The sequence below is a fragment of the Sorex araneus genome, chromosome 3, assembly GCF_027595985.1.
Source record: "Sorex araneus isolate mSorAra2 chromosome 3, mSorAra2.pri, whole genome shotgun sequence".
In the NCBI taxonomy this organism is placed as follows: domain Eukaryota; kingdom Metazoa; phylum Chordata; class Mammalia; order Eulipotyphla; family Soricidae; genus Sorex; species Sorex araneus.
The window spans coordinates 73,982,242-74,050,490 of record NC_073304.1 but is presented as its reverse complement, the minus strand read 5'-3'; the positions used below and the strand labels follow the sequence as shown (position 1 = coordinate 74,050,490).

At 53.8% G+C, this 68,249-nt stretch overlaps 4 protein-coding genes across 7 annotated transcripts in view; 1 reads left to right on the top strand and 3 right to left on the bottom strand.

Moving 5' to 3' along the window:
* PPP1R3E (protein phosphatase 1 regulatory subunit 3E) overlaps positions 1-2,839 on the bottom strand; it is a 7,038-nt gene extending 4,199 nt beyond the window's left edge. The window contains exons 1-2 of the mRNA XM_055132714.1: positions 2,098-2,839; positions 1-1,458 (exon numbers count right to left, since the gene is read on the bottom strand). The exon at positions 1-1,458 is cut by the window's left edge and continues 4,199 nt beyond it. Of these exons, the coding sequence (XP_054988689.1) occupies positions 1,036-1,458; positions 2,098-2,526 (852 nt within the window). The 5' untranslated portion in view covers positions 2,527-2,839 and the 3' untranslated portion in view covers positions 1-1,035. The remainder of the gene's footprint in view (positions 1,459-2,097) is intronic.
* Positions 2,840-10,281: 7,442 nt separating this feature from the next.
* Positions 10,282-28,571, top strand: LOC101547318 (bcl-2-like protein 2). 4 transcript variants are annotated; one of them, XM_055133588.1, is made up of 11 exons: positions 10,293-10,440; positions 10,739-10,826; positions 11,277-11,716; positions 16,652-16,660; positions 21,959-22,045; positions 24,738-24,852; positions 25,455-25,522; positions 25,842-25,948; positions 26,486-26,573; positions 26,661-26,812; positions 27,658-28,571. In XM_055133588.1, the coding sequence occupies exons 3-11, from the start codon at positions 11,285-11,287 to the stop codon at positions 27,695-27,697; spliced, it is 1,098 nt and encodes a 365-aa protein (XP_054989563.1). In that variant the 5' UTR covers positions 10,293-10,440; positions 10,739-10,826; positions 11,277-11,284; the 3' UTR covers positions 27,698-28,571. The 4 variants fall into 4 exon arrangements, with proteins under 4 accessions (XP_012788449.1, XP_054989563.1, XP_054989562.1 ...); XM_004609467.2 differs by lacking the exons at positions 10,293-10,440; positions 10,739-10,826; positions 11,277-11,716; positions 16,652-16,660; positions 21,959-22,045 and adding an exon at positions 24,133-24,506; XM_012932995.2 differs by lacking the exons at positions 21,959-22,045; positions 24,738-24,852; positions 25,455-25,522; ... (2 more) ...; positions 26,661-26,812; positions 27,658-28,571 and having other exon boundaries at positions 10,282-10,440; positions 12,394-21,282.
* Positions 28,572-39,411: 10,840 nt separating this feature from the next.
* SLC22A17 (solute carrier family 22 member 17) lies at positions 39,412-46,852 on the bottom strand. The gene is made up of 11 exons (XM_055132091.1): positions 46,809-46,852; positions 46,144-46,564; positions 45,364-45,858; positions 45,156-45,259; positions 42,763-42,917; positions 41,793-41,958; positions 41,453-41,598; positions 41,040-41,145; positions 40,516-40,733; positions 40,093-40,204; positions 39,412-40,013 (listed from the first exon to the last, which is right to left on the bottom strand). Exons 1-11 carry the CDS (start codon positions 46,850-46,852, stop codon positions 39,725-39,727), a joined length of 2,256 nt encoding a protein of 751 aa, XP_054988066.1. The 3' UTR covers positions 39,412-39,724.
* A 2,846-nt stretch (positions 46,853-49,698) lies between these two features.
* Positions 49,699-60,040, bottom strand: EFS (embryonal Fyn-associated substrate). Its single transcript, XM_055131832.1, has 6 exons — positions 59,303-60,040; positions 53,733-54,011; positions 53,459-53,587; positions 52,658-53,371; positions 52,271-52,360; positions 49,699-50,770 (listed from the first exon to the last, which is right to left on the bottom strand). Exons 1-6 carry the CDS (start codon positions 59,318-59,320, stop codon positions 50,336-50,338), a joined length of 1,665 nt encoding a protein of 554 aa, XP_054987807.1. The 5' UTR covers positions 59,321-60,040; the 3' UTR covers positions 49,699-50,335.
* Between the last annotated feature and the right edge of the window lie 8,209 nt (positions 60,041-68,249).

Below are 68,249 nucleotides of genomic sequence, written 5' to 3'. Positions count from 1 at the left end.
TCCTAGAACAAGAGGTTGAATGTGACGTCTCATCTGCAGAAATGCCAAGGCCAGAAAGGGACGCTAGACATCATTTAATAACAAGTTCCCAGAGAGAAAATGGGCCTGAAGAAATGAAGTGAACTGGCCCAAAGGTATGAGGCTTATCAGCAATCCTTTTCTGAGGCAGAAAGGATGGCGATTCTTATAAACTATTATCCCTTGACAAATTCATAAAGTGCTTAGAGGTCACTGAAAGGCACTCCAGAAAGGTAAAGTTGGCATTTTCTTCTGGAAGCCCCTGAGTATACCAACCCCTTAGGCCAGCTTAATGGTCTAGCTGCAAGGAGAGGCTTGGAGTTGGTTTCCCCTTCATTTTAATCCCCGAGACTGCCTCAAAGCTGGAGGAAGGAGCTTCCCCAGCCAGTCCTGGAGACTCAAAAGTGACAAGGGAGTCCTGTCATAATGCCAGGCTCAGGAGCAAGGGCCAAGTTCCTGGGGTGTAAGCAAGGCAATTAAGGTCAAGTTTAAAGCTAAGATGAGCGAGCTGCGGGCCCCGAGGTGGCAAAAGCCCGTAAAAGGGGGCAATGAGCCAGCAATGCAAACGTCATCAAATGAACACCCTTACTTCCCACTGGAGCCTGCCTCCGTCCCAAGGAGGTGCCTTAACCAGGGCCATCCTGGCTGAGCCTGATGACCTGTCACTTTCTCCTGGGGCCCACAGATAGCTTCGAGGTCACTGTCATCCCCCCACCCGCCACCCCTTCGGCTCGAATCTCAGCTCCCGGGACTCTGCCAAGCCCTGGAGGAATCCCGCGTGCATCCCACCCCAATCTCCTGCACCTCCGCACACCGCGCCCCTGCCCCTTCGGGGCCCCTCCCCCAACCCCCTCTCCGTCCATCACTCGGCTCTTCCGACAACTTCCCGCCCATCTCAGGTCCGCCTATTCCTCTCTCGGACACATTTCCGGGCTCCCCCAGCCCCGGGTGCCGTGGGCGTTGGTCCCCGTCGGTCGCTGGGGTGAGGTGGGGCTGTGGGGGTGGAGTGGGGGGGTCTTAGATAAAGTGGATCCAGCCCTGGGGCTCCGGGACGCCACCACTGCCCGGGTGCTCGGGCCCACGGAGAGCGTAGTCGCGGCCGCCGTTGTTGTCCCAGAATTCGTGGCCGGTGACGCGGTACCGTAAGGCGAAGAGCAGGGCGCCCCCGACGGGCGGCGCGGGCAGGCGGAAAGCGAAGCGGTCGGCGCGCGGCGGGGGCGGGGCGGGGCCGGCGTAGGCGGCGGGCGCCTCGCGCTGACTCCGCCAGCCGTCGGCGCTCCAGCGCACGCTCACGCGCTTCTCGTAGGCCAGGTCCAGCACGCGCGCGCTCCCTGCCACGCCCAGCGGGCCCGCCTCGGCGCGTTCCAGGCAGATGCGCTGAGCCTGCAAGCGGGCGGCGAAGTCGGGCTCGCTGGCCGGCTCCAGGGCCGCGCGCGCCTCCTGCGGAGGGGAGGGGAGGAAAAAGGAGGAGCCGCCGTCAGCGGCACCGGCCAATCAGAGGCTGAGCGCGGCAACCAGCCATCAAGGGGCGGGGAAGGAGCGGGGTCAGAATCAGACACTCGGCCAATCGGAGGCTGAACGCGGCGACCAGGCCGCCTAGGGACGAGGTGAGGGCGGGGTCAGAGCGAGACGTTGAAGGAGCGAGAGGCGGACCTCGGCTTCCGGCAGCCAAGGGGCAGGAGAGGCGGGGTCAGAGTGAGACGCTGGGCCAATCAGAAGCTGGCCGCGGTGTCCCGGCAGTCAAGTCGCGAGGGGAGGGCGGGGTCAGAATGAGAGGGCTGGGCCAATCAGGCTGAACGCGGCGTCCGGCCGCCAAAGGGGCAAGAAGAGGGCGGGGTCAGCGAGAGGCTGGGCCAATCAGAGGCTGGCCGCAGCATCCCGGCCGTCAAGCGTGGACCCCGCGGGGAAAATGGCTATAGCAGAGCCACTCACGGATGGGGACCTCCCTCCCCCAAAAGGGCAAGGGCAAGTCCGGGGTTGGGCACAGAGAGGCAAGTTTCTGGATAAGTCCGGTCCCACACTCCCAGTGCGCTCGGGTGGGGGGAAGTCTCGAGCAAGGGGCGCGCCCGTGCCGCCTACCTGGAGGCCCCGGGCGCGGGGCTGGCAAGGTGCGAAGTGGCGGAGGGCGTCCCTCTGCAGCTGGATCTGCACGTGGCGGGGCACCCGGGGGAGCTCTCCGGGCCGGAAGCGGCGCACAACGGCCAGCTCCAGCCCCAGCGCGTCGGCGAAACGCACTCTTTTGCGGGTGTCCGGGCTGCGACTGCGGGACGCCCGGGCGCCGCCGCCGCCGCCGCCACCCCCGGCGGGCGCCGAGCGAGCCCGGCGGCCGCGACTCGGGGCGTGAGCGCGGGACCGGGCCCCGAGCCGCGTCCCGCCCTCGCCAGGCTCCTCCTCCGGCTCCTCCTCCAGGCTGGGCCTCTGGCTGCGGTAGTAAGCACGCTCTGTCAGAGCCGCGATGAAGCTGAGGTTGCGGGGGATGTCCTTGCGTGGGGGCGGCTCGCGAGACATGGCATCCCCCCCGGACGCCCTCCCCCGCCCCGCCGCGTGCGGCCTGCAGCCCCGCCGCGCCGTCCGCTCGCGCCCGCCCGCGCCCGCCTCAGCGGCAGCGCCTGGCCATCGCGTCCTCTCCTTGCCGTCACCTCCGGGGTCCTCCACCTCCCGTGACTCTGCCCCACTCCGGGACCACCTGGCCCTCCCGAGCCGTCAGTCCCCAGCTCGCAGGTCATCAGCTCCGGCCTCCCGCGAGCTGCCGGCTCTGAGCGTGCGCTCAGCGGCGCCCGGGTCCTGAGGCCTGGCGGCCAGGGCCCCCGCCCACAGCCCTCTGACAGGTGGCTCCCCATCTGTCTCCGCTGCTCCAGAGCGGGGCGGAGACTCCACCCGCCGCCGCCACACACGCCCCCCTTTTTTCCCAGTGGCCTCCTGGTCTCCGGCCAGTGAAGAGTTAATGCAGGGAGGAAATTGGAGCAGATCTTAAATTCACAGAGTGAGATTCCAGATTCCAGTCTCTCCTCTGGGTTCCCGCATTTCCCGGGCCCCAGGGCTCCAGGGTGGGGAGGGAGCAGTGATGCCTGCAAAGCGGGAGATGATGTAAGCAAGGGAGCTTCAGAGATGGGGCACCCAGAAGGGTAAGAAAGTTGTGGGGAGACAGCCTCAGGTCCCGAGGTGTAATTTTTTTTTCTTTTTGGGTCACACACAGCAGTTCACAGGGGTTACTCCTGGCTCTGCACTCAGGAATTACTCCTGGCGGTGCTCAGGGGACCATATGGGATGCTGGGAATGGAACCCGGGTCGGCCGTGTGCAAGGCAAACGCCTTACCTGCTGTACTATCGCTCCAGCCCCGGGGGTGTAATTTTAATTTTCCTTTTTTGTTCTTTTTTAAAAATTTTTTTTCACTCAGCCGGGCATGGATCCCAGGTCTTCTACGTGCAAGGCATGTGCTCTACCACTCAGCCATTCCTGGGCACCCCCCCTGCACCCATCTTGTTCAGTTGTGTTGCTTTGAGCAAGACACTTCACTGGACTTGTTTCTGATTTTAAAAAATAACGTCGTTGAGAGAACAGAGCAGTTCTAAGTGGCTAACGCGCTTACCTTGCATACAGTTGACCTGGGATTCATCCTGACAACTAGTTCGCTTTCCCTGAAGGATCCCTGAGTGCAAAGCCAGGGATAAGCCCTGAACACGGCCAGGTGTTCAGCCCCCAAACAACCCCAAACCCCCCTGAACTGTGTAGTAGAGGGAAGAGAGATATAGAACAGTAGGTAAGGCTCTTATCTTACCTTGTGTGCTGCTGACCCTGTCCAGTACCCAGTATCTCATGTCTACTATCCCACTCTCCTCTGAGTGGGGGGATAGGGCTAGGATTCTTAAGTCCCCAGTACCCTGAAACATGATATCCCACTCACCTCTGTAAGGGGGGATACACGCATGCAGTCCTTAGCTTTAGATATCCAACCAGCCAGCTGTGAGTTCAAAAGTTTGGTTAAGGAGCTGAAGGAATAGCACAGAGGGTGGGGCATTTGCCTTGCACTCCGCCGACCCCGGTTCAATTCCCAGCATCCCATATGGTCCCTGAGCACCGCCAGGGGTAGTCCCTGAGTGGATGAGCCAGGAGTAACCCCTGTGTGTTGCCGGGTGTGACCCAAAAAGAAAAATAAAGTATGGCCATGAGGACCGGAGCATTCAGTAGCCGAGAGTCTCCACCTGAAGCCAGCTGACAGTGAGGGTCAACAAAGGACTGGGGAAAATGGGAGAATGAGAACTGCCTCCCCAGGCCCTGCCAGGAGTGATCCCTGAGCACCACTGGATGTGCCCCTCCCACCCCCTCCCCGAAAAAGAGAAAACTATGTTAGAGGGCCTGAGAGAAGATAGCACAAGGGTTCCGGAACTGGTCTTGCAGGTAGGCTACCGTCATGTGTGGGGATCTAACCTTCGTCGGCCACATGGAAGGTAAATGTCTTCCCTGCTCTTCATCTCCCCAGCCCCGCCTGGTTCAAATTCCCTGTACCATGTACAGCCCCCTGAGCACAGATCCAGGAATAGCCCCTGAACCTCAATCCCTCCTCCCCAAAACAAAACAAAAACCCAGGGCATCAGGGAGACCATTGCTAACCATACTGAAAACCCTTTGAGGGCAGAGATCGTATCTGACTCATGGACAGTTCCAGCACATAGGCCCTCAAATTGAATGAATGAATACACAACACTTTTGGAATTGAAACTGGATTTCTAGTTCAAGGAAGGGCAAGGGCACAAAGCTTGCTTCTTGCCCCATTTTTTTTTCCCTCCACTTGTAGGGGAAAGGTGAAATGCTTAGTTTTTGGTGTTTTGTTTTGTTTTAAACTTTCCTGGCGATTTTTATATAGCACTTACAGTGTGCTAGGTATATAGTTGTTTTGGTCTTTTTGTTTGCTTTTTTTTTTTGGTGGATGGAATTAGGGCCATATCTCTTGGTGCTCAGAGATTATTTACTCTTGCCTCTGACTCAGTGCTCAAGTCACTCCTGGTGTGGTTTTCAAAAGCCTGCACACAAGCAGATGCCTCAGCCTCTGTACTATCTTCCTGGCCCCAAGCTGTATATATAGATGTATTTTTTTTTTATCTACACAGTGCTCAGGAGCTACTGATTCTGCTCATGGGTCCCTCCTGGGCGTGCTTGGGGTAAATCTGGTGCCAGCAATCAAACCTAGGTCACCTGCATGCAAGGCAAGTGCCTTATCTGCTCTACTAGCATCTCTCTAGCATTAGATATAATATATATATATATATATATATTTTGCTTTTTTTTGGGTCACACCCGGTGATGCACAGGGGTTACTCCTGGCTCTGCACTTAGGAATTACCCTTGGCGGTGCTCAGGGGACCATATGGGATGCTGGGATTTGAACCCAGGTTGGCCGAGTGCAAGGCAAAGGCCCTGCCCGCTGTGCTATTGCTCTAGCCCTAATAATATATTTTTTAAAGTATTTATTTTTATTTTGAGGCCTCACCTGTCTGTGCTCAGGAATAACTCCTAGCCCTACACTCCGGGATCACCCCCTGGCATGCTTGGGGGACCATAGGGGATGCTGAGAATCAAATCCAGGTTGGCCAGATGAAAGGCAAATATACTACCTGCTGTACTATTGCTCCCACCTCCCTTCCCCCATATAATTTTAAATGCCCAGGGAGATAGCAGAATGGACTGGAATGCAGACTTTGTTTTCAGAAGCCTAGATAGCTTTGCCAGAACTCCCCCAGCCCTTCTGTACTGAGCTAGAAGTAGCCCCTGACCACCACTGACAGTAGCCAAAAACAAACAAAAGCTTCACAAATATTAACTCAATATGGCCATCCTAGGAGCAGGGGATTAATATCATGCCTATTTTATAGATGAGAAAATAGAGTGAAGGGGACATAGGAATCTTGCCCAGAGTTACATAACTAGTAACTATGTAACTATGTAGCTAGGATTAGCACCTCAGCATTCTGCATCTTTAAAAAAAAACTTTTATTGAGGGCCTGTAGCGATAGCACCAGGAGCAACCCCTGTGCATCGCCAGGTGTGACACAAAAAGCAAAAAAAAAATTTTAATAAAAAAAATTTAAAAGAATCCTAGTTAAATGGCATTGATAGGGTTAATACTGGAATTGAAAAGCAAACGGGTAAATTGGACAAGATAGTTTATCCTACTTCTTACTTAATCTCTTGGGATCCTTGGTTAAAAATGCCCTGATGCTTTCAATCTGGAGATGCTGGGGCCAGGGAGAAGCACCTGGAGCCACCTGCTCCCGGCACCCTGCCAAGCAGTCCCCGAGCATCATGGGATGTGGCCTCAAGAAAAGCAAACTTTGGAGATTCTATTTCAATCTTCTGAGATGCCTCATTTTATTTTATTTATTTTTAAGGATTGAGCCAGGTTCTGTTGTACACAGGGCAAGCATCTTATCCCTTGTCATATTTCTCTGGCCTCACTATTAGGTATTTTAACCATATTAATCCAAGCATATTAATGCAGTGAACGCCAAGACACAGGATGCTACTGGTGGAGGGATGGGTGTTGGAATACTGTTTGCCTGAAATCCAATCATAAACAACTACGGGTCTATCTCACAGTGACTCAATAAAAATAGTGTTTTCTTTGTTTTTTTGTTTTTTACTTTTTGGGTCACACCCGGCAATGCACAGGGGTTACTCCTGGCTCATGCACTCAGGAATTACTCCTGGCGGTGCTCAGGGGACCATATGGGATGCTGGGAATCAGACCCGGATGGCCGCATGCAAGGCAAACGCCCTACCTGCTGTGCTATTGCTCCAGCCCCTCTTTCTTATTTTTTTTGGTAGGGGCTACACCCAGCAATACTCAGAGGTTGCTCCTGGGTCTGAACTCAGGAATCACTCCCGGCATTGCCCAGATCATATGGGTTCCAGGGGATCAAACCCAGCTCAGCTGTGTGCAAGGAAAGCATCTTATTCACTGTACTATGTCTCCTGCTCCAACTACGATTATTTTTTTTCTGTAGGCAATCACTTCTGGCAGTGCTCAGTGCTTACTCCTGGCTCTGTGCTCAGGGATCATTCCTGGCAGTGGTCAGGGGACCATTTGGGGTGTCAGGGATTGAATCTGTGTCAACTGTGTGTAAGGCAAGAGCCCTACCCATTGTATTATCATTCCAGACCCTAACTAGGATTCTTGTTTATTTGGGGGGCCACACCCAGCAGTGCTCAGAGGTTACTCCTGGCCCCACTCAGCAATCATGGCAGTGCTCAGAGGATCATATGGGATGGGGATACTAGGGATCAAACCCAGGTCAGCTGCCTGCAAGGCAAGAACCCTACTGCTATCTCTCCAGCCCCTAGGATTCTCTTTTTAAATAAATTTTTTTCTGGGGGCTGGAGCAATAGCACAGCGGGTAGGGAGTTTGCCTTGCATGCAACCGACATGGGTTCGATTCCCAGCATCCCATATGGTTCCCCAAGCACTGCCAGGAGTAATTCCTGAGTGCATGAGCCAGGAGTAACTCCTGTGCATTGTTGGATGTGACCCAAAAGGCAAAATATATATATATATATATTTTTTTTTCCCCCTGGGGACTGGAGCGATAGCACAGCAGGTGGGGTGTTTGCCTTGCATGAGGCTGATCTGGGTTCAATTCCCAGCATCCCATATGGTCCCCTGAGTACCACCAGGAGTAATTCCTGTGCATAGTCAAGTATGACCCAAAAAGAAAAATATATTTTTTTTTCTTTCTTTTTTTTTTTTTTTTGCTATTTTTGGGTCACACCTGGCGATGCACAGGGGTTACTCCTGGCTCTGCACTCAGGAATTACCCCTGGTGGTGCTCAGGGGACCATATGGGATGCTGGGATTTGAACTCGGGTCGACCACGTGCAAGGCAAACGCCCTACCCGCTGTGCTATCTCTCCAGCCCCAATATATTTTTCTTTCTTTTGAAGTGTCAGGGATCAAACTCAGGGCAAGGGATCACTGAATTTTATTTTTAATTTTTTTTTTTTTGCTTATCAGTATAACAGCTACTTCTGGCTTGATGCTCAGAGATCACTCCATGCAGGACTCAGGGGACCATGCAGTGTCAGGGACTGTACCTGGGATTTCATGCTTAGCTCTTTGCAATAGCTCTCTGGCCCAGGACTCATTTTACTTACTTAATTTCATTTATTTGCTTTTGCTTTTTGGGGGCCACATTTGGTGGCCACACATTCCAGACTTAGTCCAAGTTCTGCACTCAGGCATCATCCTTGGCAGTGCTTGGGGGACCATGTGTTGTGACAGGGAGCAAATTGGGGTTGGCCGTGTTCAAAGCAACTGCCTTAACCCCTGTCCTATCTCTCCAGCACCCATGTTTTGCTTGTTTATTTTAGGGCTCCAGCCCACAGTGCTCAGACAGTACTCCTGGTGCTGCATGCACTCAGGAATTACTCCTGGAGGGATCATCACTCAGGGGATCATATTAGGTGCTAGGAATCAAGTCCTGGTGGACCATGTGTAAGGCAAGCTCCTTACTCACGGTACTGTCTGTCTAGCCTTCAGAGTATGCATCTTTGGACCTGGCATAATCTGTGTTGCTCCAGCACTTTTGCTCTTTGGCTGATGACAAAGAACCCTTATTCCAAATCAATCTTGGTTTCATACGCAGCCAGTGCAGTTATCTTTAATCGCTGATCAGTAGTGTTGAGTGATTTGGTCAATCTACACATTTACTTCAGACCTATTAGTCCAAGGACATGAAAGTGAATAAAATTCAGTTCCTGTTCTCACAGAGCTTATAAATAAATTGCGTGGGCAGAGAGAACTATATTTGGATCTTGAGACTTGAAAGTATTTTTATTTCAAGTAAATGTCTTAGGAGAAATCAGGGTTGCCAATGAAGGACCAGACTCAGTTACTCTCAAGGAGGCAGCCAGGAAGGGCCAGGTAGATGACTCACAAGGCTGGAATGGAGGCTTTGCACTCAGGAGCCCTTGGGTTCCATACCTGGCCAGCCAGCACAGTCCCCAGCACTGCTGGGAGTAGCCCCCTGCGCACTACCTAGTGTGGCCCCGAAACAAAAACCAGGAAGAAAAACACAAACGGGAGCTGGAGTGGTCAATCCAATGAACAAAGGAGAAAAAGGGACCCATGTCACGGAGGAGAAAAACAGGCTGTGTTGTCAGAACCGAGGGCAGAGCTGAGTTTGGACTCCTAAGTGGGGTGGTAGCCACATTGAGCATCAGGAGTGAAGGGTGTGTTCTCAAAAAGACAAACCTTCAAGTCAGGCTTGAATTTGATTGAGTCCCAGCTTCTGAGGATGTGGCTTTTTGGTGGAATTATCTAACTCCCTTCACCCGTAAGTGGAGGGTTGTGCAGCATAAAGATTGGCAAGGCTAAAACACGCAGGTTAGAAGTGCTTTGTGCCTGCTCTGTCTGCAGAATGCTTGGCTGTTACTATTGTTGCGCCTAGCTTCTCCAGCCCTGGGTGGGCGGCAGATGCAAAGGAGACCAGCAGAAAGGGGGGTTGGGCTGTCACTTTCTGGGGGATATTTGGGGTCCCTTCAAATGGAGCTGAAGGAAGTGGCAGCTGAGAGGGCCAAGGGCCCAGCCTGAGAGTGCCTTCCTGCGGCCCAGCTGTTTCAGTAGTTCCCAGGTACAAAAAACAGTCAGATGTGTGTATGGGTCCCTGAAATCTGGAAAGATAAACGTCCAACCGTGACACTGACGACCTCCTGGAATGTAGAGGACTTACAGGAGGATGAGGGAGGAAAGATGAGGATTTGTATTTTTTCCTCCAGACCTCAATATTGCCTGCTTTCTTCATGTCAGGAGAATTAGCTTTTTTGTTGGAGAAACACAATTTTCAGGAAATCAATCCAGTGACACCCCCCCACACACACACACAAAGATGAAGACGTTACGTGCAGAAACAACTTGTGATCCAAACCCCAGCTTCCAGATGGCCGGCTGAGGCCCCAGCCCACCGAGATCCCAGGTCTAAAGGTCCTGGAGGAAAGGAAATGAGCAGGTGAAATAGTGGCTGGGCCAGTCCCACAAGGAGGCACCTACAGGGCGTGGGAACCGTTTCTCTTCTCTGGAACTCATTTCCAGGCTGCGAAAGTTCAACAAGTGCCTGGAACGTCTGAGACCTTCGGGAGATACTGCATTGGCTGCGAGCTGCCTGAGTCTGCCAGAGGCTCTGGGGCTCAGGCGGGGGCTCGGCTGGCTGGGCTCGCCTCCCACAGCCCCTCTCTTCCCGGCCTGTGGCTCTTCCCAGCCCTGCGTCCCAGCCCCGCCCCTCTCTCCGGACGCATCTCTGGGCCCCATCATCACCCGGCGCCGGGCCCTCCCCCCTTTCTCCTCCTCCTTCCTTCCCTCCCTTCCTCCCTCTCTCCCTCCCTCTCAGCTCCTGCACCAGGAAACAGCCCGGATCCCGGCAGCGGCCTGACCCGTGAGATTCCCTAACCTGGCAGGCAGGCGGGGTTGGGGGCTGAGGGTGGGGGTGAGGGAGGAGCTGGGCCTCTGGGCTGCCCTGGGGAGCCGGGAGTAGAGAAGGTGTCGCAGGAAGAAGCCCTTGGCCCTGGGTTTCCCGGGAGGACAGTCCTTAAACATGGATTCGGCCACACAGCTGGTACCGTGTTGGGGGCCGGGGCCCAGGCCCCGGAGCTGCAACCCCAGCCTTCCTCCGGCCAGACCCTGAACCCCGGCCTTCCCTGCCTCTCTCTGATCGCCCCCCCTCCTCTTCCCAGGGCTCCACGCTGGCCAGGAGGATGAAAGGCCGCAGCTGGGGGCTCCTTGCCACCGGCGCTGGGTCCTAAGAGCTGCCAGCCAGGCGGGGTGAGTGTTGTCTCCCTCCTCTGCCTCTCTGCTTCGCTCCCTGTGCGTCTCCCCCTTTCCCTCACCCCACGTCCTCCCCTGCTCGTGACCCTGCCAACATCTTTATTCCTGGCCTCCGGGGAAGCCCTCAGCCCCTTCCCTGGCCCCCAAAGTGTGTCCTGTGCAGAGGGGGGCGGGGTGGGGGTGCCCGGAGATGGCCTTCTTACTGAAAGAAGCGCAAGTGTTTAAAGAATAGCCGTGGGCCTGCTTTACATCCTGTAACTGTGCTGGCCAGCCCCTCACCCTGCCTTCCTTCCCAGGTCCTTGCTCCTCCCTGTCCACTGGTCTCCGAGCATCCCCTCCCACCCTGCCCCTTCCTGTCTCAAAGCCAAGGCCGAGAGCCCCCCTTCCCCCACCGCGGGGATCCCCTGATCCCATCCTCATGCCATCTTTGGTCTTTGCCTCTTGCAGCCGCCCGGATGGCGACCCCCGCCTCGGCCCCAGACACACGGGCTCTAGTGGCAGACTTTGTAGGCTATAAGCTGAGGCAGAAGGGTTATGTTTGCGGAGCCGGCCCCGGGGAGGGCCCGGCAGCCGATCCCCTGCACCAAGCTATGCGGGCGGCTGGAGATGAGTTCGAGACCCGCTTCCGGCGCACCTTCTCTGACCTGGCGGCCCAGCTGCATGTGACCCCAGGCTCTGCCCAGCAGCGCTTCACCCAGGTCTCTGACGAACTCTTCCAAGGGGGCCCCAACTGGGGCCGCCTGGTGGCCTTCTTTGTCTTTGGAGCGGCGCTGTGTGCCGAGAGCGTCAACAAGGAGATGGAGCCGCTCGTGGGGCAGGTGCAGGAGTGGATGGTGGCGTACCTGGAGACGCGGCTGGCCGACTGGATCCACAGCAGCGGGGGCTGGGTAAGAGCTTCCCCATCGCTGCTCTGTCCATCCCCTCGCAAAGCTGCTCTCCAGGGGGAAAGTCACTTCCGACTGGGTGCTAGGAACAAGGAGGGGGCGGGGGCTCAGTCTCCCCTGTCTGGGTAGAAGCAGATGCCCTGACTGTGGGCATGAGACTGGACTTTGCCCTCCAGGGCTGCCATGCAGTTACTGCTGCACGGGCCTCTGGTCCCAAGCAGAGGACAGGACACACAGTCCTTAGGGAATGCCCGCAGGGAAACGGCTTGTCCGGCCACCAGGAACTTGGAACACCAGAGAGTGTGGCTTGGAGGGCTGTGGAGTGGTGGGCGGAGGATTGGGAGAGGGGGGAGGATGAGGGGAGGGGGCAGGGGTGGGACCGGAGAGGGGGCGGTGGCCAGGCAGGCCGTGGGAAAGCCTGCTAGTTCTGAGAAGGATTTGGGGCCGAGGTTGAAGGGGACCCTTGAGGGGGAGAGGGAGAATGAGCCTGGAGCTCATGGTGGGCGGGGCGAGGGTGGTCGTGGGGTTTGGAGTTTGTAGGGCTTTGTGCAGAGAAGAGCTGGGTGTGGGGAAGGGCTCGCAGTGGCTGGAACTGGAACTCTTCCTCTCCTCTCTTCTTCGCTCTTTCCTCTCCTGATACCCCTCTCTCCTTCTTTCTCTACTTCCCTTCTCTCCCACAGGCGGCGTTCACAGCTCTGTACGGGGACGGGGCCCTGGAGGAGGCTCGGCGGCTGCGGGAGGGGAACTGGGCCTCCGTGCGGGCAGTGCTGACGGGGGCTGTGGCCCTGGGGGCCCTGGTCACTGTAGGGGCCTTTTTCGCTAGCAAGTGAGATGGTGCAGGGCCAGGCGGGGACTCAGAGCGGTGGGCAGACAGGAGAGCAGAAACGGAACCGAGAAACGCCCTTGGAAGAAGTCGGGTGCACGCGTGGGCAGGACACAGGATCGGGCAGGGGGCAGGGTGGCGCGTGAGGGAGCTGGATGCGGCAGGCAGGCTGTTGGCGGCAGGAGCTGGAGACACGGGGAAGGTGTTTGGGAAGTCGGGGCCAGGAGAGAGAGTCATTCTAGGGTGGCGGGGGAGACAGGCGGGTCACGTCTGTAGATGGTGGCACCCAAAGCGCGAACCATAGCGAACTGTAGCGTGACTTGTGAGTCCCCAGGAAAGTGGACTTGCTTGGGGGCTTTTGGCACCATTGGATCAGTGGGGATTTGGGGGAAAACACAAAAGGCAGCTTCCTGGGGGAATGGCAGCTTGGGGTCGCAGGTGCCTCTGTGTGTGTGTGTGTGTGTGTGTGTGTGTGTGTGTGTGTACGTACGTGTGCGTGTGTGCATGTGTGTGCTCCCGCACACACGTGGACGCCTGTGCATGCTGCTTGTCTAAGCTGGAGGTGGGAGGAGGGGGGGCACTCTCCCAGAACATTCCCTCTTGCAGTGGCAAGAATCTGGGGCAATTGTCTGCCCCTCCTCCCCCGCGGTCCCTCTTTCTCCCCTTGTCCTAAACTCTCAAGGCTAAGCGAGAAACACTGTATCGAGGCTTTGGGCCAGCTCCTCTGTCACGGGCAGGGCCTGGGAGAGCCGCTGAGCCCCGGCTGTGGCCTTGCTCCTTCATCACCCCCCTTCCTTGCACCCGGTGCAGTCGCTGCTGCCTTCCCGCCTGGCTCTGACAGAAAAGGCCAGGCCAGGGATCTGCAGGGCCTGCACCAGGGGGAGGGAGCTGAACCCACCTGCCCGACCTCCTCCCCCCCTCCTCCCCCCCCCCCGTCCTCTCCTGCTGTGGCACACCAGTGCCCATGGGGTTCCCTATCTTGGGGACCATCTGTACCGAAACTTCAGCCTAAGCGGAGGGCTCGAATTGATTTCTCACGGGAGTGCGTGGATGTTCAAGAGATGCTGGTGTACAGTTTGGGGCCTGCGCTTGTCGCCACTGTTGACTCCCTCAGAGGAATAGGCCAGCTCTGAAGTCCCTGGGCGTGAGGGGGGACGTGGACTCATGACCGGCCCGGGCCGTGTGCTGGGCTCTGGTGCTGCTGTTGCTGAGGGTCAGGTGGGTGGGTGGGAGAGTTCCTTCCGCAACCTAGAAGCATTGACTGCTCGCTAAAGCCACGCTGTGTGCATGAGTGTCCCCTGTCCATACCTCGGTGTCGGACGATGCTCTGCGGCAGAGCTCACGGTCCTCGAGAACAGATGGCAATGGCAGCCTTTTCTTTTGAGAAAGGAATCATTTCACTCCATATGCATGCCCTGAGCCAGACCTCACTGCTGCACTTTGCGAGGTGCTAACATTGCTGCTCTCCAATGCTGACTCCAGACACAGGGCTCGCTAGGACCCTGCCCTCCACCCCGAGCACTGATCAGCTTAGCTAGACCATGGAGGAACTCTTGTTAGATTTTTTTTTTTTTTAATCCCAGCTTGGTCCCAGAATGTGGCAACATAGTTGTACTCACTAGAATGTGGGACCAAAATCGGCCTCAGGTGTTTAGCCCAGACTTTTGCTTTTGAGAGAGGGCTGCGCTTTTTCATGGTATTTATCAGGGCGGTGGCTGACTGCGTGTGCCACTGGGTCTGTGGTGAGTGCGCTGGTCTCCGAACCGGTCTATGTGGCAGGCAATTGGGGTGGGGGGTGGGGGTCTCTGACTTGCTCAGGACGAACTAGGCCAGTGGTTTTCCAACTGCTTGGCAGAGCCCCCGAGTTTCTTTGGGGTTCCCTCAGAAGCCCTCGGGGAAGAGGAGGTGGGATGATGGGGTAATGATGGGGGCCCATCGAGCAGGCTGGGTGACTTGCCCTCCAACAAAACAGCTCCCCCTTGTAGCTGTCTTACGTATCGGGGTTCAGGGTAAGATTTTGTTTGTGTGAAGGGGTTTGCTGCTGAGGGAAGTTGGAAAACCACTGACTAAATAGATCATCAGCTCCAGATTGGAGCCCGGGCTGGGGCAGACTTCTCACCTTACCCTGGAGCCTAGGGAGGCTTGTCCCCACCTGTCCCTGTTAGCTCTCTTGGGGCCAGCAGAGAACTAGGGGCCACGGCACTGTGGTCAGGTTACTGAACTGTCCTGGATGGAGTGAGAGGTGACCTTCTGAAAGGGTAAAGGGCTCGATCCCAGAAGCGTGGCTTGAATGGGACCATGGTGGACAGTTTTCACGGGTCCTGCCCTGCTTTGAGGGGCAGCGGAAACCCCAGAGACTCTTATGTCAGGGAAAACTAGACTCTCTTCTAGAGCCATATAATTCCTTGGGATTAGCTCTTGGCCAAAAAGGCTGAGTATGGCTCCCAATTTTTAAGTCCATTTCATTTAAAATAAGGGGAAGAAATCTAATTTTCATTTTCCAGAGATTAAATCAGTGGAGAGGGTGTTTCTTGCTCTCCAGAACTCAAAGGGACAAATAGGGATTTTGCTTAGGCCAAGGAAGGAGCAGAAGTAGGGCACCGAGGTCCTGCGGTGATTAATCCCATTTCCCACTTATTCTAGGGCATACACTATTTTACTTTTTTAAATCATCAAATGGCGGGAGAACAGATTTGGTTAGTTTAGAAGAAAAGAAAAAGCTCTATAAATATAAATATATATATTCCTGTATTTTTATTTAATAATTTATAAATACCAAGTTCATTTGACTTTTATTTTTGTGTAATATGTAATGGTCGTATTAAAAAAAAATAAAGCCCAGAAGTTTAATGAGAAGGACTGAACAGGGTTTGTGACTTCTATACTGAATAGCTTGGGGGTCAGGGCAGTTTTTGATCCAATCGTCTCTTGGTAACTTTGTTCAGGACAAAGACTAGAAGAACAGGGATTTGTGAAAGGGTCGAGATGAGATTTTAAAAAAAATGTGCCAAGTAAGTCAACCCAAGCCTTAAAAGGGTATATACATGCAGTACCTTAGGAGGGCCACAGACTCAAACCCAAACCCAAACCCAAACCCAACCAAGGTACCAAAATATCTTTCTGAGACAATTATCAAGTCTCCACTTGTGGTTCAGCTGCTAATTGGATGTGTGCTATAGTGAAATTTCTCCCCCAAACCCTATTTCCTTCTTTGGACTTTGAGTCCGACAAAAATGGAGCCCCTGCTTCCTTTCCTGGTTCCCCAAGACATTTGATTTCAGCCATTTTAATATGAACAGCTAAGTTGGATGGTATCTACAGGAATTATTCAGCCCATCCCTCCATACTTCTAGGACCACATCAAAAGTGTATCTGACAGGAATAGTGATTCCTATTTTAAATTACAAGCAGGAATTTATATTCCAGTGCAATCAAATGGTATTGGGGTTTCTTTGTTAAATTGCAATGAGAAATGTAGTGCTTAGAGGAATTCAGTGATGTGTTTCTATTCTCTCCATAGAAAAATCTATAAAGCAAGACTTTAAAATCATAGAGTGATTTAGACTGGAGTGATAGTACAGTAGGCAGGGCGCTTGCCTTGCACTCAGTAGACCGAGGTTTAATCCCTGACATCCCATATGATCCCCAGAGCACAGCAAGGAGTGATCCCTGAGTGCAGAGTCAGGAGTAAGACCTGAATGTTGCTGGCTGTGGCCCCCAAAACCAAAAAAATAAAACAAAAAGCTTTGAAAAAATAAATCAGAGAGTGGCTTGATGAACAGGGCATTAGTGGAAAGGGAATTACATGCTCTTCATAATTAATATTAGACTATGACGATAGTTAACGCATTCATCTCTACTGAAATCTGATGGATTTAAAGACTGATTGGTTTATATCCACCTAGTTCCAAAAACATTTGCAACATTTTGCTCTAATACACAAAAGACAAAATAATAGAAAGTATAGATTTTTAAAGTAGGAGGTAAAGGGTAAATTGAAATATGACAGTAAGATGACAGCAGAAAGGAACATGAATGTTCAGAAAGGCATTCTGTAAGCAATATTCCTGAATACTAGAGCTATGCTATGAATTCAGCTCCGAGCTGCTTGGCAGCTAAAGCAAGTTGGGAAACACAGTGAGATTCCTATTCCTCTTAGGAAATATAAAAGCCTATCAGTTTGAAGCTGGACAAAAGCTTTGTGTCTCTTATGAGAAGACACTGAGTGATACGGTGGATACCACCAGCTATAATGCCGGGCAGCAAATACAATGTTGAGTTTTGCACCATTGTTTCTTATAGAAACACTGAATGAGGATTTAGTAGGTTGTAAGCTTGTTCAATCAAGCTGATCACAGATTCACCCAAATAGGCTCTATGATGCTATATTTTAATATAGGTCTAGATTTCAGGCTATCAAAATGGACTGATGGATTGTTTATCTTTCAGACAGTTTTTTGTGAATGTTTCTCCAAAAGGCACTTTTGACATAAGTTGGGTAACATTTCGTTATAATTTCTAGCAAAAGGATGAGTTGTAGATAACTGTGTTTTTACTTAAGATTAGATCTTTTGCAAACTTAAAAAGTTGCCTTAAATGTGGATACAAGCAAAATATAAACAAATGAACAATATTTAAAAACCAATTAGAAAAAAAGAACATAAGGAATGCTATGTAGTTCTTTAGTCATTCATTGTCTCAGTGAATACTCAAGAGTCTTCTGGATCTAAGCCCAAATCTAGGCCCGGAGGTAGAGAAGAAAATTAACATTTTGGATTTGCATGATTAAACACGTTCTAGTTAGGGAAACAAAAGCAACCAAATAAATAAAATTTACAACATTAGTTAACATTAACATTTTCATATAAGAAAGTGATATGGTATAAAGAAAAAAATAATTCACTAGGATGGGATTGGGAAGCTACATGAATATATCTCAGTGTTAAGCACCTCATTTCTAACTAAGGTGATATGAATAGTCAAAAATAATCAAAAATATTTTTGTTGATACGGAAAGGTGTTTCGGTCTTATTGGGCATAAAGAAAATATAACATACAGCATGATCCTATTTTGCTTATCTATATTCACACATCTGTCCATGTATTTGTGTATTGAATCTTCAGGAAGAGTATATGCCAAAATATCAGTGATTATCTCAGGATGGTGGATTTGTGGGTAGTATAATTTTGTTCCTTTTGCTTTTGGTATTTTATGTCTTATTAAAATAAAGCACACGTTTCTGGTACAGTTGATTTAAAATGTTTTTCAGGTACAAAATTATTAATTAAAGAAAATTATTTTTGGTTTTTGGGCCACATCTGGCAGTGCTCAGGGCTTACTCCTGACTCTGTACTCAGGGATACTCCTGGAGGGCTCAGGGGACCATTCAGAGTGCCGGGGATCTAACCTGGGTTGGCCACGTGCAAGACAAGCACCCTATTTTCTGTGTTATCACTATGGCTCCCCACTTACAATGTTTTTAATTTAAAAAAAATTATTTTTTGTTTGTTTGGTTTTTTGAGCCACACCAGCAGTGCTCAGCGTTTACTTCTGGCTCTGTGTTCAGGGATCACTCCTGACAGACTCGGGGGATCATATGTGCTGCTAGAGATTGAACCCAGCAAGCATCCTACTGCTGTTCTGTCTCTATGGCTCCAGTACAAGTTATTTGTTTTGTTTTGGGGCCATACCCGGCGATACTCAGGGTTTGCTCCTGGCTCTGCACTCAGGAGTTACTCCTGGTGGTGCTCAGGGGACCATATGGGATGCCGGGGATCAAACCCCGGTTGGCCACATGCAAGGCAAGTGCCCTACCTGCTGTACTATCGCTCTAGCCCCCAAAGTTTTGTTTTTGTTTTTGTTTTTTTTAATAAAGTTAGCTAAGCAGAATAGAAATTAAATAGCTCAATAAAGTTCCCCACTTAACTCAAGGATGGGCCTAAGGAGTTAAGATTGGCCAGGCCAGACTTTGCATTAAAAAATAATGCAAAGGGGCTTGACTCTTTTAAAATAGAGGTAAGTAAATGGCCCAAACACTGAGATTCTTTATCAGCACTGTCCAGTAGAAATATGTTACATATATGGTTTTACATATTCTTTTTATTGGGAGGGATTGGACCACACCTGGCAGTGCTTGGGGGCTACTCCCAACTCTGTGCTGGGGGTCACTCTCCACAGTGCTCAAGGGACCATATGGTACGAGGGATGGAACCAGAATTGGCTGCATGCATGGCAAGTGCCTTACGCCTATGCTATCTCTCTGACCCCTCTTTACATATTCTTACTCATTTTATTAAAAGCAAAAACAGGAGTCAGAGTGAGAGTAAAGCCAGTAGGGTGTTTGCCTTGCACGTAACCAACCCGGATTAGATCCCTGGCACCCCATATGGTCGCCCGAGCTCTGCCAGGAGTGATCCCTGAGTGCAAAGCTAGGAGTAATCTCTGAATACAGCCAGGTGTGTCCCCCAAACAAAAACAGAAACAAAAAAAAAAACCCACCCAAATCCAAAAAACAGACCTAGGTTATTATGTTTTATTTAACCCTGTATATAACAGTATTATCATTTCAACTGGTAATATGAATCAGTTCTTATTTTTACAGCCTTTTTCTCACACTAAGTATTTGAAATGCCATGTGTTTTTTGGAGGATGGGGGGCACACCTGGCAGTGCTTAGGGGTTACTCCTAGCTCTGTGCTCAGGAGACCATGTAGGGTGCCAGAGATCAAATCTGGGTCAGCCATGTGCCAGGCAAAGTGCGCTACCCTCTGTATTAGCACTCAAGTCCCTATGCCATGCATTTTTGATACTTTCAGCATATCTCAATTCTGACTACTTACGTTTCAAGTGTTCAGACGCCATGTGTGAGTAGAGATTATTATATATAAAACATAGTAATTCTATTTTTTATTCTGTTTTTGCCACACCCAAATGATGCTTAGGGGTTACTCCTGGCTGTGTGCTCAGGAATCACTCCTGGTAGTGCTTGGGGGACCATATGGGATGCCTGGGATCGAACCCAGTCAGCGCACATAAGGCACCCGCTGTACTATATCTCTGGCCCCAACACTGTAATCCTACGTTATAGAGAATTATTGTAGTTAGAAAAAATTGAAATCAAGCATTATAAATAGGGATGAAGTTAAATATATGTGTTGTCTAGTAAGGAACCATTTTCCTTCTGCACCTAAGTAGGGGTGCCTCATACATTTTTACTGGTTATTTTTCTCAATTTTACTGACCGTTCCATTCTGTGAGCACATTTCTCCTCAGAGGACACGCCGTCACAATTCCCATTTTCTCAAGACTCCATGATCCTCTTGATAAGTTAACTGAAGGAAAAGTACACTCACAATGCGAGCTCTTCACACCCTTATATTCTAATTCTTAAAATGTTCATTCAGAGGAAAACTTGTCTGATGTTTCCTATGCATCAGCAATAGGCAAGATCAGTTAGCATTTACCAAGCACACAGGGAGAGGCAATGGGCGTATACATATAACTAAGAGGATATCTCTTCCTTTCATAGTTTACAGTCTAATAGGCACCAGTTTGGTTTTAGGGCCACACCTGGCGGCGCTCAGGGATCACTCCTGGCAGGGCTCAGGGGACCATATGTAGTGCCAGGGATTGAACCCAGGTCGGCAGTGTGCGAGATAGGCACTTTACCCACGCTACTTTCTCTCCAGCCCCTCAGATATCTTTCTGCATATGTTTCTTTGTAAAGCAATTATGCCTGTTAGAATATGTTTGGAAGTTAGAGTGTTTTACTTATTTTTTTTTTTAAATTTTTGAGTGCTGGGGATCCAAACCTTGGCCTTATATAAGTGAAGCACGTGCTCTACCACTGAGCTGAAGTCCTGACCCCAAGTTTTTCTTTTTCTGTCTTATTTATTATTTGTGGTACTGGGACCCATGTTTTCCTTCTTTCGAATAAAAATAATATAATTGTGGAAAAATCATAGATCATAGAAAATTATAAAGAAGAATTACCAGTCATAATCCGACTACCCAGAGAGAACAACTGCTAACATTTTGGCATATTTCTCATCGTTATCTGAGCTTATATTTTAAGATCAAACTGTACGTACAATTTTGTCTGCTGCAATTCTGTTTACAATTATGCTGCAAGCATTTTTCCTTGTCATTAAAAACATTTTGAAGGTATAATGACTATATAAAATGACATCTGTGTGTATACAGTAGTTTTTCTGGAAGTGCCCACTTGGACATTCAAATTGTTTATATTTTTTCACTTGATGAACATATTCTCAAATGCTTATCTAGTTCATAGATTATTTTAGAACAGATTATAAGAAATATAATTACTGGACGAGGAATCTGAATATTTTGAAAACTTTTGGTACATATGCCAAAGAAAAGATTGCACTGGTTCTTGTTCCTTTTTACCCCCAAAGGCCAAGTTGTGCGCGTGTGTGTGTTTTTTAATCATATATACCTAGTTGTAATCATACTTTCTATATAACTTTACATTTTTCTTTGGCCTAACAAAAATTATTTTTGCATGTTATCACACTGTGTAAACCTTTTAACAGGTGCATAATCTTTGACTGGATGTAATTATAGTTTGCCTAAACCTTTATTGTTGGAATTTACTGTTTTTCTATTTTTATCACCATACATAATGTATCTTTGTGTATTAAAGTAGACCTTATAGTAATTTTGATCTGAGCTTTGAAAGCTGGTTTTGAGTTTCTACTCACTTTAAATTAGTTTTATGACCTGGGCAAGTTGCTTCATTCTTTCCTAAACTAAGTATTGGTTTTGGAAATATTTACTTCATAGAATTATCGTGAGAATTCGGTGAGATAATATAATAAAGAGTCTAGGATACTGCTTATTATAAAAAGAGGTGCTTGGGCTGGAGAGAAAGTACATTGGGTAGGTGCTTACCTTGTACATTGACAAACTAGGTATGATTTTCCGCACCTCATATGATTCCCTCGGCCCCTCAAAGGAGTGATCCGTGAGCACAGAGCCAGGAGTGAGCCCCGAGCGCCTAGATATGGCCCCAGAACAAAAACCAAACAAGTTAAGTGCTGCATAAAGTTGGAATTCAGGGATCCAGAGTTGGTGCAATGTGCTGGAGTTTGCTGGAGTTGTGCTCTGCATGCTGGCGGCTTAGGTTCCATCCCTGGAACATGGCACCCACGCAGCAGTGCCCGCACAATGCCACGTGTGATCAAAAAATAAAGAAGGAAAAGAATTCAAGGCCGTTAAAAAAAAAAAAAAATATATATATATATATATATATATATATATATATATAAGTTTGCTTGCTTTGCTTAATTGAATACCAATAAAACATTGAAATCTTGGTTAGGGTAAGGATTAGTAGAAAATATGTCAGTGGATTCACAGTCTTGTAGCCTTTGTCTAGTATTCAACTTTGGTTCTCCCAGACTTTGAAAGCTGATGTGACTAATGAAGTCATTCTAAGTGACAGAGTAAGCAATTGGGACTGTTCCAGGTCCTCGCCCCTTCCTGAGGTAAGGATTTGTGAGAAAAAGCAAAGATGGAGCCAAGAACTCGGGGAGACTGAGAGGCTTTTGAGTTTGGGGTTTGCCCCCAAGGGGTCTCTCTTGTCCAAACCCCTCTGCCCGGCCAGGCACACACACCCCGTTGGGAGTTGTTTGGTTAACTTTTTGTTGGGTTCCAGTAACTTTCTCTGGACCCTTCATTTGATAGAAGTTTTAAAATATCCTGTTTGCGTACTTAGTGCGCAGTTCCTTTTAAATTCATGGGTGGTTCCTGAGACAACAGGAACCCTGTCTTTCAAGGCACAGTTTTATTGGTATGTAGATTGTTCCCACGTGATAGAAACCTCTCCTGAGACCTCTGTGTCCTGTAAGCACTAGAGATGCATCCCTGGGTTAACAAACATTTAGCGGGCACTTTCTATATGCTTGACATACTGGTCTGTGGTGAAGATGCAAATATAACAGTCTCCAGCCTCTCATCTCCAGGTGCTCACAATCTCCAGGAAATCAACACAAAATGATAAGGTGGGCTTGGGGGTATGGTTCAAGTGAAGGAGCACGTGCATCGCATATGCGAGGTCTTGAGTTTATATTTTATTTTCATTTACGTTTGGGGGCCACACCCAACAGTGCTCAGGGATCACTCCTGGTGTGATTCAGGGGACCATATGTGGTGCCGGGGATCAAACCCAAGTCAGCTGTACGGAAGGCAACTGCTTGAATCCCTATACTAACTCCCTGAGTGTAATTCTGGTGCTGCGTGTCCCCACCTCCAGCAGCCCTGGTGTGGCCCCTGTAACACACAAAGAAAATGATAAAAAGCACAGTGCAGGTAATAGGTCCTTTTGTCTCAGTAGAGGCGAGGGGTGCTGGTGGAAAGCTTTACAAGCAAGGTGATGGCCGAGGTTTGCTGTGGTCTGGTTAATAGTAAACTGCATGTGGCACAGACAAGGGTGCAGATACAACCGTTACAAGAGAGTGTGGGAACATTAAGAATCCCAATCCTCAGGCCTCGGTAAAGAATACTGAGCCCAGGGCGAGCAAGAGAGGAGGTAAGGTGCTTGCTTTGCATGTAGCCAATCCAGTTTTGAAAGCCCCGTACTACGGGTGGTCCCTGGAAACAATGTCGGGGGTCACTTCTCAGCACTGAGCCCAGGGTAGCCCCTGTGCACCCCCAGGTGTGGCCAAAAGAGGTGTCCAACCTTTGCTTGGCTGGCAAAGGAGAGCCAGGTAGGTTTGGGAGTGGAGAGGGTGACACTGGAATTTGGCTCATTAGGGGCATGCAACAAACAGCCCGTTCAGATCGGAATACGGGCTGCAACTGGGGCCAGAGCGGAGGTCTCCGAAGCTGCCGGTGCAGGAGACAGGAGACTGGGACTAACACCTCTTCAGGGGCCTCTCCCCGCTGTCTGGTGCTGATAACCCTGACGGGAAGAGGAAGCTGTCTCCTTAAGAGGCCCACTCGGAATCCCCCATTTCTAGCACCGCCGCAGCTACTGGTACTTTACTGGCCGGAAGACCCACTTCTAGAAACCTCCGAGTACTCCGGGCCTTTGCCTACCACCACCAAGTAAGTTGGCAACCAGTTGTGTCAAGATGGCGGCCTCCCTAGGGCTTGGTCATGTGACCTCTGATCTCCCGAGCGGGCTGTGCCGCAGCCCGTCGGGGGCAAGGTTCACCAGACACTGAAACGGGTGTCAACCCTTCGACTCTCCCGAGCCAATCGGCAGCTGAGATTGGGCCACCGCGGCGAGGTAATCGGAAGATTGGTTCCTGCCACTCGTTTCACCACCGCCCAATCACCGCACGCCATATACTTCGAGGTCCCGCCTGTAGGCGGGGGGAAAGCAGGAATGTCGTCACAGCGTGGCTGTATTGTTACCGAAGGGATTGGGAGGAGGTGGGACGTGTGTTGATTGACAGGCAGATTTCCCCTAACGGGATTTGATAATTTGGCTCCACACCCCGCCCTGGAGGTGGGGTCTGCTCTGATTGTCAAGGAGTATTCCCCAATGGGGTGCTAGCTCGTGGTGACGGGCAGGCTGCTTAACTAATGAATCCGCGGCGTGGCCGGCGCAGCTCTCCAATCGCCGGGCGGCGGGCCCCAGTCTGAGCGGCGATGGCGGCGGCGGCGGCGGCGGCAGCAGCAGCGGGGGCTGCGGGCGGTCGGGGCTCCGGGCCGGGGCGGCGGCGCCATCTTGTGCCCGGGGCCGGTGGGGAGGCCGGGGAGGGGGCCCCGGGGGGCGCAGGGGACTACGGGAACGGCCTGGAGTCTGAGGAACTGGAGCCTGGGGAGCTGCTGCTGGAGCCCGAGCCGGAGCCCGAGCCCGAAGAGGAGCCGCCCCGGCCCCGCGCCCCCCCAGGAGCTCCGGGCCCTGGGCCTGGCTCGGGAGCACCCGGCAGCCAGGAGGAGGAGGAGGAGCCGGGACTGGTCGAGGGGGACCCGGGGGACGGCGCCATTGAGGACCCGGTGAGGGAAGGAGGGCGGGCGGACGGGCCTGCCCCCGAGCGGCCGGGTCACGGCGGCCGGGTGGGGGCTGGGGTGGGCGGGGAATAGCGGGGCCGGGGCGCCTGCGGGTGCCCAGCGCGCGTCGGCCGGAGCAGGTAGCGTGGGGGGGCCCTGGCCGGGCCGGGCTGACGCCGCGCGGGGCCCGCCTCGGCGCCGCTGAGCCCCCTCCACACCCTGCCCCGCTCGCCGCAGGAGCTGGAAGCCATCAAAGCTCGAGTCCGGGAAATGGAGGAGGAAGCGGAGAAGCTCAAGGAGCTGCAGAACGAGGTGGAGAAGCAGATGAACATGAGCCCGCCCCCCGGCAATGGTTGGTAACCGGCGGCGGGGGCAGCGCGGGCCGGGGCCGGGCCGGGCCGGGCCGCGTCGCGCCGCCGGGCCGCGGGGGTCGCCTCTGCCCGGCTCTTTGTCCGCGGCCCCCCGCGGGCGCGCTCTTTGTTCCGACGCTGCCCCGCGGGCCCCTCGGAGCCGATGGCCGGGTGGCGTTTGACCTTCACGACTCGCTCGTGGGGCCTTAACTTGGGAGGCCGCCGGGCTTGCCGAGTGGGCCGAGGAACCACCCGGGCGCAGGGGGGGCCCCGCCGCCCCATCTGGCAGGGTCCCCGGCCCTCCCCCCAACACACACCTAAAGGGCTACTCTTCGGGACGCAGCCGCGGGGGGGGGGGCGGCGTGGGGGGGTGGGAGTGATCCTTTGTGTCCGCGGGGCGCTGGAGATGCTTTTCAGCCTCCTTTGTTGACCCACGCTGGTGGCTATTGTGCGCCCCACCATTGTGCGCGGGTCCCGGGAATACGGATGATCGAGATGAAAATGCTGACCTTCACTGTGGCCTATTTTGTTCAAGTAGAAAACGTGATCCCCCCTCCTCCTCCTTTTTTTTTTTAACTTTTTAATTTTTTAATTTTCTTCAAAGCTGGCCCAGTGATCATGTCCATTGAGGAGAAGATGGAAGCTGATGCCCGTTCCATCTATGTTGGCAACGTATGTTTTAGGGCCGGGTGGGGGCGGGGTCGGGGGCTCTTACTCAGGGAGTCTTGGACATCCCCAGGATATCCAATGGTGGTGGGTTTTGGGGAATGGGCGATGCAGGCGAGGCGTGGGGGGAGGTGAAAGGTAATGGTGAGCAGCATTTCTGGGGTTTCCCTGTTCCAATTGCTCTCTAACCCCCAGTCAGAGGCTCTGGGGTGAGAATGATCCGGATGTGCGTGCGTGGCTGTTCAGCAGGGTATCTGGGGAGATGGGAGTTTTCCTAGTACTTGTGAAATGTCCCTCCCCTTCTGCCCCCCAACGCATGCCACAGGTGGACTATGGTGCAACAGCAGAAGAGCTGGAAGCACACTTTCATGGCTGTGGTTCAGTCAACCGCGTCACCATTCTTTGTGACAAATTTAGTGGCCACCCCAAAGGGTAAGTAGGGAAGTAAGTTGAGATTGTTTTCATAGCAACTAAAACGTTTTATAGGGTGGAGTAAATTAACTTAAAACAAGTGGTCTGTCTTTTAACGGAGGGCACTAATTTTGGGCATTGCTTTGCAAATGAATACCTTCGCAGTCTAGGGAGGGACTAAAGATGGGGGTGTTGGAGGGGCTGGGATGGAGGTAGCTTGGACTTGGCCCAGTGTGCTGGTTTTGCCATGTGCCAGTCTGGTCTTATATTTTCTCTAGGGAGGATAGAAATTTTGATTAGAACCTTCATAAGGGTCCAAGAGGTAGGGCAGGTTTAGGACTCTGCTTGCATGCAGCCAACTCTGGTTCAGTTCTGTGAGCTCATAAGCTGGGTTCTGCTGCCCCTGAGTACTGCTGAATGTGGCCCTGAGAACCCCAACATCAAAGTTAAATATTGACAGAAATGTGAACTCACTGTACCCAAAGCTTGCCTGCACGTTGGCTCTGACCTGGGAGCTATTTGCAGCCTCAGATACATAAAAGAGACAATTATTTTCAGGTTTGCATATATCGAGTTCTCAGACAAAGAGTCCGTGAGGACTTCCCTGGCCTTAGATGAGTCCCTGTTTAGAGGAAGACAAATAAAGGTAAGCCCCGTGCTCTTGCTGCCGGTCCCACATCAACACTGTAGGTTGGCTCTCTAAGGCTCTCTGTTAACCGTCCCTTGCTCGCAGGTGATCCCAAAACGAACCAACAGACCAGGGATCAGCACAACAGACCGGGGTTTCCCGCGAGCCCGATACCGAGCCCGGACCACCAACTACAGCAATTCCCGCTCTCGACTCTACAGTCCTTTTAACACCAGGCCCCGGGGTCGCATCTACAGGTCAGGATAGATGGGCTGCTCCTCTTCCCGCCTCCCATGAGCCCTGTAGACTTCCGGTCTGAGGAACCGCCCTCCCTTACCCTGCCCTTGGCCTCCTGCCTGTGCAGGGTGAGGGATGTAGTTGCAGGCCAGGCCAGGCGGCCAGCCTCGCCATCTTTTTCTGGAGCAGGACTTGGTGGTGAGGGCTGGATCTCTGACTCTGCTGGCCCCTACTCCCTCCACCCCACCCTCCCAAAGTTAATGGCAGTGAAGGCCGAGGAGCATGGGCGCAGGGCTCAGCAGAGAAAGCACGGACATTTGCTACTTTGCCCAGTTAGAGAGGATTGGAAGCTTGAGCCCTGCTTGCAAGAGTATCGGTGGCTAGTTGGGCCTCCTCCGCGTTCTGGGGGAGGATAGTGATGGATTTATTCTACAATGGAGCTAGTCTTCTGCGAGACTCACTGCACTCTTGTGTTGAGCATGGTGTTTATCTGGCCAGGTTAGCCAGAGAGACGTGGGCTGCCCACACCATCTGCTGCTCTGCTCCTAGGAGTTGAGGGTCTCTGGTGGTGAGGGCCTAGGGTGGAAGAGCTGTGTAGAACTGGAATAAACCATGAGGCTTTTCGTCTTGCCACTGTAACTCAGGTGGACCTCTTTACTGCCATGTTTGGTGAATTTTCTATTAATCCCCCCTTCCCATTTGCTAGCTGTGTCACTACGCTGGGATTGTGGGGTCAGTCTTAAGGCCCGTGGAAACTTCTTTCCCCACCCCCTCACAGTAACTGGGGCAAGGGCCCGAGGGGGAGGGGCTTGTGTGGAACTGTTTAGTGACCATGTTGACACCTAACTCTCCTTCTTTCTTCCAGGGGCCGGGCTAGAGCGACATCATGGTATTCCCCTTACTAAAAAAAGTGTGTATTAGGAGGAGAGAGAGGAAAAAAAGAGGAAAGAAGGAAAAAAAAAAAGAAATTAAAAAAAAAAAAGAAAAACAGAAGATGACCTTGATGGAAAAAAAATATTTTTAAAAAAAAGATATACTGTGGAAGGGGGGAGAATCCCATAACTAACTGCTGAGGAGGGGCCTGCTTTGGGGGAGTAGGGGGAGGCCCAGGGCGTGGGGCGGGGGCTGCTCGTTCCCTCTGGGGCTCGCCGTGGACACGTCTCAATTGCTCAAGCTGCTCCCCATGTTTCCCTGGCCCGCTTCATCCCCTTGGGGCTGCTCAAGGGTAGGTGGGCATGGTGGTAGGAGGGTTTTTTTTTACCCAGGGCTCTGGAAGGACACCAAACTGTTCTGCTTGTCACCTTCCCTCCGTCTTCTCCCTCCCTCTCGCAGTCCCGCCTGCCTGCTCCTGTCTTGCCAGGTCTCCCACCCGCCCCAGCCCTCTGCTCCGGCTCCCTGCCCTTCCAGATTGCCTGGTGATCTGTTTGGTTTCCTTTTGTGTTTCTTTTTCTGTTTTGAGTGTCTTTCTTTGCAGGTTTCTGTAGCCGGACGATCTCCGTTCCGCTTCCAGCGGCTCCAGTGTAAATTCCCCTTCCCCCTGGGGAAATGCACTACCTTGTTTTGGGGAGTTTGGTTTTTTTTTTTTCTGTTTGTTTTGTTTCTCAGTTTTTTGTTTTTTTTCCTTTGCCTTTTTTTCCCTTTTATTTGGAGGGAACGGGAGGAAGTGGGAACAGGGAGGTGGGAGGTGGATTTCGTTTATTTTTTTAGCTCATTTCCAGGGGTGGGAGTTTTTTTTTTTTTAATATGTGTCATGAATAAAGTTGTTTTTGAAAATAAAAATTGTTTGGCCTCTTGGGTGGAAGGATTATTTATCTTCCTATTTTCTCTTAGATCCCAGATGGCTGTGAACACTCCTGGAAATGCTGGTATTTAGAAGGAAGTTCCCTCTTAGAAATTAAAGGAATAGGAGTTCAAGTTGCAACTATCAGAAACAATGTGTTTGGTTTCCAGTCATGGGTTTTCTGGATAGCACAGCCCTGATTGGCACTTAGGAATGGGTCTGGTTGGGGTTGGCTCAAAGGCTGGGGTGTCGGCTTTGCATATGGGGCTCTGGGTAATGTATGGGAGTTTTATGCCCCACCCCCCAAAAAATGAATGGTAAAGCAAAAACAATAGAGGGACTATTTCTGTATATGCTGATAGAACTTGGTTGCAAATGAGACACATATTTCCAGCACTAGTTGGTGGGATTTCTTGACTGACCCTGAGGGAATGGTCATGAAATTGACCTTTACCTGGGCTGGAGCGATAGCACAGCGGGTAGGGCGTTTGCTTTGCATGCGGCCGACCCGGGTTCGAATCCCAGCATCCCATATGGTCCCCTGAGCGCTGCCAGGAGTGATTCCTGAGTGTAGAACCAGGAGTAACCCCTGTGCATCGCCGGGTGTGACCCAAAAAGCAAAAAAAAAAGAAATTGACTTTTACCTATCAGGCAAATGCAAAACCTGTTGTCTTTTCCAACCCTGCACCGACAACAGTGGGGCAGGTAATTGTGATGGTGCCATCAATTAGATCTGGTTTGGTATCCTGAAACTTGGTTCAGGTCATACTAATAACATCTCTAGGACTTCAGATTGGTCTTAAAATACTTGTCTTCTAAATACTTAATACCAGGCTGGAGGTATCTTACAGCTGTTGGGCCCTTTCCTTGAGAAGACTGAGGGGGATTGGGTCCACAGCACCACACGTGGTCCCAGAGCTGAGCCAGGAGTGATCCCTGTGCACATGATGTGTGGCCCCAAGATAGAACATAAATAGCCCTGGGGCTGGAGCAAGTAGCACAGTGGGTAGAAGTTTGCCTTGCACGTGGCCGACCCAGGTTTAATTCCCAGCATCCCATATGGTCCCCTGAGCACCACCAGGAGTCCTGAGTGCATGAGCCAGGAGTAACAGCTGTGCATCGCCGGGTGGTGACCGAAAAAGAAAAATACTTAGCCCTATAAAGAGTGCCCTTAAGTATGTACCAGGATATTTTGTTCATGATTGGCTTGAAGTAATTCTAGATTTTAAAAACAGCTGTTCCAGGGTTGAAGATAGAGATAACCTGCTCTAGTAGAGGGGTAGAGCACTTAACCCTGGGTGTGGATTTGCCTGGGTTTGGTCACAAAAGATTCCCCAAGCCCCACCAGCAGAACTCCCAAGCACAGCCAGGATTAAGCTTTAAACAGCTGGGTGTGGCATGAAAGTAAAAGTGACATCCAAGTCAAGCCTTATACTGAGGGCTTTTCTCTAGGGGTTGGGGAGGGTCTTTGGGCCACATTTGGAGGTGCTTGGGGAGGAAGGGGGTGGTTCCCTGGGAATCAGTGCAGGGGTTTGGGGGTGCGTGGGGGGACTGCCCTTAAATAACTCAGGTCTATACTGACTAGTTTTTGGTACTGGTGCCACCTCCCTTTTCGTGCTGGTTAGGTGTTTGGGATTCTGGTCAGATTCAGCTAGAATAGTGTCTGATCATATTACTTGTATCACTTGTCATCCTGTTGCTCATCGATCTGCTCAAGTGGGCACTAGTAATGTCTCCATCCCTGTCATGTGCTAGTGTAGCCGAATGGCATCTGTGCTCCAGGAACACGAAGAGCCTCAAACCGTTCAGGGTCTTGACAAAGAAGTCTCACCATCTTCGTAGGTGGGTGGCCAGGTGTTCTTTTGATGTCCTGTGGAATCCAGTTGCTAACAGCTCTAGTCCAGCAGTCGTCTCCAAATTGCATTACGTGTCTGGCCGATCTGATTTTCAGCGCCTTGGCAAATGAGGCAGCATCTCTGATCCTCGATCAGATCCTCGATCATTGATGGAGGTCAGAAATTTGGATTCCTCCTCTCACTTGAGTGAAACGTGATACTCCAAGCATAGCTCTTTCGATTCCTCTTTGGGAGACCCAAATAGCGTTCTCATTCTGTTTTTGTAGGGCCCAGGTCTCTGAGGTGTATGTTAGTGCAGGAAAAACGGTGGAGTCGAAAAGATGTGCCCAGAGCCAGAGGTTCTTCGTCCTCGTAACAACTTCAACACTTTTGAAGGCATTCCACGCTGCTCTCTTCCCCCTGTGCAGTTCTGGCGCCAAGTCGTTCGTCATGAGTTCTTGACCCAGGTACACATAAATTGCTGCATTCGGAGATGTCGTTCTGTTGAGAGCAAATGGAACATCAGGAACTAGTTCGTTTCTTATGAACATTGTCTTTGTGAGATTCAGCTGCAGATCGACCTTTCCACACTCACGGTCAAAGTCGGCCAGCATTCGTGCCGCTTGGCTAATGTTTGGTGTTATTAGAATGATGTCATCAGCGAAGCAGAGGTGGTGTAGTTGCCAACAGTCTATCTTCACTCCCACTCACTCCCAGTCAGTAACTAAACATCTTAAGGGGAGAGAATTCTGCACACCTTGACAACTGGATAAAGTGTGGTATTGGGTGTTAGACTTAGTACTTCATACTAGGATGCCTTCTGCCACTGAAGTAATATCACTTCTACCACTGAACTATTGAACTAAACTATAGAACTAGATGCTAGATGGTGTGATGCTATTAGTACTATTAAGATCTCACTGTTCCACCAGGGGGCACTAGATGACTAGCATAATCCCTGAAATTGGCACTTGGGGATTGAAAAGTCTTTTTGCCTTTATATTTGTGATGTGTTGATGGGACCCATGGATCTTTTTGCATTTAATCCCCCCCACAACACACACACATTGTTCCTTCCTACTCTTGATAGTGTGATGACCCAGGGCTCTACAGTTGGGGACATATTTTAGTTGTGCTTGCTGGGTCACCTGTAATATTGTGGGTTCTTCATTGTGTTTGGCACACATGGTGGTAGTGTCTGACGGTATTGTTGCATTGCTTACACATATGCTTACAGCTTCTTGCGACCTTGAAACATGCTCCTGAACAACAGGTGTGTCCAGAAGTTACTTGCAGTGTCCAGGGTCCTTTTTGGGGGGGCTGAGGGAGGGAGCCCACAAACAGTGATGTGTAGGACTCCTGGCAGTGCCACCACCAGTAAGGATAACTTCAGGACTTTTTCCGGTTTGGTCCTGTCTAAATTCTACCAACCACATCCTGCCCTACCCTGGATACAGTGCACTTCAGTTGAGTTTTCACTTCCATGCACTGTTCATGGTGTTTCTCCGGCCTGCTATGTCCAATTCATCTGCTCAAAATCAAGGTATAAATACCACAGTGACGCCCTAGTCAGAGCAAATCACTCCTGCATGAAGGGCAAATTGCTCCTATCTCTAGCACTTCATGATTTTGTAATTAAAATAATTATGTCTTCGTTTCCCCATTAGACTCTTAGTTCCTTTAGGGCATGGATTGTGCCTCCACATGACCTCAGTGCCTGCCAGTAGTCACTGGTGGACAAATACCTTTATAGTTTCTATAGGTAGGTATCCATTTCCCGCCTTCCCTTGTCTCTCTTTCCTGCATCATCCTCAGTACATGAGGGCCAGAGCGAGAGTACAGCATGTAGGGTACTTGCCTTGCATGTGGCTGACCCCTGGTTTGATCCCTGGCATCATACATGGTCTTCCAGCATCACCAGGAGTACCTGAGCACTGCTGGATGTAGCCCAAACCACATCCCACCCTCCTAAAAAAAGAAAAAAAAAAAGGAAGTACATGGAAAGAAAATTGGTTTTGGGGTCAGAGCAATAGCACAGCAGGTAGGGTGCCTGCCTTGCATGTGGCTAGAGGGTTTCAGGGTTTGATCCCTGGAGCCACATGTGATCCCCTAAGCATTACCATGAACGCTCCCTGAGCACAGAGCCAGGAGGAAGCCCTGAGTATTGGTGGGTGTGGCCCAAACCTCAAATTAAAAAAAAATATATCATTTTTTTGGGAGGAAAGATTGGCTATTCTGTTAAGCACTAAAACCACCTGTTGAGCAAGGAATGGAGCAAGCCTGTACACTCCTGGGGTTCTGTTGGGAGAACCGTGTCTTTAGGAACGAGATTCCAGGAGCCTGTCCAGGAGATTTCTTTGCTGGAGTTGAGAGTCAGAGTCACAGGACCTTAAAGGACCCCTGGGTGATAAGAGGTGACCAAAGGAAGACAGCCCAGCAGGTTTTCAGGTAGGATTTGCCAAACCTGACAGCAATGGTGAAAAGCAGTTGCTCCTTTTTTTATTTTTTTGTATTTCAGTAATATAACAGTTTTCTTTTTTTTATAAGTGGTTAAAATGAGTCACCTTTCTTGAATCATACTCTAATCTTAGAATGTCTTTTAATTCTGTTCATTTCTCATATCTCTTCCCCCTGTTTTGTGCCTTGGGTAATTATTCAATGAACAGACATTGAAAACCTGTCAAGGGCTGGACTCTTCTAGATACTAGGATTCATTTTAAAAAACTGAGTCACATTTTACACTAAAGAGAACTTTAGTTAAAAAAAAAAGAAAGATTTGCCATATCTCTGACTTGCACCCACCAAAACCCCCTAGAATGTGGTTGGATTTTGTTTTCTGTCTTTTGTTTTATTGTGAGTTTTTTTGGGTTTTTTTTTTTGCTTTTTTTGGGGTCACACCCAGCAATGCTCAGGGGTTACTCCTGGCTTTGCACTCAGGAATTACTCCTGGAAGTGCTTGGGGGACCATATGGGATGCGGGGGATCGAACCTGGGTCGCCCGCGTGCAAGGCAAACGCCCTACTCGCTGTGCTATCGCTCCGGCCCCCCCCCCTTTTTTTTTTTTTTTGAGATAGAATTTACGTACCATAAAGCTTACCTTTGGCCAGAAATTTGCCTCTGGTGCACTGGTTCTGCCTGGTCCTCATGTGCCCTGGACTCAATCCCTGCCCTCCCAAACTCAGTATGTGTGCAGTTGAATAATGTTTTTATGTTGTGTATACACTCATATATACTAGGGATAATGTTAGTATGACTCACTACTACTTACTTTTACTTACTTTACTTACTTTTACTTACTCTGTAAAGAGTATTTTCATCACTCTGGAAGGAAACCTAAGGCTGGAGAGATAGCACAGCAAGCCTGCACTTACCTTACAGATGGCTGACCCAGGTTTGATCCTCAATAGCCCCTGAGCACTGCCAGAAGTGAGTCCTGAGCACAGAGCCCAGAGTAAGTCCTGAGCATAGCTGGGTGTGGCCCCCAAACAAAACCAAGAGGGACTGGAGTGATAGTATGCTGGGGAGGGTACTGGCCTTGCAGGCAGCTGCTCTGCGTTCAAACCCTGGCACCCTCTGTAGTCCCCTGAGCACCATCAGGATTTTATCCCTGATCACTTCTGGGTGATAAGGGGTAAGTCCTGAGCACTGATAACTCAAACTTCTCACAAGTAAAATTTATTCCTAAATATGTTTGCTCTTACTATTTTAAGTGAAATTGTTCTGTTTTTTGGGGGGTGGGGGTAGTGCACACCCAGCAGTGCTCAGGGGATACTCCTGGCTGTGTTCGGGGGCCACTCCTTGAGGTGCTCAGAGGATCATATAAGCTGCTGGGGATCATACGGGTTGGCCACATATATGCAAAGCCTTATGCCCCTCTACTATCTTCCTAGTCCTTATTATTTTTTTTCCTTTTTGGGTCTTGGGCTACTCTTGGCAGTGCTCAGGGCTTGCTCCTGGCTATATACTCAGGGATCACTCCTGGAGGGGCTCAGGGGACCGTATGGAGTGCTGGGAATCTAACTCCTGCAAGGCAAGTGCCCTAACTGCTGTACTCCCACCCAATTTTTTTTTCTTTTTTGGAGTGGGGGCCCATGAGGCAATACTCAAGGGTTACTCCTGGCTCTGCTTTCAGAAATCATTCCTGGCAGTGCTTGGGGGACCATATGGGATGCCAGGTATGATTCCCAGGTCAACTGCATGCAAGGCAAGCACCCTACCCACTGTACTATTGCTCTGGCCTCCCCCAATTATTTTCTTAATTTTATTTTTGGGATCGTTCATTATTTTCTATAGAAAGGATTGTTTTTTGTTTATTGATTTTATATCCTTCAAATTCAGCTGTAAGTTTAGTAACTTTTTTTATTTCTTTTTGGGTCTCACCTGGCAATGCACAGGGGTTACTCCTGGCTCTGCACTCAGGAATTACTACTGGCGGTGCTCAGGGGACCTTATGGGAAGCTGGGAATCGAACCCAGGTCGGCTGTGTGCAAGGCAAATGCCCTACCCGCTGTGCTATTGCTCCAGCCCCCAATAACATTTCTGAACTTAGTTCTTAAAGGTTTTTGGTGCATATGTTAGATTCTCAATATGAAAGATCATGTCATCTGTGGTTTACAGTTTTACATAATCCTTTCCATTTTGTTCCCTTTCCCTTCCTTCCTTCCTTCCTTCCTTCTTTCTTTCTTTCTTTCTTTCTTTCTTTCTTTCTTTCTTTCTTTCTTTCTTTCTTTCTTTCTTTCTTTCTTTCTTTCTTTCTTTCTTTCTTTCTTTCTTTCTTTCTTTTTCTTTCTTCCTCTCCTTCCTTTCTCTCTCCTTTCTTTCCTTCTCTCCCTTTCTTCTCTCCCTCTCCCTCCTTTCCTTCCCTCCTAACCTTCCTTCTTTCCCTCCCTCCCTCCCTGCCTCCTTCCATCCCTCCCTTCTTTCCTTCCTACCTTTCTTTCAAGCCAGATGATGCTCAGGGACCTCTATGGTACTAGGGGTCAACCCTAGGTCCTCACAGATGAAAGGCATGTGCTCTTTTTTTAAAATTTTAAGACTTGCTATTTACTTATTTAGGGTCTTTGGGCCACACCAGGGGCCCATATGTAGTTCCATAGATTGCACTAGGGTCCAAGGAGAAGTGGCCACAGGTAAGGCAGTGCTTTGCTTCCTGTACTGTCTCTAACTCTTCTACAACTTGAGTGACGCACACAACCTCTGGGTGCTTTGTTATTTTATTTTATTGCTTTATTTCCTTACAAAGACCCTTGAGTACAATATTGAAATGATGAGAACAGTTATCTTTGTTTTGTTTTGATCTTAGGGGAAAAACTGTCAGTAACATATGCACCTCAATTCTGCCATGCTGGCGCCCTAAGCTGTCAGTAACACATGCACCCCAGCACCTCAGCTTTGCCCTGCTGGTGCTCTTTTTTCCTTGTGTGTGTGTGTGTGTGTGTGTGTGTGTGAGAGAGAGAGAGAGAGAGAGAGAGAGAGAGAGAGAGAGAGAGAGAGAGAGAGAGAGAGAGAGAGAGACCCAGCGATACTCAAAGATAACTCCTGGCTCTGTACTAAGGAATTACTCTTGGGAGTTCTCAGCAAATATGGGATGCTAGAATCGAACCTCGATCGGCCATGTGCAAGGCAAGCACCCTATCCTCCTATACTACCTTTCCAGCTCTCTTCTTCCTTCCTATCCTGAGCAGACTCAAGAGTTTTTCTTCAAGTTTCCATCTAAATATCCAAGGGGATATTTGCACGCAGCCCATCCAAGCTCAGTCCCCATTCCCCGACACCTCATGTGATCCCTGAGCCCATCAGGAGTGACTCCTGAGCACAGAGTCAGGAGTAAGCCCTGAGCACTGCTGGGTGTGGTCCCAAAATCAAAATCAATCTAAATAACTAAGACATTTTCCTTAGCTATTTCTATCCCTTCCTCCCACCCCATTTTTTTTTTTTTTAAGTTTTCTGAACTACATCTGGCTGTGCTCTTGGTTTACTCATGACTCCATGCTTGGGGGACCATATGGGGTACCTGAGATTGAACCTAAGGGTCAGCCGTGTGCAAGCCACGCTGGCCCTACTCACTGTGCCATCGCTCTGTTCCCTGTGGTTATTGATGTGGCTCCAGTGAGATCTTGTGACTGGTGAATGTTAAGAGCAACTGAAAAGATAATAGTTTGTTTTCGGGCCACACCCAGCAGTACTGGGAGTGACTCCCACTGCTCGGGGACCCTGTGAGACTAACAGAGAAGCTGGTCGCCTGCAGGCAAAGCATGTGCTTCAGCCCTTGAGCTACCTTTCCCTGCCCATGCCAGTCATACACACCCCTTGCCACCTGCAATACGAATTGCTCAGGGGTAAGGAGTGTTTTCCCCTGCTGCTGCTGCTGCTGCTGCTTCAGTTCTTTTGGTGTTGCCTTTTCCTTTGCTTGCCCTCTTTCCCGCTTCCTTCCAATGGAGGAAGCACGACTGCTTTCAGAGAATTCCCACTCTCCTTCCCTGAGTTTCACTTCCTTTCCCAACACCGGGGTGTGGAGTGGGTTCACTGACGTGCCCTCTGCACCATTCCTCAGTGTGCATTGGACAGTGTCACTGCACACAGGCAACTCCTCTGCCTTACCTGAGCTCTTCCAACAGCACGAGTGCTTCCTTAGTTACTCTCCTGCTGCTTCTCACACAGTCTATGGAGACAACTGTGTTTTGTTTCATTTTTTTAAATTATGTTTAAAAAAATTTTTTTTTAATGTTTGAGGCTACACCTGATGGTGCTCAGGGCTTATTTCTGGCCTTGCTCTCAGGGATCACTCCTGGCGGTACTCTGGGATTTATATGGGGTGCCAGGGAGAGAACCTGGGCTGGCCATGTGCGAGATAAGTGCCCTCCCCCCTGGGCTACTGCTCGGGAGTCATGAGTGTGTTCCACTTCAGCGTTGGCCATCCAATCCAAAAGTCACTGCTGGAGTCAATGAAAGCCCCTAGCCATTGTTCTACAGAATGAATATGGCAGAGTGGGTAACAGTGAAGCAATGTTGGCAGAGGGGAGGAACAGCCAGAAGGCCTGGAACAAAGGCCCAGCTCTGCCTCTGAAGGAGAATGGGGAATCTTCCTTTCCTCGACAGTAAGGTCAGTTCATCATCATCATCATCATCATCATCATCATCATCATCATCATCATCATCATCATCATTTTCATCATACCTGTTCCAGGAGGCTCTGAAGATTGAATGGGGAAGGTCTTTTTTTGGGGGGATGGGGGTTTGAGCTACTGCTGTACTATCACTCCAGTCCCTAAATGGGGCGGGAGCGTTCTGTGTTATTCAGGAACCGGCTTGGTAGCTGGCATGGTTAGAGAGCTTTGGGTCTCAGATGTACCAACAGCAAGGAGAGAGGGACCCTGGAGCCCAGGAGTGTGTCTGGGGTCTGGCCCACCCTTTTCTGGAAGGCTAGAAGCTAGCCTCAAAACTTGGATTTTCTTAAGAATGCCTCTCTCCGGAGCTGGAGTGATAGCACAGCGGGTAGGGCGTTTGCCTTGCACGCGGCTGACCCGGGTTCAAATCCCAGCATCCCATATGGTCCCCTGAGCACCGCCAGGAGTAATTCCTGAGTGCAGAGCCAGGATTAACCCCTGTGCATCGCCGGGTGTGATCCAAAAACCAAAAAAAAAAAAAAGAAATAAGCCCTCGTGATAAAGGTCAGCCAGGGCTGGCCCAGCCAGGAGGCAGGAGGCCTGGTTTCTTCCTGCCACCCACCTCGGTGCCTCTCCCTGCTGCCAAGACAGACCAGTGCCCAAAGATTGGAAGGAGTTGGGAGAGGGGCCACAGGGCATCCACGAAGAGCCCCAGTCCTGACCCAACCCTATCCTTAGCCTGGTGGCCTCGGCGAGCTACTCGGTGTCTCTGCTGTCAGCCTCACGTGGGGAGGATACTGCAGTGGACACAACCACCAGCCCCCATCTCTCAGCACCCGGGGTGTTTCTGTGTATGTGAAGTAAGATAGTCTTTATTGAACCAAATGTGATTAGATGCAAAGCGGGTTGGGGTGGGGGCGTGGGGGGGCGGAGAGGAATATGTGTACAGGAGAGAATAAGCTTGAAAGAACAAGCAAGTAAAGATACGCAGAGACCAGCAAGTGAGAGATGTGTTCAAGGGGAGAATACAGGCTGGAAAGAGCAAGCCACAAGTCCCCCCCCCCCCCCATGATTTTGTGTCCCCTCCCCCAGGCTGTCCACAGCATGGGGAGTCAGTAGCACTAGAAATGATTCTTCAGTGGAGTGGCCCAAAGGCCTATGGCCAGTGTGTGGCCATTCGTCCTGACAAAGGCCCTCCTGCTCTTGTAACCCCCTGGTCAGGGATCTCTGGTTCCTAACCTTGTTAGTATCATTCCTGCTGCTCCCTCTCTGTGGCGAGCTCCCCTCCCCCCTCCAATGAATCCCCTTTGTGCCTCGGCTCAGGGGGTCCTTTGTTATTGCAGGCAACCACACACACAAAACTAACATCACTGGTCCAAATACCTACCCAAATGCCTACTGTGGGGCCCGAGAGACAGTCTCAGGATTAAGGCTCTCTCCTTGCACACATGTGGTTTCCCAAGCAGTGCAGAAAGTGATCCCTGAGCATTGAGCCAGGAGTAAGCCCTGAACAGCACGGGTGTGGCCCCCAAACAAAACAAAATCAAATACCTACCTGCAGGGTTCCCTGGGGTTAAATGATGAAAGTTAGCCTGTGACATGCGGGCCCAGCCCCAGCAGGGTGGCTGACTGTCAGTAAGGGGTGGGAGCTGTCTGCCTCCGAGGGCAGGGTCGGGAGAGGGAAGGAGCCGGTTTTATGTTCGGGTCACACCTTAGCACCCTGGAGTGGGAGACGATGGCGCACCCTGGCGGTGCTCAGGAGACCGCATGGTGCAGGGGACCCAAGGCAGCCCCAGCTTTGGGCTCTCCATTGTGGCCGGGGAAATTACGATCCATTTAGGTCCCGCCCGGAGAAGCCTTCCCCCAGGAGGAAGGAGAGAAGTCCCTGCGCGGGTATGCTCATTTACTGAAAATGTCTTTATTGAAACAGATGAGAGCGCAAGAAAGAATGAGGCCTGGGAGGATGTCTTTGGGCACGGGAGGGGAGCCCAGACCTACTATGATGACGGGGTGGAAAGCTCTCCCCACCCTGGACTCGCGCGCCCAGGAAGCGGAGACGAAGCAGCGGGGAGAAGGCGGCGGGGTGTGCGGACGACCCTTCTGTCCCGGGCTTCTGGCGCTGCCGGCCCTTCTCACTCGCTCCTCCCCACCCCCGCGCCCCCCGGGGCGGCGCGCCCCCTTGCTAGACGGGCCAGCCTTCTACCAGGGCGCTCAGAGAGCGGGGTTGGGGGTGGCAAGCAGCGGGACGTGGTCACAGCGGTTGGGGGGGGGCTGCCGCAGCAGGGAGGGCCGGCGGCACAGCTCCCCGTCCCGGAGCACTTCCGGCAGGAGCTTGCGCTTGGTCTCGGGGAGCAGCATGATGCTGAGGATGCAGAGGAGGGCGCAGGCCGCCAGCACCACGTGCTGCAGGAAGGCGCCGTGGCCCATGTGGAGGCGCTGGGCCGGCCCGCTCAGCCCACCCAGCGCCCCCAGCGCCATGATCAGGCCCAGGCCGCGGCCCCTGCGGGGAGAGACAGGAAGGCGCTCAGCCTCTGCGGGGAGGCTGCCCCCGTCCAGCCGCCCGCCCACCCCCAACTCACCGCACAGTGGTCGGGATGATCTCGGACGCCAGGAGGGTGCTGAGGATGCCAGCAGCTTGGGAGGAAAAGAGGCCCAGGACAGAGAAAGTGGTGATGGCCGCGTCGTTGAGATCTGGAGGACAGAGAGCGGGAGGTGAGGGGGTGCAGGGAAGCGGGGCTCAGCCTGGTCCCTGTATTGGCCCCTTGGGTTTCTTATCCTGTGGCTTGGGCTCCGGGATGGGGGCCCCGCCCCGGGCAGCCTCAGATGGGGAGATCAGGCAGGGAGCGTGGCCACGGGCAGGGGTGGGGAGAGGCGAGCAGGGGTCTGTTCTGTTGTTCTGTTCTCGGGCGGCCCGTGCCCGAAGTGGTGGCGGAGCCTGCATGTGGCACCTCTGCTGGGCTTCCGTGGCTGGGCCCACAGTGTGGGGGAGGGAGGGTGCTCACAATCCCACAGGCCCAGCAGGACCAGGGACGCGATGCCCGTGAGGGTCATGGAGAGGAGAAGGATGCCCCGGCGGCCAAACCGGTCCACGGTCACCCCCAAGAAGACACAGGCCAGTGCTGCGGTGCCACTGGCCAGCAGGGAGCACAGGTAGAAGTCCGACGGGCTCCCTCCTCCTCCAATGGGCTGGTAGCAGTGGCCAATGGCATGGGCAATGAAGCTGTGTGGAGGGGTGGGGGACAAACAAGCACAGGTCAAGAGCCGTCAGCAGGGCCTGAACACACACACACACACACACACACACACACACACAAGTATGCACGTATGCACACACACACAAGCACACACGTATGCACACAAAGCACGCATGCATGCGCGCACACACATAAGCATGTATGCACACACAAGCACGTATACACACACACACACATGCACAGACACACCCTTCCCCTCTGCAGTCCCCCTTCTGCTTGCTACCAGCCAGACCCCATCCCAGCCACTGGCCTGGCCACGGCCTCAGGCTTACTTGGTGAAGCCCAGGATGAGCAGATTTTTCCAGAGGTTGCGGTAGTTGAGGAGGGAAGCCAAGGAGAAGGAGGATGTCGCCGGGAGGGGGCAGGTGTTCTCCAGGTCTTGGGGAGAGAGAGAGAGAGAGGCTGTCCGTTAGGGGGGACAGTATAGGAACCCAGGGCCCTGCACTATGGACGAGGTGAGGGTGGAAAAGGTGGACAGTTACCAGCACATGGGGGGCGTGTTACACTGTGAGGTGTGCATGAGGCACCACCTGAGGGGCCCCCTACCCCACCCTGTCCCCACCCTGCCCCTTACCCTGCAGGGACCCCTGTCCCCCCACCCTGCCCCTTACCCTGCAGGAACCCCTGTCCCCCCACCCTGCCCCTGACCCTGCAGGGACCCCTGTCCCCCCACCCTGCCCCTTACCCTGCAGGGCCTCCTGGGCCTCCTCCCCCAGCATCTGCCCGTGGGGCCTGTTCCGCTCAGCCAGGATCCTCAGCACAGACTGGGCCTCCTCGATCTGCCGCTTCACAATCAGCCACCTCGCCGACTCCAGAAACAGGCCGGGCCAGCTGGGCACGGGTGGAAGGGACACTCTGGAGTAAGTGGGCTGCCCCATCTCCTGACCCAGAGATAGGGGATGGGAGCCCCCCGTGTCCCCCCGCCCCCCAGGCCTGGTCATGGGTCAGTGAAGAGGAGGGCCTCCTCAGGGAGGCTGGAGGTGGGGAGGGGAAGGCCCAGAGCACAGGTGGGGGACGATACTGACCCATAAAACAGGAAGAGGATGCAGGGAGCCGTGATCATTCGCTGCAGAAAGCGCCAGTCCTTAGACACAAGGGCCAGGCCCAGGAACAGGAAGTGCCCCCCCACCCCCACCAACTCCCCGGCCAGGGCCACCCGAAGCCTCTGGGTTGGGTCGCACAGCTCCAGGCCTGGAGACACAGTGGGGAGCGGGGGACAGGCCAGGGGGGACAGAAGAGAGAGGGAAGGAGGAGGACAGAGAATGAGGTCAGAGCCTGCTTGCTCCGTGGCCGGCTCCTCCCGCAGACCACCCTCCCTCCCTCCCCCCTCTGACAGGCAGATGGCAGAGTGGCATGCTTCCTCAGGAACCCTCCCCGGCAGACCTGAGGCTACAGGGTCAGGGGCCCTAGTGAGGGGCCCCTCACGGGCCTCTCTCTTCCCCCCTCTCCTCTGACCTTCCAGTCAGTCCTTGTTTAAGGTTGTGCAGCTAGTCAGGATTGCTTTTCTATTTTTCTTTCTGATTTAGGGGCCACACCCTCGGGTGCTCAGGGACACTGGGCATGGTCACTCTGAGAGGTTCTGTTCCCTGACAGTGGTTTAGTCTCAATCTTGGGGAGCCCGTGGCAGGGGAGGTGGGTTAAAGAAAGGCAAGAGTCGGGGCCAGAAAATTAGTACAGTGGGTAAGGTGCTTGCCTTGCACGTAGCTGACCCGGGTTCGATCTCCGGCCTCCCATTATGGTCCCCTGAGCACCACCAGGAGTGATCCCTGAGCTCAGAGCCAGGAGTAAGCCCTGAGCACCGCTGGGTGTGGCCCCCAAACAAAATAAAAGGAAAATAAGCAAGAGTCGTGGATCTTTCAAAGGTCAGGGCAGAGAGACAGCTACGCTTCTGGACAGCTGGAACCTGGGTGGCCTGACGGGGTGGTGGGCAGGGCTGGGGCTGCAGAGAGGCAGGTACAAGTCCCCAGGGAAGGGGCTTCGGGAGGGGCCACTCACGCATCAGGTAGACTCCAAGGTCAACGCCAGCAAGCAGGAAGCCCAGGAGGAAGCGCAGGGCCATGACACCCGTAGAGGAGCCGGCGGCCGCCCCTCCCACTCCGCAGGGGCCCACCAGCCCCAAGGTCAGCAGCACAATTGCTCGGCGGCCAAACCTGGAAGGCAGGGAGGGCCTCTCGTCACCCACACTTCCCGGGGCAGTTTCCGCACGTGCGTGCATGTGTGTGTGTGTGTGTGTGTATTGGGGGGCAGCTGCGCCCTTCAAAGCTGGAGGTGTCAGAACAGAAGGATGGACTGAGGCGAGGGATGATGGGAAGGCAGAGGGACCGTAGATAAGCAATGTCTAGCAACTGGGCAAAGGGGACAGGGACGGTTTGGTTCATTGACTTGGGTTCCTGGGCTCCTTGCTCATAAACGAGGGAATTCTCCCTGGCAGGGAGACCAACCCATGGAGAAATAGAATGTTGCTTAGGAGAGCTAGAAATGATGGGATAAAATTATTGTTCAGGGGGGAATGAGGCTGGTCTAGCTCAGTCTCATCAGAGGAGATGAGTCACTGAGTTGTGAGGACAGAGCCATTGATCTGTGGGAGTGAAGCCATGGGATACTTGTATAGGGGATGGCATTGGTCAGTGGAGATGGAGCTTTTGATCTTAGGGGACTGAGTACCTTGATGGGGGGGGGGGATGAGGTAACTTTTCCACGAGGTTGAGGCTTTAGTCTAATTAATCCACAGGGAGGGTTAAGTGGGTTGGGGCCACTGGAGAGGCGATTCCGCTATTGAGCTATGGGATTTGGGTTATGAATCTCGGGGGTAGGAGTCTTTGATTCATGTACAGATCTTCATCCAGGTGGCTGGGTCTGTTAGATGAGATGAGCCTATTCATCCTTGGAGGGTGACTATTATGGGTAGGGTCACAAATCAGGGCGATGGGACTCTTGGTCAGTGAGTCAGGAAGGACACAGCTCTTGACGCTTGGCAGCAGGAAGAATATTAGGGTCACTGGGAAGGAGCGACGATTCCTGAGTGAAGTCCCTAACTCAACATGTAGGGCTTCTTCTCCCTGGGGATGGGCTCTAGCTTGGTTTCGGGGCCATACTCTGCAGTGTCCAGGGCTTCTTCCTGGCTCTGTGTTTCTGATGCTGTGCCCAGAACTGGAGATGCTGCAAGGCAAGCCCCTTACCTCCTGCACTATCTCTCTGGCCCTAGTCATGAGTTTTTTTGGGAGGCTATTGATTTTAGGAGACTGCATGATTGTTTTCTCACAAGAAGGCCAGTAGTACATGAAGACGGGCCACTGACCTGGGGATTTCGGGTCATTTGCCCACAGGGGTGTGTGACTGTGGGATAGATTTGACCTGTGGAAATTGACTGGACTACTGAACGATGGGTTGTCTTTAATCTGTGGGAGTTGAGCCTAGGGATCAAATTAAGCCTTGCTGGGATGGAATGTAGATCACCGGAGAGGCAGGGAGTGGTCAGTGAGATGGAGCACCTGGTCAGGTCAGTAGTGATGGTGTTGGGAATCAGAGATGGAATATTTCACATCTAAAGAGGGCTTTTGGTGGGGGCCTTAGCGATAGTACAGCGGGTAGGGGGCTTGCCTTGCACACAGCCAGCCCAGGTTCCATCCCTGGTGCCCCATTTGGTCCCCCAAAACCCTGAGTTATCACCAGGTAACCCCCAAAACAAACCAATAACAGGGCTTTTGATGGTTGTAGGTGGGCTTGCTCATGGAAATGAAGCTTTTGACCTGGGAGGATCCTAACACTGAGGACCCATGGGTATGTTGAGGGGTGCTGTTGTGGTCACTGACCCATGGCAGGGGGCTGGACAGTCTACCCCAGAGGGCAGTCCCTCACAAGCAGGTGTGGGACTGTGGCTGACTGGGGGTGAGGGCCTTTTTCTTCGGAAGTAGTTGTTGATAGGTGGGAGAGAGAACCTCCCTGAGCGGGCGGGGATCACAGCTCTGAGCCACCCTGGGGGTCAGTGGGGACAGACCGCGGATGTGCAGGAACAATGATCTTTCAGAACGGAACGCGCAGACGGGGTGAAGGGTCCAGGCAGGCGGGCCAACACTGACCCTGAGGGTAGGGAGGCGGGTGGAGGGGGTCAGCGGTGGTCAGGAGGGCTGGGGATGGGGACGGGGTCGGGGCTGTTCCCTGGTACAGAGGAGGTGCGGTTGAAGGATTTCTGGAGGAGGGGTGCAGATGAGGGGGCGGGGCTCCGTGCCACGGAACATTAGTGCAGAGGCGACGGCGAGTCCAGCGGAGTCTTCTTCCTCTTGTAAACACCAGCTGCCTCACCAGTTCCCCCCTCCCCCGCCCCCAGCACCCGCTCCTCCCCACCCCTCCCCACTGTCCCTCCGCTGCGGGGGCGGGGCCACCCTCACCTGTCCGTGGGGTAGCCCAGAAACAGGTAGCCGGAGGCAAAGCCCAAGATGAACAGGATCTGCTCCAGGATCACCTGCCAGCCCAGGTCACACACCAGGTCCCACTGGGGGCGGAGAGGGATGGTGCTGGCGTGAGGCCCCGCGCCCCGGAGAGGGTGTTGGGGGGTTGGGCGGGGGTCCCGGCCTGCTCCCAGCCACGCCGCCTCACCTGGCCTATGGCATTGGTGGTGAGCACTGGCAGCCCGTTGTAGTCCCAGTCCTTGAGGCAGTGGTTGAAGTCCGGCGGGGCGAAGCCGCTACACGCGGGGTCTGAGCTGGTGGCGGCGGCGACGCGGCTGGCGGCGCTGGCTGCGAGGGCCGCGCTGGCCACGCCCGCGCCGCTGGCGTTGGGGGGCTGCTCCCAGCCCGAGGCGTTGGGGGGCAAGGCCCCGTAGTGGCAGTGCAGCGGGGGCGCCAGCGTGAAGATGGGGTCGGAGGCCAGGCCCAGCGCCACGAAGAGCACGGGCAGGCAGCAGAGGCCGAGCTGCAGCTGCTGGCCGCCGCCCAGCGCCCCCACCTGGGCCAGCAGCGCCTCGAAGCTCAGGGGGCCGGGGGGCACGGCCAGCGACAAGCTGCTGCCCAGGCCCGTCTCGGCCCCCTCCCGCGCGCGCTCGCGCTCGCCCTGCAGCTGCTCGCCGGCCACCGCATCTCCCAGGGTCCCGACCTGCGGGGCGGGGCGGGGGCAGGTGTAGCGCCGCGCCGCAGAGCGGGGTGCAGGGGTGGGGTGCAGGGGGGATGCAGGGAGGGCTGCAGGGAGGAGGTGCAGGGAGGGGGTGCAGGGAGGGCTGCAGGGAGGGGTGCAGGGAGGGGGTGCAGGGGTTCAGGGAGAGAAGGAGGGCCTGGGGTGCGCGCGCGGGGGCGGGGGGCACGCCGGGCGTTCGGTGAGGTGGGATGCGGGGCGAGGACGGTCTAGCCCCCCCACACACACCTCCCAGGCGCGGGCACTTACTCCTCCGTTGGGGCTGGGGGTGATCTCTACCGTGCTGTCGATTTTGTTGCCGCCCCCGCCATTGGGCTCGGGGGTCCCGGTGGCTACCCGCGGAGCCAGCTTGCCGACCGCAGGGGGCCTGCCGGCCCGCCCCGAAACGATGCGCTGTTTTCTGGCTCGGTGGCGCACCGCAGCCGGACCGGAGCCCCGAGACCCCGCTCCGCAGCCGCCGCGGGCGCCTCCGTCGTCTCTGCGATCTCTGCGCGGCTTTCCCCTCCCCTTCCTCCAGACTCTCCTCCCCCTTCCCACGTCAGCAGAACCTTCGTCCAGACTTTTCGTCAGAGAGAGAAAGGGGGGCCAGGGCCCAAAGGAGGGAGAGGATGGGGCGCCGTCTCTGTTCCCTTGCTCTGTGGGCCATTGCGGGGGAAAGAATGGGGGAAAGCTGAAGCATAGCCTAGATTGTCACGAGTTACCTCCATTCCGTTCCTTCCATCCATCCATCCATTCGTCCTCCACCTATCCTTCATCCTTCCATCTATGCATTCTTCATCCACTTATTCTCCATCCATCCATCCATGCACCCACCATCTATCCATCCATGCATCCATGCACCCATCCATCCATCCATCCATCCATCCATCCATCCAAAAACACATCCATGCACCCACATCCATCCATCTCTTCACCATTCATCCACTGACTCATCATCCACCCATGCACCACCATCCATCTATTCTCCATCTATGTACCATCATCGATCTATCTTCCATCCATCCATCCTTCTATTCACCAGTCATCCACCCACCCATCATCCACCCATGCACCATCATCCATTCTCCATCCATGTACCATCATCGATCTATCCTCCACCCATCCATCCACCCATTAACCCATCCACCCGAGTACTCATCCATGCACCTGTCCCCATCCATGCACCCACCATCCATCCATCCTCCATCCATCCATGCATTCAATTATGCCCTGGTCCATCATCCATCTGTTCATGCCCCTATCATCTATCCATTTATGCATCCTTCCATGCATCCATCTACTCAAATATTCAGCAGCAGGATCTGTAAAGTGTTTTATTAGGTACCTGAATCTGTGCTAGGTTTTCGGGCTGCCAGGTGAGTGGACCTCATACACCTCTGACAGCTGAGGAGAGCATGTGAAGAGGCAGCTACAGCAACACTTTCTGCACAAGGAGGATCAGGTGGGGGATTTTCTTTAGCTGGTCTTCTCCTTTCCAAAGAGAGACGTGTAGGGGTTTCACCACCACCCCTGGTTGAGTTGCCATAGTTTCTTAGCAACAGTGGGCACTGCTGACCACCTCTTCCTCTCAACACTTTTCCTTTCTTAGCTTCTAAGTCTCATCGCCCCCTGACTTTCACTTCTCTTCCTCCTCTCCAATAATGGATACTTACCTTCTTCCTTAGCACAATTCAGTGATTCCCATCCTCAGAGGCTCAGGCCCCCTTCTGTCCAACTCGGCTTGAACGGACACTATCAGCTTCAAGCACCACCCACACAAACAGTGCAAACCAACACACACCTGATTTCTGGGAAGATGCCTGCAGCTACTTCCTCCCTTCTGCGTTCCAGGCAAGTGAAGACAGCTCTTACTGATCAAGCTCAGTAAGTTCAGGACCAAAGTCATGTTCTTCGCCCTGTAACTCGGTTGTGTTCGTGGGCTTATTTGATCAGTAAATGGTATCTCCATCATCCAATTGTAGCCAAATGCACCTTCTTTCAAAATTCCTTACATTTTTATTATCTGGGTGGTCTCAGCTCTTCCACTTTGAGTCCTCGCTCTCACCATTAGCCAAGCTACCTATGGCAGATTTCCTTCACTTCCTGTTTCCTAGCGAATGGTCTGTAGTCTGTATCCGCTTTGTTACACCCTTCTCTTAGCTGTTATATATAGTACGGATGGAATGAGCCTTTCAAAATGCAAATCTGATCACGCCCCTTTTCTGCTCAGCGACCTCCAAGGCGTCAGGGTAATTACTAATATTCTAGACACCTCATACCTGGCCTGCAGGCCCTAGCTTCTCTGAAGCTCCATTTCACTTCTTTCCCCCAACGCTGTGCTCTGGAGTCACACTGGTCTTCCATTTGACTGAAAGAAGTTTGATCAAAGGGACCTGGCACCGTCTGTTTTGGTTTGGTCTGGGGGCCGTGCTCAGTGGTGTCAAAGGCTACTCTTGGGGACTGCTGATGGTGTTCTGGGGACCATGCCGTGACAGGGATTGGACTCAGAGCTCTTGTATGCAAAGCATGTCTCCAATCCCTTGCACAATCCAGTTCAGAAGTCTAGAAGACTTCCCCTTTGACACATTTTTCTCATGCTCAAGCGTATTTGCTTCAGCGGACTCTTCCCAAACTTGTGGAACTGCTACTCAGAATGTGATGTACAGACCAACAGCTTTGTGGGCGCACTTTGAAATGCAAAACCTCAGGTCCTGAGGCCAAATCTGCATTGTTAACTAGACCCCCAAGCCGTGTGTCAGAGTCACGTTTCGAGCGACTTCTGTCAGAGACGGGTCCTTGATTCTCAGGAAGGCTGAGGAGTGTCTTGTGCATCTCTGCCACCCCTCCCCTCCCCTCTCCAGGACCACTTCTGCTTTGTCTCCTCTGCCCAGACATTTCCCCAATATGGGAAATCCTTTTCTAAGGCAGCCTCTCACTGCTTGCCTTGCCCCAAGTCATTTTAGCATTTCTTCAAGACCGAGTTTGGGGCTGTTCCAGGATTTATCTGTGCCCTTGTGTCTGCTGTGGAATAAGAAGCCTTTCATTTACCATGGTGTGGGACTGCTCCTACACCGTATCTGAGGAGGCCTCACAACCTTCCTGTGAGGCCGGTTCTCATCACCTCATGTGAAGGATGAGCCTGATTCTGAGGCGGCATCTTCCTGTGGCACGTGGGCCCATGGCAGATGCGGGCCTGGCGTGAGACCTCCCTGGACACTTTCGAGAGAGGACTGAGGACTGGGTTATGTCTTCAACACACAGCGGGGAGTTTGGTGGCCTCCACATCTGGAATGTTAAAGGTTGTGAAGGTAAAATAGGGTCTGCTACTTTAAAGGGCCAGACGCTACTGGATTAACGTAAGGGAGTGGGTGCCCAGGGCCCCAAGCAGTACCAAGTCACGCCTTTCATTGGGGCGACTTCTTCAGGGTGGTTGGCTATGCTTAGGAGTGACCCCTGGTGGTGCTGGGGTGGGGGGCACCACATGTGGTACCAGGGATTCAAACTGGTGGCTGCAGGATGCAAGGTAAGCGCCTTACCCCTTGTACTATCTCCCTGGGAGGGGGCCCCCCCTCTGCCCGGCCCCACCTTACCAGCCAGGACCTCAGCTGTCACCTCACAACCAACCTAAAGTCCCCTTCACCGGCCTCTCCCCTCACTAAGGGTCTCTTCACACCTGTTAGTGACTTTCCTCCCTACCAACTGGCAACTCTCTGGCAGGATTTTACAGAAGCTTATTTTGACCAACTCTTCCATCCACCCTCACCACCCAGATAATCCCTTTACAATGAACCGTGTGAACTATGCCTGACACCTCAGGGGCCTGAAGGACCCGGTGATTAACCAGTTCTTGACGAAACAGCAACTTCCTGCAGCCCTGAGAGAGGAAGGTCTACAATGTGTTCTCCAGGTCTGGCCGACAGTGTCCCAAGAAACGACCCAGGAAGCCGGTCAGCAGGGTTTATTGAGGTGCCTGAGGCCCAGATCTCCTGGCCCCAGCAGAGGAGTCTCTCCCGGATGACCACCATCTCGGGGCTCGCCGGCCCGCCCTCCTTTTAGGCACTGATCTTCAGAGCCAAAAGACGAGGCGACAGGAGGCGGCTCGGGGAGGCCCTGGCTCCAGCCGCTGGATTCTCTGTGGGGCCACATCCTGAGGAAGGTGTCCAGGCGGTGACCCAGAATCCCTGCACCCCCCTGAGGGAGGGCCCAGCTCCTCCCTGCTCCAGAGGGCCTGCCCCTGACAAAGCAGGGAATAATATTAAATATAAATAATTTATACAAAATGGCTCGTACAAAAAGCTGCGGGGTAGGGGGCACTTGGGAGAGGCTGAGATGATTGGGGGGCGGTGGGTGGGGGGCTGGAAGGAGGAGAGAGGCCACCGGCCCTCAGTCCCTGAGCGGAGCTGTGTGCCACCAGGGCCTGGCCGGCGGCTCTGGCAGGCAGGGGAGGGGCCGAACAGGCACTTCAGGGAGCCAGGCTGGCCAGCAGGGTGGTGAAGTGCAGGGCCCGCCCTGCCAGCTCTGCCACGCACTGTGCCATCTCCTGGGCTGCGGGCCCAGAGGGGTAGCCCAGGGCGGCGCCCTTGACTGCCAGCACGGTGGCCCGTAGGGCCTGGCCCAGGGCTGTCCCTGCTGCCCCAACTTGGGCTCGAAGAGGGGCTGAAGCTGCCAGCCGGCCGAGGGTGTCCCCGACAAACACCAGGCGGTGGGCGGCCACCACCACACGCTTGCCGTGGGGTACAAAGAGGCGTGGGGGCTGGTTGGCCCTGGTGCTGGACAGCAGGGCCGCCACGGCCACCTGCAGCGCCGCGTAGTGGCTCTGGCACTGGCCTGCGTAGAAGTGCAGGAGCTGGAGGTCTCCGGTGGCCAGGGCCAGCGGCTCTCCTGGGGACGGGGGCTCCTGAGGGCGAGAGAGGGGTCACTGGTACCCTCACGACTGGGCCCTGCCTATCCCTCCCTCCTTCCCTCCCTTCCCTTCTCCTTTCTTTCTCCTTCCTTCCTTCCTTCCTTCCTTCCTTCCTTCCTTCCTTCCTTCCTTCCTTCCTTCTCCCTCTTTCTTTCTTTCTTTTTTATTTTTTTTTTGGTCACACCCGGTGATGCACAGGGGTTACTCCTGGCTCTGTACTCAGGAATTTCTCCTGGCGGTGCTCAGGGGACCGTATGAGATGCTGGGAATAGAACCTGGGTCGGCGGCGTGCAAGGCCTACCCGCTATGCTATCGCTCCAGCCCCTTCTTCTCCCTCTTTCTTTCCTTTCTTTCCTCTCTCCCTCGCTCAAGGTCCCTCTAGCTCTCCAGAGCCTCCCAGAGCACAGGAAAGCTCCTGGATTTGATGTCATAAAAATCTAGACCTGAACACTCTCAGCCAAGTGTCTGAACTTCTCTGCTGGTCTCTAGCAGGGGAACTGTAGTTCTGTGCGTCCTCCCCCCACCCAAACTATGAACATGTGAACCTCGTGTTGTTTGAAATAAAAAAATATTATGGGGCTGGAATGATAGTACGGCCTTGTATGCAGCTGATCTAGGTTCAACCCCCGGCATCCCATATGGTCCCCCAAGCACCTTCAGGACTTAATTCCTAAGTGCAGAGCCTGGAGTAACCCCTGAGCATTGCAGGGTGTGGTGGCCCCTAAACAAAAATAAATTTTTATTTTAGGGGCTATACTTGGCAGAGCTGGGGACTTGGACTGAGGCCGCTGCATGCAAGGCAAGCACCTTAACCCCTGTATTATCTCTTTCCAGCCTCTCACGTGTCATTTCACATTCTCTGTCCAGTTTTTCACTGGAACTGTCCTGGATCTGAACAGGACTTCGTGTGTGCATATGGATTCGGGCTGGCCCCGGCTGACCAGACAGACGGGACAGTGTCTAGTGTGGCCAGGAAGGCTGCAGGAGGCGAGGTGCCTAAGGAGGGCTGAGCGCAGAGGCCGTCCCAGAGTGGCCGAGTCAGGTCAGGGCCGTGCTCCGCTCCTGACTGCACTTGGAAAATGTCCCGATGTGATAGCCCTGGGGGTGAGGGCCACTCTGGAAAGAACTGAAGTGACGCCTCACCTCCCCGAGGCCCCGAGAGATTAGGGAACAGCGTCCAAGGCCGTGGATTAAGGAGCCTGGTCTCTTAGGAACCTAGGAATTTGGATTTGGAGGTGCTTCGGTAATCACCCAGCCCACCTCTGACCAGCAGCCCCCAGTAGGCTGGTCAGCTTTCTGACTGCCCTCCAGCACATTCTTTCCCCTCTTTCTGAATTCCTGTTCCCCGTGTTGAGGTCCCTCTCCTTCCTGCTGAACCCTGCCCCCTCTCTGAACACCGCCTCCACTTGGCCCCCCTTCCCTATGTCCTGGCACCCTCCAAGTCCCCGCTCCTCTCTGCCCAGAGCCCTTCCCTCGGACGCCTGCCCCGGTTACCCGCTGCTCCGGCAATCCCCTGTCGGGCGGCTCAGTGTCGTCGGGGAAGGCCTTGTCCAGGGGCTTGGACCCCTGTGCTTTGTCCACGCCCTGTGGGAGGGGAGCAGGTCTCAGCATGGGGGGGCAGGGAGAAGCAGGCCAGAATCCCCCCCTCCAGACCCCTCCCGTCCTTCTTGAGGACTCTCCTGCCATCTGAGGTCACAGTACCTTGTCTCCAGGCCTGGGAACACTCTGGTGGCTGACCAAAGGGCCCAGTGACCCCCCCCCACCCCGGCTGCGTGGAGGAGGAGGAAGTTGCCCCGGAATGATTATCCTAAAGGTGGGGTGTTGAGTCCTGGGTTCCCAGGTCCCAGGGGGAGGGGGACCCAAGGGGAACGAGGGGCTCACCTTCAGGTGGACATAGTCGTACTCCTCGGCCATGGGGATGCCCTCGTACTCATTATGGTGACCGGCGGGGTCCTCCTCCACCCCCCCGCCATCGGGGTCGCCCTCAGCCTTGGGGCCCCCGTAGCCAGGCAGGCGGGGCGGAGGCGGGGGCAGGGGCCTGTCCTGGATGCTGCCTTTCCGGCCCGGAGCAGGAGAGGGGGCTGGGGACGGGCTGGCGGCCTCGGGGACGGGCAGGGCAGGCAGCGGGCGGCGGGACAGGCTCTCGGCCGAGGGCAGCCGGGGCCTGTGTGGCAGCGGGGGGCTCTTGGCCAGAAGCAGAGCCAGGGTGTCCAGTTCATGGGAAGCTGAGGCCCCCGGGGGCTCCGGGGAAGGTGGCGCCTCGGGCCCCAGCAGGGGCACGTCGTAGATGGCCTCGTCAGCACCCCCGTCGTCCACACCGTCAAGCAGCTCCTCAGGGGCTTCATACAGGTTGAGCAGGGCCGACGCCCGTTTCAGATTAGAAGGGGCTGCGTAGAGCGGGGGCCCGGGTTCCCGGTCCCCCTCACACTCCAGTTCTGGCTCGGCCTCTGAAGGGGGTTGGGGGGTCAGAGGCACATCGTAGGGAGCTTCGTCCTCTCCGGGGTGCTGCGGGGCCGCAGGGCGGGAAAAGGAGGCGGGAGAGTCGTAGGGGTCACTGGGGGGGACTCGGAGGGCGGTGGGTGGCACATCGTAGACCTACAGCGGGAATGGCCAATGGTACTTTCAGCTCCGTGGGACCCGGTCCCCGAGACCCCCACGCCCACAAGAATGGCTAGCCCTCACCTCTGAGGCATTTCCAGGGGTGCCCCTGCCTCTGGGGACCTTGTAGATGGGGTCCGGGGAGGGTGGGCAGGGTCCAGCAGGAGGTCCTGAGGTAAGACAGGGCCGAGCTGGGGGTGGCACCACATATACCTGTGGGACCAGTGGATTGAGAATTTGGTGCTGCGTCCATGGGTAGGGGGGGCTCACAGCTGCCCCCGTACCCCAGGGGACAGCAATGCACGGGGAGGGGTGGCAGAGAGAGGCCCAGACCCCTGGGAGCTCCTGTTGCTCTCACCTCCTGGTCTTCACCGCTGGGCTCCGGCACTGGATCTGCTGAGTCGGGTGGGGCTGGGGGCCCCTGGGGGGCGCCGGGCTGGGGCGCAGGGCCAGCAGGCAGGAGCTTCACTCGATTGGCCGGCACAATGCCCTGCTGGCCGTGCAGGGAGCACAGGCACCAGCCGTCCAGCCCGCCAGCGCCCTCCCTCTGCAGCACCCGCAGAACGTCCCCTCGGCGGAAGGACAGCTCCTGGGGGGACTCGGCTGTGTTGTCATAGAGGGCCCGGGCCAGCTGGGCCTAGAGGGTGAGAGGAGCGTGGGGAGAGGGTCTGAGCAGGCCCAGGGCTCCCTGCTCAGAACACACCCCTCCCCGCGCCCCCTTGGGCGAAAAGTGGATTCTAACTCTCATCCCCCTCGGGCCTTCCCCTGCTTCTTTCTGCTCCTGGAACCAGACACACTTGCACTTTGCCATCCTGGGGCCGGGGCCTCTGCATCCAGGTGTATGACAGTCCCCCACCACAACTCTGCACCAAGACCCTTCACCTCTGCCGCAAGGCTCCCTTCCAAAGGCCTTTTTCCTTGACTCTGCTCCCCGGCCTCTGCCATATTGCTCTCTCCGTGTGTTTCCTTCCCAATCCTAGACACTACTTATGGATTAGTTTTGGGGTCACACCAGGTGTCCTGGTGGTGCTTCTGACTGCTCTTTGCGTGTGGAAACATACATTCCAGCCCTTTGGACTATATTTGTTTTTGTTTTTTTTAATTTTTTTTTTCTTTTTGGGTCACACCCAGCAGTGCTCAGGGTTTACTCCTGGCTCTGCACTCAGGAATTACTCCTGGCGGTGCTGGGGGAACCATATGGGATGCCAGGGATGGAACCCGGGTCTGCCGTGTGCAAGGCAAACGCCCTACTCGCTGTACTATCGCTCCAGCCCCCCCCTCCCTTTGGACTATATTTGTATTTGTCTATTTTTTAAAAAAATTACTGGAGTCAGGGGCTGGAGTGATAGCACAGGGGGTAGGGCGTTTGTCTTGCACAAGGCTGACCTGGGTTCGATTCCCAGCATCCCATATGGTCCCCTGAGCACCGCCAGGGGTAATTCCTGAGTGCAGAGCCAGGGGTCACCCCTGTGCATTGCCAGGTGTGACCCAAAAAGAAAAAAAATTTTTTTTTTTTTTTTTGCTTTTTGGGTCAGACCCGGCGATGCACAGGGGTGACTCCTGGCTCTTCACTCAGGAATTACCCCTGGCGGTGCTCAGGGGACCATATGGGATGCTGGGAATCGAACCTGGGTCGGTTGCATGCAAGGCAAACGCCCTACCCGCTACGCTATCACTCCAGCCCCCCCAAAAAGAAAAAAAATTTACTGGAGCCAGAGAAACAGTGCGGTGGGTAAAGCGCTTGCCTTACACATGGCTGACCTGATCCCTGGCATCTCATCTGACCCCAGGAGCACGCCAGGTGCAGCCTCCGAAACAAAAACAAATTGTTGATTTCTTCGCTTACACCCTAAATCCCAGAACCCAGAACAGGGATTATCGTCCTCCTCGCCCCTGCACTCCGCCAAGCTGGAATCCATCCTCAGTAAATGCGGCGAGTTGAATTTCCTGCAAAGCCTCCTGAGCAAGAGACGTCCAGCACAGGCCTCGCACAAATCCCCTCGAGCTCTGTTTCCCGGTCAGCATCCCCCACCAGCTAAAGGTCAGCGCAAGCGGCAGCAGAAACCAGGTTTCCCGAGAGACCGGGTGAGACCCAGCCCTGGCAGTAACTCAGCACAATACAGAAGGAAAAAGAAAGCGCGGGAGAGGTCTCGTTCTCCACGTGAGCAAATAAGGTTCTACCAGAAGAGGCTGAGGTTACCATGGAGAAGAGAAAATGTGTGTGTGTGTGTGTGTGTGTGTGTGTGTACGCGTGCGCGCATGTGCTGCAGGCTGGCGGCCAACCCAGAGCGAACATGCATCAGCCCGTGTCTAGTCCTCTCTGGTGTAACGTTTTTCCTTCCACCAGCTCCGACCCCCTGTGCAAATGATGTACACAGACACCGAGCAAGCCATCCCCTCGGTCATCTTTCATTTAATCCTCACAGCCACTGCAGGAGGGAGAGAGAGGCCACACGTATTTCCTCCTCTGAGAAGAAACGTGAGACATAGAGGTTAGCAGGCTGCCACCAACACACAGCGAATCCAGCAGAGTGACCTGGACCCTGGCTGTTGAGCTGCGAGGCCTGCCGCCAGGCGCTGCCAACTCTCCTCCACCCCAGACGGAAGACTCGGCCGCTTCTTTCTCCTGTTAGCAACCGTGTCTAAGTCCTGGGGTCAGTGACTCAAACCTGACTCCAGCCACCTACGAAGGCTTCCTCAGCACCAACCATCCTTCACTGAGCCCCTCTCCAGCGTCCTAGGAACTGTCCTTCAGAAGCTCAGGCAACCTTGAAGTCCTTTGGTGGAATCAAGCTGAAGCCTTGCACAAAGGCAAAACAGATTCTGCCTCAGCCCTGTCTGTTGTGAGACAGTGCCGGGGCTGGCACAGTGGTAGAGACAGCTGCTGGTCAGGCTCTCCTGGATCCCCATGCAGGTGACCCACAGGGGCGGACACATTCCGTTAGCAGCCCTGAGCCTTATCTCACTCGCACAGGCCCTAGGAGGATGCCTTGGTGCCTGCAAGAACGCAGATTCCCGGGGCTGGAGCGATAGCATAGCGGGTAGGGCGTTTGCCTTGCACGCGGCCGACCCTGGTTCGATTCCCAGCATCCCATATGGTCCCCTGAGCACCGCCAGGGGTGATTCCTGAGTGCAGAGCCAGGAGTAACCTCTGTGCATTGCCAGGTGTGACCCAAAAAGCAAAAAAAAAACAAAAAAAAAACAAAAAAACGCAGATTCCCCTGGGAGGTAGGTGGGGCTAACAGCTGGGTGAAATATATATATGTATCACATATATATATAACTCCAACCCGCTGTACTATTCCTCCAGCCCCAACAGCTGGGTGATTCTCACAACCATCTTCTTTTGCCTAATTCCAAACTGATCAAACTATTTCTTTCGTGGGTGGGTGGGGGTGGCAGGATCATATCATAGGAAGTGCCAGGGATCAAATGGGGGTTGGCCATTTGCAAGGCAGTTACCTTAATCTTTTTGTTTGTTTGTTTGTTTGTTTTGCTTTTTGGGTCACACCCGGCGATGCACAGAGGTTACTCCTGGCTCTGCACTCAGGAATTACTCCTGGCGGTGCTCAGGGGACCATATGGGATGCTGGGAATCGAACCCAGGTCGGTCGCGGTCGCGTGCAAGACAAATGCCCTACCCGCTGTGCTATTGCTCCAGCCTCCCATCTACCTTAATCTTGTACTCTCTGGCCCTCAAACCATTTTGGGGGGGTAGGGTGTCACCCCCAATGGTTCCCAGGGACTAATCCTAGCTCTGCTAGGATTATCCCACCAGGGATAATTTCTGGTGGGACTCAGGGATCTTATGTGGTGTCAGGTATCATATCAGGGTTGGACACATGCAAGGCAAATGCTTTACTCTGTACTGTACAATCACTCATTCCCTGAGCCCCCTCCGCATCACTTACAGATTTTATTTTGGGCCCCAAAAGGTTCTTTCCCACCAGGTTAAGCGGATGTCACCAATTCCTGGCTAGCTCAGCATTTTTTTTCCTTTTTCTTTCTGGGCCACACCCAGCAATGCACAGGGGTTACTCCTGGCTCTGCACTCAGGAATTACTCCTGGCAGTGCTTGGGGAACCATATGGGATGCTGGGAATTGAACCGGGGTCGGCCTTGTGCAAGGCAAGGCAAACACCCTACCCGCTGTACTATCACTCCAGCCCCTCAGCATTTTCTTTCTAATTCTGAATGTAGGAGTGAGTATTGGATCTGGCCAGGAAGAAGGGCACAGTGGGAGGTAGACAGCCCTGAATTTGAGTCCTGGCTCTGTGCCTTTTGAGCAGACCATCTTTTTTTTGTAGTAGTTACTGTTGCTTTGTTTTGGGGCCATACCAGGTGGTGCTCAAGGGGTGGCTCTGCACTCAGGAATTACTCCTGGCGGTGCTCAGGGGATGATACGGAGTGCAAGAGATGGAACACTGGTCAGCCGCATGCAAGCAAGGCTTCTACCTCTCTCTCCAGTGCCTCGAGTTGAACTACTTTGAGCTAGAACCTTCTTTCTGAGCCTTGGTCTCTTGCATTTGTAGAGTCCACAGGCACAGCTGAAGACCCTCCTTAGACAATAACAGTATCCTCCTGACTGTATTGTTGTGAGGACTGAATAGTGCACAACAGCACATAAACGGGGCAAGCCAGGAGCAGATATGCTCACTATGTATTCAGCCATTACGGAGCCCAGCGAGTGTGATTAGCATAAAAGCTGTCCCATAGTGCTGGGGACTCAGGACCACAGGCCTAACTAATGGGGTTTTCACTGGACCTCCCCATCACCCAGGTCTGAGCAAGGGGCCTGGAGGGGCTAGAAGGGGTTGATGGGGGGGGGGCTGGAGTGATAGCACAGTGGGTAGGGTGTTTGCCTTGCATGTGGCCAACCCGGGTTCGATTCCCAGCACCCCATATGGTCCCCTGAGCACCACCAGGAGTAATTCCTGAGTGCACAGCCAGGAGGAACCCCGTGCATTGCCAGGTGTGACCCAAAAAGCAAAAACAAAAAAACAAAAAAAAAAAAGAAGGGGTTGATCGGAAAAGTGACATTTGTGCCCAAGTAGAAGGATGACTGGGGCCACACTCGACAGCCTCTCAGTGTGCTGCTCGCTGGGAGAGGTGAGAGAGCTGGTGGCACCCCAGGGGTGGGTGGAAGGCAGTACAGGTGTGGCACTGGGCTGGAGGTGGGCAGGGCGGTCTCCGCCCTGGCCTAGGTTTGAATTTCCACCAATGGGGCCAGGCCCTGGGCCTGCAGTCGGGTGGGCGCAGCTGCGGGCCAACTGATGCTGGGTGCGGCCCCCCATCCACCCTTCTGTCCCCCAGCTGCCTGGGGAGGGCGGGGCTGCCTGGGGCGGGGGGAACAGCAGTGGGCCACCAGCTCCCAGCGAGGCCTCCTCCCTGTGTGCCTCGGTGCCAGCAGTCTCCTCCCTTTGTCTGCAGTCCCCGGAAAGTGGCCAGAGGCCCGCTGACATCACCTCCCCTCCGCCCTCTGGGTTCTCCCACAGCCCTCTCCCTCTGGCTCTGTCCCCTCCCCCGCCCCCTGCGCCCGAGAAGGCCCACCTGGAGCCCGCTTCCCGCGTCTCTGCCTAGTTTGGTCTCTTCTGTTTCCTCCCAGCCTCAGTCTTGGTTCGGATCACAGACCCTTTCCAAGCACCACCGACCATCTGTCCCCGCCCATGAAGAGCCCAGAGGGTTCCGGGAGGCGCCCCCCACCCTCTCTCCCTGGAGGGGCAGCCTCCAGAAAGAAACAGAGAGGGAGCGCAGGAGGAGGAAAAGGGCGGGGGGAGGGAGGCAGACCAGAAGGCGCGAGGGATGAGTGATGGGAGCAGGGGAACAAAAGTGAGAGGAGGGGGACACAAGCGCGCGAGAGACAAAAGACCCAAAGGAAAGTGACAGGAGGGCAGAAAGACCCTCGGCCTCCTCGCCCCCGGGACTCACCGACGTGGCTATGGCCATAGCCTTGGCCTCCGGACGCCGGGCTCCGGGCCAGGCTGGGTCTCGCTGACTTCAGCAGCTGCGGCCCCGCACCATGGAGGCCTCCGTGGAGGGTGGACGGAGGAGGAGGAGAGAGAAAACCCACAAAACTCCCCAAAAGGGAGGCAGCAGCCTAGCTGGGCAGGAGGAGGAGGAGGAGGAGCGGGGCGGGCCGGGGCGTCGCTGCGGGACCTCATCCAAGAGCGCGCGCGCGCGCCGGACGGTCCCCGTGGCCTCCAGGGGGGGGGACCTGGAGCTGCCCGCCCTACGAGTCCGAGGAGCCCGGGGTCCGCATGGGCCGAGCGCTCCCTTCCAGGGACGAGGCGGGAGCCGGGGCTGCTCTCGACGCCTCTCCAGGCCGCTCAGGACGGCCCCGAGGGCTGCGGAAAGCCGCCCGGGCTGTTGGGCAGGACGGACGGGTTTAGGGGCCACCCCCCTTCCCCGCCTCCGGGGCCGCGCGGGACAGCGGGGCTCCCTGGGCCGTGGTCGGGGCGGCCAGGCGGGCGGGGACGCAGACGCCCGTCCGCCTGCCGACCCGCCCGAGCTGGCCAGGCGGGCGCCAGGGGCCTCGGAGCGGCAGCTCTCGCACCCCCGGCGGCGAGGCGGGTTCACACTCGCTCGCTGCACGCCCGGGGCCTGCAGGGGCGCCGCGACGGCGCCTCACTCCGCGCAAGCTGCTGGGTTCGAAGGGGCGGGCCGGCTCCTGATACCCACCTACGCACCCACCCCCACCCCCACCCCCACCCCCACCGTCCTCCACCCCGGACCCCGGTGCCCAGCTCCCCTCCGCCGGCCCCCCGCTTCACGCGCACCGAGAGCAGGCGCGTCCCCCGGCCGGTGCGCCCGCAGCTGGGGCAGGTGTCCCGGAGAGGGGTGGGGTGGACAGGCCCGGAGCGCAGGGCCTGCACTCTCCGGAGGGGAGGGTTGGGGAGCGCACTCCGGGCGCGCGGGAAAGGCCCCGGGGTGGGGGGCGAGCGGGCGACTGTGGTTCCCACCTCGCGCGCGGCTCTACGGCCCGTCCCGGCTCGCGCCCCGCTCGGCTCCTTTCTCCTCCCCTCGGGCCCTCGGCTCCCGCGCGGAGCTCAGTCCTGGGGACGAAGAGAAAGGAGGAGGGACAAGGGGAGGAGAAGGGAAGGGGCGGAGGAGAAAGGGGGACGGTCCCTCCCGTGGCGGGTGTTGAGTTTCAGCTCGGGACCCTCGGGCCAAACTGCGCGCCCCTCCCGGCCCTTCTCCCCGCCACGTCTCGGCTCACGCGTGGTGGGCGCGGCCCCTGCGGGCGCCCCCCGCTCCCCCCGCGCCCCGCAGGCTTCCCTTCCATCAGCTCTGCCTCTGCCTCTCCTCGGGGAGGGGCGCCCTTCTCCCGCCTTTGCGGGGGTCCTTCTGGGAGCCGCGCTTCCCTGGGGGCTGTCTAGCGGAGCACTACAGTTCCCTGGCTGGGGGGGTCCCGGGCCCGGGGAAAGAACGCGAGTCCCGCACAGCGAACGCCTGGCCCCTGCGTCGGCGCCCAGAGCTACAGGCGGCCGGCTGGGCCGCCGCGGACACCCCCGGCCAGTCTGGGCTTGTCCGCGCCGCGCCGCCGCGCGCACCCCGATTCCGAGAAGCACAGAAGGCTGGAACCGGGGCCCGGCGGGGAGCGGCGGCTGTCACTGCAGCCACTCTTCCGGGGTCTTCCTTTAGAGATACAGGCTGGGGAGCAGCCTCCTCTCTGGGATTCCTTCTCTCCTCCTCTTGAAAAGAGTGGAGCTGCCGGGGCGGAGTGAGAAGCTGTAGTGTACTTTTCAGTGTTTACGCTTAGCAAATTAACACTCCAGACACATGCAACTGACAAAGGCTCATTTGGAGGTAACATCTGAAGTCTAAATGAAGGCCTTTGTGAATCTGAGAAGCTGGAGAGGTGCTCCCAGCTCCCCATATTCCTCAGGCACATCGCTTGGCCTCTGCAGGCATGAGAAGGGGGTACCTGTCTCAGTCCTCACTTCCCTCCTTGCATTATTGCACTGGGCACTTTTGCAGCCGGTGGGGAGAAAGCTATGAAGATTTTTCTGTTTGTTTTGGGGCCTTGCGCTGCAGTGCTCAGAGCTTACTCCTGGCTCTGTGCTCAGGGGCCACTTCTCGTAGGATTTGGGAGCCCATATGGCGTGCTGCAGGTTGAATTCAGTGAACCCCATGTAAGACAAGTGCCTTATCTGCTGAACTATCTCTCTGGCCCCTTTGGGGATTTTGCTTTTGGATTTTTAAAAATTTTTATTTTATTTTTATAAAGTTGTTCACGATGAGCTATTACATTCAGTATCCAACACCAATAACACCACCATTACAACTTCCCACCATCATTATTTCCAATTCTCCCAACCACCACCCAAGCCTGCCTCAATAGGAGTCCCTAAATAATTTATTTTGTATTGCTTGTTATGAATAATTCGCTAAAAATAATCACAAAAGATTTCCTTAGGATTTTTTTAAAAAAATTATCGACTCACTGTGAGATAGTTACAAGCTTTCATGTTTGGGTTACAATCACACAATGATCAAGCACCCATCTATCCACCAGTGTACATTCCCCAGGATTTAAAAAAAAAATTTTATTTTATTTTATTTGCTTTTTGGGTCACACCTGGCTATGCACAGGGGTTACTCCTGGCTCATGCACTCAGAAATTACTCCTGGCGGTGCTCAGGGGACCACATGAGATGCTGGGAATTGAACCCTTGTGGGCCGCGTGCAAGACAAACACCCTATCCACTGTACTATTGCTCCAGCCCTGGATTTTTCTTTTTTCAAATGGACTCCAGGACCTCACTTGCAAAGCATATGCTGTTGGGCTGGGGGGATATTCTGGAGCAAATATGGGGATAAACCACTTTGAATGGTGATTGGTTCAGAGCCAGAAAGAGTCCCTTACAGTGGCTGTCAGCATGTGGCCACTAGGGAGGGCTCTTCCATTGCTGGGGAGTCTCTGGGAACCTTCTCTGCCCAGGCAGGACAGAGGTGGGTAGACAAATGGGTTCCCACACATGGTTCCCACAGAATCATTAGACTGACCCAAATGGAAACAGATGGAGCCATAACAGGCGAAGCAGGTATCCATACCAGGCAAAACCGTGCTGCGAGAGGTGGGGCAGTGGGTGGGTATTTGGACAGCAAAATGCAAGTCTGCAGAAATGTGTACAAAGTTTCTGGAATGCCCAGGTGCAGCCCAGAGGCAGACAGGGGCCAACCCTGTTTCATAGCCTGGGCACCTTGGTCCAGTTATATAACGTCCGGAGTCTCCACTCCTTCTCTCAGCCACCTTGGGGAGGAGTAGTCAGATGCCAGGTGAAGACCTCTGCTCCCTGGCCTTCCCTCCGTGCCTGTCTCCCACTGCCCCTTCCCCAGTGCTGGCGGGAAAGCAGGAAGGCAGAAAGGGTTCTTGTTCTCTCTCCCGTTGCCTTCTCCTTTGCAAATAAAGGGCTTAAGGTGCTTCTAACTTGTCCTAGGGAGAGGTCTGCTCTCCAGGTGCCTTGGGAGAAGACCCTGGCTGGGTAAGCAGCTAAGAGCCTGGATGAGTGGCACTGGGCTCCCACCCCAGTGCTGGCCTTTACTGTGTTTATAAAGGGAGGTAAATGGAGGAGGAGGAGGAGGAGGAGGAGGAGGAGGAGGAGGAGGAGGAAGAGAGGAGAAGGAGGAGGAGGAGAAGGAGGAGGAGGAGAGAAAGATTACTGACTTGGTGGGGAAAGTAAGGAAGGAACCCCTCTATCTATCTTCCAGGGGCCCAGCCTTCTCTCCTCTCTCTCCTTCTCCCAGCAGGCCTACCAGCTGTGACCTACCAGCTGGTCACTTTTTCATTTTACCCCATGACTTCCTTTACCCGTTCTATTGGCTAAATGAAAATTCTCAGTGGCTCTCACATTCTTCCACATTCTCTTTGGACCACATAGCATCAAGATTGCCTGGGTTCAAAACCAGGTTTCTACATGGGGTGGAGACTTTGGCAAACTTTATGGTCTCTCGGAGCCTCTTGTCTGTGAAATGGGGTCATCATGGAAACTATGGGGCTGGCTTGTGAGGTTTAGAGATTCCTGAGACTAGTGCCTGGCTGTGCAAATATTGAATGAAAGCAACAATTATTGGCTGGGGAGATGGCTAAAATGGTAGATATATCAGCATATCCCTGGCACTGCTGGAAGTGGTACCTACTAAAAACAAAATAAAAGGGGCTAGAGAGATAGTACATTGCACTTGCTTTGCACGTAGCCAACCTGGATTCAATCCTCAGCATCCCATATGGTCCCTGAGCCCACTAGGAGTGATCCCTCAGTGCAGGACCACGAATAATAACCCCTGAGCATCATCAGGTGTGACCTATCTACACCCCTGCTGCAAAAGCAGAAAATAAAACCCAGTTGCTGCTCCTCCTCCTCCTCCTTCTTCTCCTTCTCCTTCTCCTTCTCCTTCTCCTTCTTCTTCTTCTTCTTCTTCTTCTTCTTCTTCTTCTTCTTCTTCTTCTTCTTCTTCTTCTTCTTCTTCTCTTCTTCTTCTTCTTCTTCTTCTTCTTCTTCTTCTTCTCCTTCTCCTTCTCCTTCTCCTTCTCCTTCTCCTTCTCCTTCTCCTTCTCTCTTCTCCTTCTCCTTCTCCTTCTCCTTCTCCTTCTCCTTCTTCTTCTTCTTCTTCTTCTTCTTCTTCTTCTTCTTCTTCTTCTTCTTCTTCTTCTTCTTCTTCTTCTTCTTCTTCTTCTCTTCTCCTTCTCCTTCTCCTTCTCCTTCTCCTCCTTCTCCTTCTCCTTCTCCTTCTCCTTCTCCTTCTCCTTCTCTTCTTCTTCTTCTTCTTCTTCTTCTTCTTCTTCTTCTTCTTCTTCTTCTTCTTCTTCTTCTTCTTCTTCTTCTTCTTCTTCTTCTTCTTCTTCTTCTTCTTCTTCCTCTTCCTCCTCTTCCTCCTTATCCTTCTTCCTTTTATGGGGGAATGCACTCACAGTTGTGCTCAGTGCTTACTTCTGGCTCTGTGTTTGAGGATCATTCTTGGCAGTGCTCAAGGGACCATATAGAGTGCCAGGGATTGAACCTGGGTCAGTTGCATGCAAGACAAGCCCCCTACCTGCTGTACTATTGCTACAGCCCCTTCACTAAAAACAGTTCTACTTAGAGATTGTGAGAAAGGAAAGAGAGTAGCCTGTTCGAGAGAGAACACGGCTTCTCCAGAGGGGAGAGAGCTGAGAGTACATTGCAGGTAAAGATGCTGGTGAGTCTCGTCACCAGAGAATGTGCCGCTTGTTTTTGCAAAGGGGCTCAAACCTAGTTAATATTATGGATCGTCCCACGGGAGCAGCAGAAAGTCAGGACCTGTCTTGGAGAAATATCATGTAGATGATGCTTAAGAACAGTCAATTTCTCTTCACTTGCCTTGAACCCGAGTCCTCTGCCAGAGCCTGTAAAACTCTACCACTTCATCCTGTCTCAGTCCATCTCTCCTTCACCCTTTGTCATCCATTCACATGGCTCTGGGAGTTTAATACACAGGCCAGGCCCCTTCTCATTGCTGGAACTCTGTTCCCTCTGCCTGGGCCACTCTGTTCTCAAGAAGCCCATGTCCCACCCCCATCTCTTCCTATCTCGTAACATCGGTTCATTTTCTTCACAACATGTATATTATCAGACATTATCTCATCCTTGTTTTTGATCTGTCTCCTCCTTAAAACAAAAGCATCTGGAGGTAGAGAGCTTATCAGGCTGTGCCTTCACTGCATTGCTAGCATCTAGAATCGTGTCTGGGGTGTAGTAGGTGCTCAACAAATATTTGGACAGCGAACTGAAGAACAAAGGCAGCAGTGACTGCAGGATGAAGTGAAGAGGCCCCTCCCTGGGAAGATGCAGCTCTGGGCTGACAAGGAGGGGCTGTCTCTTTTTTGCCTGTTTCCTGGGATTCTCCCAGGTCTGACTAGATTATCTTTGAAAAAGGGTTCATCCATAGGCCGGGGTGATAGCACAGTGGATTGGGTGTTTGCCTTGCACTCGACTGACCTAAATTCAATCCCTGGCATTTCAGATGGTCCTCCAAGCACCACCAGGAGTAATTCCTGGGTGCAGAGTCAGGAGTAACTCCTGAGCATTGCTGGGTGTGACCCAAAAGGCCAAAAAAAAAAAAAAAAAAAAAAGGTTCATCCAAAGTCTGAGTGTCTTTGTACCTAAAGGGGACACCACAAATGGTTGCTGACAGAACCATAATCACTTCCAGATCAGTGTTCTCATGATCCTCATCTGAGCCTGCCCTGCAGACACTGGACCCCCAGGGAGTGCATAGTCAGGTGGACCAGGGCTGAGACAAGCATCTCCTTTGCTGCAGGGGCAGAGAAGTAATAGAGTACTTTTTTTCCTTACTTTTTTAAATTAGAGAATCACCGTGATGTACAGTTACAAACTTATGAACTTTTGTGTTTGCATTTCACTCATACAGTGATCGTTACCCATCCCTCCACCAGTGCCCATTCACCTCCACCAATGATCCCAGTATCCCTCTCATCACCCCCACCCCATCCCCCACCACCCTACCTTGACTCTATGGCAGGGCATTCCCTTTTGTTCTCACTCTTTTTGGGTGTTGTAGTTTGCAATAGAGGTATTGAGTGGCCTTCAGGTTCGGTCTGTGGTCTACTTTCAGCTCCCATCTTCCAACCTGAATGGGTCCTCCCAACATCCTCTACTTGGTGTTCCCTTCTCTGTCTGAGCTGCCTTTCCCCCCAGCATGTGAGGCCAGTTTCCAAGCTGTGGGGCAGACCTCCCTGGTCCTTATCTCTACTTCCAGTACTTTATTTTAAATTTTATAGCATTTGATTTTTTCTTCTGTGGGATGTTTTTTGTTTGGGGGCCACACACCTGGCACTTTTCAGAACTTCTCAGAACTTCCGGCTCTGCACTCAGGGATCACAGTGGGGGCTTGGGTCGGGGGCATATGTGCTGCTAGAACCTGGGTCAGTCACATGCAAGGCAAGTTCCTAATTCCTGTGCTATCTCCGGCCCCTATATTCTAGCCACCAGTGTCTCAGACTCCCTTAAGGAGGCCGTGGGTTTAGGAGCTGAGGTCCAGACTAGCAATCTGGTGTTTTTGTGGCCATCCAAGAACAGCCTCCCCACCCCACCCCCCACATACACATGCATGTACCCATCCACACACATGCAGAGAAGGTGAAGGGAGCAGTCAGGAATTGAGGGGAGTTGGGGTTTGAACTTTAGGCCACCCGTGAGGACTTGGATGTCTTTCTGGGAAAGGACTGACACATCCCCCACCCAAATCCTGCATCCTTCTAGAACTTTCTATGCAGCAGGAGAACATTCCACCCTCTCCTCCTCTCCCCCTCTCCTTCCTTCTGCTGAGGTCTCTTCCCCCAGACTGAGAGTCCCTGTGAGTTCCTGCTGGCTGCCAGGTGGGGCCCGGCAGGTGAGGACGTGCAGGGAGGGGAGGTGCCTTACTGTAGGCTGCTGGGCGAGACTTTCCTTCTCTCCCGCCTCCAGCATTCCCTGGCCGCCACCCCCAGCGCCTCACACCCCTGAGGGTTTCCCTGGAAGCTGTAATGACTCAGGGATTCCAAAACCAGTCAGCCCAGGAGGAAACCCCTCTGGAAAATGTTTCGCATGTGGGGAGTCACCCCGAGGAATCCCACAGAACCTCCCCAGGGGGCGGGTGAGGAGATAAGGGCTGAGTCTGAGCCAACGAGGGGGAGGGTGACCTGTGGCCCTGAGCACAGTTCCTGGGTCAGGCAGGAGAGACCGTGATCCTAGGGGCTGCGCCCTGCCTGCCTCTCAGGGGTTTCCTCTGAGCAGCCTGAGGGTCCTGAGAGCATAGGCAGGGAGACACCCCGCCCCACCCCCAAGCCTTTCCTAAGGGACAGTGTCCAGGGCCGCATCCACAAGTGACCTGAGTAGCTGCAGTGGCTTCCAGCGCTCGCCAGGAGCCAAGGTCAGGGCATCCAGGCCCACATCAGGTGTCAGTTCTGCAACCCCTGACCCAGGGGCAGAGAACGGTTTGTGGGGAGACCCACAGGGATTCAGGTCTTCTAGAAGAGCTAAGAACCTTCCCTGGGCATGGAGATCTGGCAGGAACACCCCAGCCTCCTGGGGGACCACGTACCAGCTGGGAGGTGGAAGAGCAGGAGGAGGGAAGGGGGTGGCAGCCCCAGGCGCAGCGCCAACAACCTGTGGCCGTGGGCAGGCTCAGGTGCTGGATTTCCCTTCCATTTGCCGCCAACCAAGGACGAGGTGGCACAGCGTGGCATCTCTGTGCCAGGATCTTAGATTGGAGGCAGCCAGGGCCTTTTCTTTCTGACCATGTGATCTCAGCGAGGGGGCTCTGTTCCTCACCTAGAATGTGGGGGTGACAGCTTCCTGGGTCCAGGAGGCTGCGAGGAGCACAGGATGTGTGGGAGCCCGTGGTATGGGGAGGGGACAGGCTCCTGGGAGCACAGATCAGAGCCCCGGTGTGGGAGTGGGCTGACGTGCTCCTGGCCTCAGTGCTCCACGGACCACAGGCACCACCGGCTCCTCTGAGTCCCACTGCAGCTCCCAGCACAGCCTCTCTCCAGGGCAGCTTCTCCGAATTCCCCAGAATGCACCCCCCACTGCCCCCTCCAGCTCTGCTTTGGGGCCTCTTTGCCGTGAAAGACTGGAAAGGATTCCTCTCCATGCTGCAGCTAGCTGTTTCTGGTTACCTTTGTTTATCCCGAGTCCATGGTTACCTAGAGGTGTATTTTCTAAGGGAAAGCACATGCAAATCAGAAAGCATCATATTAGAAACAGTGTCTGCCCGCCTATCCTCCAGAAGGGGTGTGTGCATGGGGGTGGGGGGGCAGGGGCGTGGGAGATGGGGGCAGGAGTGGGCTGGAGAGAGAGAAGACCCAGAGGGGAGTAAATGGTGCTCAGGGGTCCTGCCCACCTTGTCCTTGGGG

Coding starts and splice junctions, on each gene's coding strand:
- LOC101547318 (XM_055133588.1), top strand. CDS start 11,285: ATGGCGACCCCCGCCTCGGCCCCAGACACACGGGCTCTAGTGGCAGAC. Junction 26,574..26,660: donor TTAGAGGAAGACAAATAAAG/GTAAGCCCCGTG, acceptor CCTTGCTCGCAG/GTGATCCCAAAACGAACCAA. Junction 26,813..27,657: donor CCCCGGGGTCGCATCTACAG/GTCAGGATAGAT, acceptor TCTTTCTTCCAG/GGGCCGGGCTAGAGCGACAT.
- SLC22A17 (XM_055132091.1), bottom strand. CDS start 46,852: ATGGATGGTGGTGCATGGGTGGATGATGAGTCAGTGGATGAATG. Junction 41,959..42,762: donor CCTTGGAGTCTACCTGATGC/GTGAGTGGCCCC, acceptor CTGTGTCTCCAG/GCCTGGAGCTGTGCGACCCA. Junction 41,146..41,452: donor GGCCCAGGAGGCCCTGCAGG/GTAAGGGGCAGG, acceptor TCTCTCCCCAAG/ACCTGGAGAACACCTGCCCC.
- EFS (XM_055131832.1), bottom strand. Junction 52,361..52,657: donor ACGACTATGTCCACCTGAAG/GTGAGCCCCTCG, acceptor CCCCTCCCACAG/GGCGTGGACAAAGCACAGGG. Junction 50,771..52,270: donor GGGGATTGCCGGAGCAGCGG/GTAACCGGGGCA, acceptor TCTCGCCCTCAG/GAGCCCCCGTCCCCAGGAGA.